Raw genomic sequence first — 72,089 nt, forward strand, 5'->3', positions numbered from 1 at the left:
ACCCTAGTCAGTTTTATCAGAAAGAAAAGGATAAAATAATGAATAAAAGAGGAGAGATCACAACCAACACCACAGAAATACAAACAATTATAAGCGAATACTATGAAAAATTATATGTCAACAAACAAAACAATATGGAAGAATGCACAATTTCCTAGACACTTAGACACTGAACAGCCAAAGTAACATTGAAAAAGAAAACCAAAGCTGGAGGTATCACAATTCTGGAGTGTAAGCTGTTTCACCAAGGTGTAATCATCAAGACAATATGGTACTGCCATAAAAGCAGACACACAGAACAATGGAACAGAATAGAGAACCCAGAAATGTACCCTCAGATGCATGTCCAACCAATCTTTGACAAAGCAGGAGACAATGGAAAAAAGACAGTCTTTTCATCAAATGGTCCTGGGAAAAGTGGACAGCAACATGCAGATGAACAGAGCTAGACCACTTTCTTACACCATACACAAAAAAATAAATTAAAAATGGATGAAAGACCTAAATGTGAGACAAGAAACCATTAAAATCCTACAGAAGATAACAGGTAGCAATCTCTTTGACCTTGGCCACAGGAAATTCTTACTAGACATATCACCAGAGGCAAAGGAAACAAGCAAAAATGAGCTATTGGGACCTCATCAAGATAAAAAAGTGTAATCACAGCAAAGAAAATAATAAAACTAAAAGGCAACTGATAGAATGGGAGAAGGTATTTGCAAAAAACAGATTGAATAAGGGGTTAGTATCCAAAATATATAAAGAACTTACCAAACTCAACAGCCAGACAATAAATTATCCAGTGAAGAAATGCACAGAAGACAGAAATAGACACTTTTTTTCCAGAAAAGACATCCAGATGGGTAACAGACACATGAAAACATGCTCAACATCACCTATCATCATAGAAATACAAATGAAAATGGCAATAAGATACCACCTCACACCTGTCAGAATGGTTAAAATGAAACAACAGATGTTGGCCAGGCTGTGGCAAAAGAAGAACCCTTTTGCACTAGTGGTGGGAATGCAAACTGGTGCAGTCACTCTGGAAAACAGTATGGAGGTTCCTCAAAAAATTACAAATAGAGACACTCTATGACCCAAGAATTGTCCTACTATGTACTTATCCAAAGGTTACAAAAATGCTGATTCGAAGGGGTACATGCACCCCAATGTTTATAGCAGTACTATGAAAAGTAGCCAAATTATGGAAAAAGCTCAAGTGTCCATCAACTGATGAGTGGATAAGAAGATGTGGTGCACACAGTGGGATACTACTCAGTGTTGAAAAAAAATGAAATCTTGCATTTGCAACAATGTGGATGGAACTAGAGGGTATTATGCTAAGTTAAATAAGTCATTAAGAGAAAGACAGATATCATATGATGTCACTTGTATGTGGAATTTCAGAAACTCAACAAATGAATACAGAGGAAGGTAAGAAAAAATAGGGTAAAAACAGAGAGGGAAGCAAGCCATAAGAGTCTCTTAAATACAGAGAATAAACTGAGGGCCGCTAGAAGGGAGGTGGGTTGGGGGTTGGGTTAACTGGGTGATGGGTGTTAAGGAGGGCACTTTTGGGGATGAGCACTGGTTTCATATGTAAAAGAAGAAAAGAAGAATCACTGGGTTCTACTCCTGAAGCCAAGACCACACTGTAAATAAACAAAATTAACAAATTGCAAGATGAAAAGAAGATGTGATATATATATATATATATATATATATATATATATATATATATGCATGCAACGGAGTATTACTCGGCAATCAAAAAGAATGAAATCTTGCCATTTGCAACTACATGGATGCATCTGGAGGGTATTATGCTAAGTGAAATTAGTCAGTCAGAGAAAGACAAAAATCATATGACTTCACTCATATGAGGACTTTAAGAGACAAAACAGATGAACATAAGGGAAGGGAAACAAAAATAATATAAAAACAGGGAGGGGGACAAAATAGAAGAGACTCATAAGTATGGAGGACAAACTGAGGGTTGCTGGAGGGGTTTTGGGAGGGGGTATGGGCTAAATGGGTAAGGGGCATTAAGATATCTACTCCTGAAATCATTGTTTCACTATATGCTAATGTTTTGTTTTGTTTTTCATCGGTTGAGGGGATCATAGAATTTTTATGCTTTCTTTTGTTGATGTGAAGCATCACATTGATTTGTGAATGTTGAACCATGCCTGCATGCCTGGTATTAATCCCACCTGATTGTTGTGAATATTCTTTTGAAATGTATTCTTGATTGTGTTTTGCTACTATTTTGTTGATGACTTTTGCCTCTATGTTCATCATAATTATATTCAGTAGTTTCCTTCCTCCCCCCCACTTTTTTTTTGTAATGTCTTTCCTTTTTGTTTGTATCAGACAATATCTATCCTTACAGAATAAATTTGGAATTTTCCTTCTGATTTTGCTTTTTGAAATTGTGTAAAAAAGTAGATATTTACTATATATTTAATGTTTGGTAGAATTCACCAAGAAGCCATCTGGTCTTCAACTTTGGCTTATTGGGATTACTTAATTGGTTCATTCAAATATTCTATATTTTCCTGATTTAGATTTGGAAGATTGTATGTTCTCAGACATTTATCCATTTCAGCTGGGTTGTGTAATTTCTTGATACACACTTTCCCTTTTTTCTTTTTTAAAGTTTTGTCTTTTATTTTTTAAATTTTAATTCCAGTATAATTAACATGCAGTGTTATATTAGTTTCAAGTGTACAATGTAGTGATTCAACTATTCTATTCATTACTCAGTGTTCATGATTATAAGTATATTCTTAATCCCCTTCACCTATCTCACCCATCCTGGCATAAATGTTTTCTTAATATTGTCCTATAACCCTTTATGTTTCTGTGGTGTTTGTTATTTCTCCTCCTTCATTTCTGGTTTTATTTAAGTGCTGTTATTTTTCCTAACGAGTCTGGCTAAATGTTTATTACTTTTGTTGATCTTTTCAAGTGCAGCTTTTAGTTCCATTGTCTTTCTATTTTTTTCTTTCAGTTTCTATTTTATTTATTTCTGCTGTAATAATATTTTTTTTCCTTCTATTAGCTGAGGTTTGGTTGTTATTCTTTTTTTCTAGCTCTTTTAAGTATAGTTAGGTTGTATATTTGGTAACTTGCTTGTTTCTGAGGTAAGCCTGTAGCACTATAAACTTCCTTCTTAGACCTGCTTTTGGACTCTTTTTTTTTTTTTTGTCTCCATGTATTTTTAAAAAATTTTTTTTCAACGTTTATTTATTTTTTGGACAGAGAGAGACAGAGCATGAACGGGGGAGGGTCAGAGAGAGAGAGAGAGGGAGACACAGAATCGGAAACAGGCTCCAGGCTCTGAGCCATCAGCCCAGAGCCCGCGCGGGGCTCGAACTCCCGGACCGCGAGATCGTGACCTGGCTGAAGTCGGACGCTTAACCGACTGCGCCACCCAGGCGCCCCATCCATGTATTTTTTAAAATGTCTCTTTGATTTGTTAGCTGATCCATTCCTGATTTGATAACATATTATTTTGTTTTTTGTTTGTGTGTTTTTTTCAGATTTATTTTGTTATTGATTTCTAGTTTCTTCCTGTTTTAGTTGGAAAAGATGCTTGATGTTTTAAATTCTCTTATATATTGAGATTTCTTTTGTGACCTTACATGTTATCTATCCTGGAGAATGTTCCATGTGTTATTGAAAAGAATGTGTAAATGCTGGTTTGGAATGGAATTTCTGCATATATCTGTTCAGTTCATTTGGTCTAATATATCATTCAAGGCTAGTGTTCCTTGCTGATTTTCTATCTGATGTATATATTAATGTAAATGAGGTACTAGTGTCCCTTTCTCCTATTGTATTAATGTTAATTTCTCCTTTTATGTTTGTTAATATTTGCTATATGCTTATATTCAGTGCACAGATATTTACAATTTTTATATCCTCTTGTTGAATTGATCTCCTTATATTATGTAATGTCATTCTTTGTATCTTGACAGCATCTGTTTTAAAGTATATTTTTCCAATTACTGCTACCCCCAGCTTCTTTTCAGTTGGATGGTATGTTTTTCCACTTTTTCACTTTTAGTCTGTTTGCCAGACAGCATATAAATGGGTCCTTTAAATTTTTTTTATTCAGTCATCCTATGTCTTTTGATTGGAACTTTTAGTGTTTTACATGTAAGGTAATTCTTGACAGGTATGTCAATAATCTTCATTTTGTCCATATATATATATATATATATATATTCTCCATTTTGTCCATATATATATATATATATATATATTCCCATATATATATATAGAGAGAGAGGTTTTGAATTCGTGGTTACCATTGGATTCATATAGAACATGTTATATGTACAGCAGTCTATGTGAAGTTGATGGTCTGTTAATTTTGAAAATATATATATCATATTTCACAAATTTTAATTTTGTGTATCATTTGACTATTTTTGGTACATATAATTGATTTTACTATGTTTCTTTTCTAACCTTTATAAATAATTAATTCCCAACTTTTACTATATGTTTGCCTTTTCCTGTGTAAGATTTCTTTTCATAATTATCCTACTTATCATTGTAGAATTTTATTTCCACCCAAAATATTGCATTGTATTGTATTGTATTTTACTTGATTTTGGGGGGGAATAAAACTGCTCATTTTGTGTATTTTATGCATATATATATATATATATATAAAATGACAGATAATTTTTTCATCAGATTTAATCAAATTTGTTTTATTAAGTCTTTTTTTTTCACTTAACATCTGTTTTAAGTTTTTATTTAAATTCTGTTTAGTTACCATACAGTGTAATACTAGTTGCAGGTGTACAATAGAGTGAACCAAACTCCCATATAGCATCCAGTAGTCATGACAAGTGCACTCCTTAATACTCATCACCTTTTTAATGCAACCCCCCCAACCAGCTCCATTGTGGTAACCATCAACTTGTTCTCTATACTCTGTTTCTATGTTTGTCTCTCCCTACCCCCTCCTTTGCTCATGTGTTTTATTTCCTGAATTTAACATATGAGTGAGGTCATATGATATTTGTGTTTCTCTGACTTATTTTGCTTAACAGAAAACACTCTAGCTCCATCCATATCATCACAAACGACAAGAATTCATTCTTTTTCAAAGCTGACTAACATTCCATTATATAATTATATAATTATATAATATATATATTATATTTATACAATTATATATTATATTATGTAATTATATATAATATATAACATATTACATTACATGATATATATATATATACTATATAATTATAAATAGTATATATAATTATAATAATTTCTTCTTGGCCCATTCATCAGTTGATGAACATTTGGGCTTTTTCCATAAACTGGCTAGTTGTAGAAAATATTATAGACATTGAGGTGAAAGTATCTCATTGAATTAGCATTTTTGTATTCTTTGGGTAAATACCTAGTAGTTAAATTGCTGGATCACAGGGTAGCTCTATTTTTAACTTTTTGAGAAATATTCATACTATTTTTCAGAGTGGCTGCACCAGTTTGCATTGCCACCAAAAATGCAAGAGGGTTCCCCTTTCTCCACATCTTCACCAGCACCTGCTATTTTTTGTGTCATTGATTTTAGCAATTCTAACAGGTGTAGATGATATCTCTGTAGTTTGGATGGATTTGAATTTCCCTGATGATGAGTGATTTTGACCATATTCATACAACTATTAGCCCTCTGGTTGTCTCTTCGGGGCAATATATATCCATGTATTTTGCCCATTTGTTTTCCATTGGATTATTTGTGTGAGTTGGTTTTTTTTTTAATTTTTATTTATTTTATTATTGGTGTTGAGTTTTATACTTTTTAAAAAAATTTAATCTTTATTTTTGTGAGAAAGAGAGAGAGAGAGAGAGAGAGAGAGAGAGAGAGAAGGGGTAGAAATAAGGAGAAGGAGACACAGAATCCAAAACAGGATCCAGGCTCTGAGCTCTCAACACAGACCCTGACACAGAGCTCGAACTCACAGACTGTGAGATCTTGACCTGAGCTGAAGTCGGACACTTAACCAACTGTGCCACCCAGGCACCCCAAGTTTTATATGTTTTTTTTATATATTTTGGATACAAGGCTTTTATCTGAGAAGTCATTTGCAACTATCTCCTGACTGTGTCCTTCACTGTGCAGAAGTTTTTAATTTTGATGTAGTCCCAATAATGTATTTTTGTTTTTGTGTCCCTTGCTTCTGGAATATCTAGGAAGAAGTTTCTCTGAAGGGGTCACACAGGTTATTAGCTGTGTTTTTCTTCAGGATTTCAATGGTTTCTTTTCTCACATTTGGACCTGTAACCCATTTTGAACTTATTTTTGTGTATGGTGTAAAAAAAAAAAAAAAAGTGGTCTTGTTTTATTCATTTGGATGTGGCTGTCCAGTTGTCCCAACACAATTTGTTGAAGAGACTGTCTTTTTCCCACTGGATATTCTTTCCTATTTTGTTGAAGATTAATAGACCTTAGAGTTGTGGGTTCACTTCCGGGTGTTCTCTTTTGTTCCATGATCTGTTTCTAATTTTTGTAGTATGCAGTAACATACTTTTGTGCTCACCACCCTTTGTAATACACCTTGAATTCTGAAATTGTGATGCCACCACTTTGCTTTACCCTCCCCAGGTTATTCTGGCTATTTGGAGTCTTTTGGGGTTTGAACAAATTTTAAGATTCTTATAACTCTGCAAAAAATGCTGTTGGTGTTTTCATAAGGATTGCTTTGAATGTGTGGACTGATTTGGGTATTATAGACATTTTAATAATATTTATTCCTCCCGTATGTTAGCATGGAATATCAGTCCTGACAAAAAGATCTACTTGGGTGGCTCTGGCTTCTGGGTCTATGGAAGGGGTGGTGTGTGTAGCCTGAATCTTCTGGGGTTGATAAATACTCATTTCCACTGGAATCAGGCTTGTGTCTTGTTTCATGGGGATAAACTTGGAATGCAGATCTGTGGGGAGCAGCCACTGTGCTGATTCAGAGCATATACAATCTTCTGGACCACCTTCTCTAGTCCTTCAAGTTACTGCCACATAGTCGACACTAATTGAGTCATCAAAAGGCCATTCCACTGTTTTATCAAGCAAGCTGCCTCATGGTGGTGAGGAACATGGTAAGACCAGTGAATTCTATGGTCAGGGGCCCAATACTATTCTTCTCTTGCTGTGAAGTGTGTTCCTGGATCAGAAGCAATGCTATTTGGAATACCGTGAAGATGGATAAAGCATTCTGTAAGTCCATAGACAATACTTTTGGCAGTGGCATTGCATGCAGGGAAGACAAATCTGTATTCAGCGTGTATATTTCATTAAGAATAAAATGTTGCCCTTTCCATGATAGAAGTGGCCCAATGTAATTAATCTTTGGCTAAGTGGCTGTATGATTATCCAAGGTAATGAGTCATTTTGGGAACTCAGACTTGGTCTTTGATTCAGATAGATTGGACACTCAATATTGGCTGTAACAAGGGTGTCCTTGGTAAGTGGGAGTCAATATTTCTGATGTCATGCACAACCTGTCCTTACCACCATGGCAACTTTGTTCATGAGCCCATTGGGTGACGATAAGGGTAGCTTATGAGTACTCATAAGATCATAAGGGTATGGAGTAATTGAGAAACATGATCCATCACCTTGGCTTAAAGGAAATAGACTGGTACCCACAGAAGGGGTTTTACTGTCTAATATATTGTTAAAATCTACTGAAGTTACACTTTGGTGGTCATTCATGAGAGACACATTTTTATATTCTTTACCCTTTCAGAGAGCTCTATCTTCATACTTCTTTCCAAAATTTCATTGTCACCAATTTTCCAATCATGTTCTTTGAGTCCTTGACCAACCAGCCAAACCATTGGCCACAGCCCATGAATTGGTATATAATCACACATCTGGCCATTTTTCCCTTCTATCAAAGTGAACAACCAGATTTACTGGCCAAATTGCTACTTGATGGGAGGATTTTCCTTTGCCATTGTTTTTCAAGGATGTCTCTAATGGGGACTGTAGTACCATAGCCATTTACTTTTGGTTGATACCTGCATATAGTGCAGATCCATCTGTAAACTAGGACTGAATCTTTTTTCTCTGTCAACTGATTGGAAGAAATGTCCATGAGAAGAGAAGGTAATGTAGTAGGAATGGAGATCATGGGCATTTGGACCATTTCTACATGTAAATTTACTTGTGACTTCAGAGTTTATCTGAATCAATTGCATGAAACCACTTTTATTTGGTAATAGAGTATTGGCATACATGCCCAAGTTAACGGCTTGATAGATTAGAAAACACCGAGTTCATCACGGGCAACTCAGATTGTACAGTAACTTGGTATCTCATGGTCAAATATTCAGTTTGTATTGAAGTCCAGTAGCATACCAAAAGCTGTTTCTCAAAAAGCAGTAGTTATTCATAGATGAAGAGAGAGAATTGGTTCAAACTCCTAAAGGAGTTTGACTCACTATGACTCACTTAAAGAGACCTATTAAAGGCTCAAACAACATCAGTGTTTTCCACCAACACTTTAATAACCATTGCATCTGCTGGGTCATATAGCCCAAATAGTAGAGCAACTTTTACAACAGCCCGGGTCTGGTGCAAACCATTCTCTTGGACTCCATTCAAATCTAGAAGCTTTACAGATCACTTGATAAATGGGCCAGAGTCACACACCCCAACGTGGTATTCCATGTTCTCTCCAAAATCCAAAGAGACACATTCAATATCCCACTCTAAATATTGGAAGAACAACCAGTTACAATGTAAGTGAAAAAAAAGGACAAAGCACAATAAAATGACCAAATATGACATACATATACAGAACATTATACCCAATAAAAACAATATACACATTCTTCTCAAATGCATATGGGACATTCTGCAGAACTGAGCTTATGTTACCCTTCACCAGAGAGTCTGGCCCTTAATTTTTTGCAAATGCCTACTGATAGGGTCCACTGGCAGACAAGCCTGGTGCTTGGGCCCATTGGAGCATGCCTAGAACCTGGGTCCATGAGAGTAGGCCTACAGTCTTGATCCACTAAGGCAGGCCTGATTATAAAATGAGTCTGAGGCTTGGGTCCTCATGGAGGTCATGGAGCCTTGGTCTGTGTGATCTTATTTGGTGTTGGGTACAACATGTAGAGGCCTAGAGCCTGGGTTCACAGGGGTATGTCTGGAACCTGAGTCCATAAGCGTTTACCTGGATGCTAGAGTCCATTGAGGCCTACTGGCACTAAAGTCCACTGAAGTGTGCATTGAGCCTGGGTCCATGAAAGCCTGGATCTTGGATCTTTATGGGTGGTCCTGACAAAAATATTCTACCTGGGTGGCTCTGGCTTCTGGCTCCATGGAAGGGGTGGTGTGTGTAGCCTGATTCTGCTGGGGCTGGGGTTGATAAGTACTCATGTCCACTGGAATCAGGCTTGTGTATTGTTTCATGGGGATAAACTTGGAATGCAGATCTGTGGGGACCAGCGTAAAATTTTGTTTCATTAAGGATGGCTTGGTACTGGGTCATACATGGATCCTAAGTCTTTGAGGCCTTCCTGTCATGGGTATCAATTGAGGGGTTTGAATCCTGAGATCTTAGGGGTATCCCACAGCATAATTCTGTTGACCTAGCTTTGCACCTTATCTGCTATGCTGGGCCTAGCATCTGGGTCTTCATGTTCAAGTTGGAGCCTGTGTGGGACAGGCTGGGACCTGGCTCTGTAAGAGCCTGTGTCCTTAAGGATTAGTCTGGCACTGAAGTTTAGTGAGGTGGACCTGATCCTGGGGTCTACAGTAAAATTGGAAGTTTAATTCATTTTTTTTACTCCACCCCTTTCTTCTCCTCTCTTCCTCTGTCTTTCTCAGCAGGAGCTTTGGGATGTGTTGCATGAGCATTGGGGTGTGGTAATGTGGGTACAGTGAAACTGTTTTTCCTATCCTTTCACTGAATACTTTCTCATTTCTGTACTCCACCCAGAGTATTGCAATCTCCCACCTGTATTCTGGAACTGTCAAAAACAGATCTTTGTGCATGTGTGTTTCCATGAGAGGATGAGGGCGGAGACATCTTATTCCTCCATCTGGATATCATTTTCCAGTAATGTGTTGTTATTATTTTGCATCATGCCCTCATTTTCCCTTTGAAAATTCTAAGTAGATTTATCTTAATATTTTCTTTAGACTCTTCCATAAAATTAATCCTGACATAGGGAATTTGAAGATAGCAAAATGAGAGAATCCTGAGATAACCCCTTCCTACCTACACACTAAAGCAGCAACTATATCTCGATGACTAATTTTGAAAACCACCTGAACAATGGCAGAACAGGTCTTCCACAGCTAGTCATAGATGAGTCTACATCAAAAATGGTAGGACAGGTGGAAACATGGTTGAGAACCAAATACTCAGCAAAACGAATTATAATTGGGAAGGACATCACAAGCCTTAAGAAGCCAGATTATCAGACCCCATCCCAGGAACCCATGGCACTGGAGATCTGCACTGGGAAGATGTGTCCCTATAACATCTGGCTTTGAAAACAAGCAGAGTTAAATTGCAGGAACTTTAAAGGTCAGTGGGTCTAACTACAAGAGAGCTAGAAGGCAAGAGGAAACAGAGTCTACATCCTTTAAAAGACAGCATACTGGGGGTGCCTGGGTGGCTCAGTCAGTTGAGCGTCCAACTTCAGCTCAGGTCATGATCCCACAGTTCATGAGTTCAAGCCCTGGGCAGGGCTCTGTGCTGACAGCTCGGAGCCTGGAGCCTGCTTCAGATTTTGTGTCTCCCTCTCTCTCTGCCCTATCCCCACTCATGCTTTGTCTCTCTGTCTTAAAAATAAATTTAAAAAAATTTAAAAAAAGACAGCATACTGAGTAACTCAGCTGAGACACAGCACAAAATCAGCCATTCAAAAAATGCTTGGGGTACACATAATGATTTATTGACTAATAACTAAATGTGGCAGAAGGGCTGGGATCTGCAAGAAACTTATCCAGAAACAAAAGTTCTGGTGGATGTTCTTTATCTTCCCCTCCTTCAGTCTAGATAACTGGACATTTGTGGGGGTTGGCATTAACACTCTCCATCAACCTTGCTAATAGCATATGCCCCATCCCTCTATTTCCTGGTGGACCCCCCACTTCCATCCAATATAACCAAGGCAGACATTATTTCAAAACAGATCCTGCTCCATCACATTCTGAAGATATCCCCAACCAGATCTCCACCTCTCCAAAGTGACTCTTGCAACTGGTGTGTGTGGGGAGCTGAAATAACTACACTAATGAGCAGTTCTGGCAGTGTGGTCTCTTAGCTGGCTGTTCAAGGAGCATGCTTTGTGCGTTGATGTGTCTGGAGATATTTTAGAGATGCTAAGTGCAGAAAATTAAGCTTACTGCCAGCCCCCCGCAACTGGCCTGCAGTAGCCTTAGAAATACATCACAAAGCAAAAAGAACAAACTTGGCAAAATGCACCAACAGCAGGCAAAGTGGATCCTTGCAGTTGGCTGGGCTGAAGGCAGTCATTGCTTAGCTACCTTAGAAGGGAGAAGGGTGCACACAGCCCACACAGAAGACATCCATGGAGCATCTGGTTTTGGTGACTGGGGATATTGTGCTATAGGGCTCCACAGGACCTCTTCTACAAAAGTCTATTAATTGCAAGACCAGGAGATGTAGTTGACATACATAATACATAGAAGCAAACACAGTGAGCTATATGAAATAAGGAAAGAGACAAATATGTCCTAAAGGAAAGAACAAGACCAAATCATAGTAAAAGAGCTAAATAAAATGGAAAAAAAAAAACAATGTGTCTGATAAAGAATTCAAAATAATGATCATACATCCATTTATGTAGCAATTAGGAAAGACCTTGGGATTCAGGCTGATGTAGAGGAGATTAATTATTCTGACTTCCAATGCTTTGATGAAACTTCAGATGTGAAGACTTCTGTCCAAGCATCTATGATTTCATATTGTTGAGCATTCATTGGATTCATGGGGATTGCATCTTTCTATAAGTTTGCCATGGCCAACCAAGAAAGAAGGCATATGCAGATTCCTACAGAAATTATGATTCTAAGAAACATTTTTGAGGAGATAATAAGGCTAATATCTTTTAGAGTATAAAGTGATTTTGTAATGTTAAGAATTACTTTGGGCTGAGTTTCATGGAAGTTTGTCACTGACTGTGCTCTTGAAAGATGAAACAATAATATTGGGTTATGGAATAGTTTCTCTTGCTAAATAAACAATTAAAAATTGCAATAGTCATGAAGATACTCACTGGAATTGAAGAAAGAGTGGACAAACTCAGTAACAACTTCAACAAAGAGATAGAAAATACAAAAATATGTCCATTGAAAGCTGAAAATTTCAATAACTGAAAAAAATGTTTTAATGTTTATTAATTTTCGAGAGACAGAATGTGAGTAGGCAGAGGCAGAAGGAAAGGGAAACACAGAAGCTGAAACAGACTCTAGGCTCTGAGCTGAAGCAGACTCCAGGCTCCAGCTCAGAGGCCGGTGTGGGGTTCGAACCCACAATCCATGAGATCATGACCTGAGTCAAAGTCAGATGCTTAGCCCACTGAACCACCGTGGTGCCCCAAATAAGAGAAATTTAAAAGTGCGTAGAGGGAATAAAAAAAAAAAAACAGATTAGAAGATGAACAAATGTGTAATATTTGAAGACAAGGTATGTAAAACAAACAACTTGAACATCAAAAAGAACAAAAAAGAATAATAAAAAATGAGAATAGGTTAAGGTAAGTCAATGTCATCATTAAGAATAATAACAGCCATATTATAGGGATCTCAGAGGGAGAATAGAGGAGACAGAAAGCCTATTTGAAATAATAGCTGAAAACTTCCTTAATATGAGGAAGAGAACAGGTACCCAAGCCCAGAAGAACACAGAATCCCTAACAAGTTAAAGCCAAAAAGGTCCACAACAAAACACATAATAATTAAAATGGTAAATATTACAATAATTAGATAATTTTTAAATTAACAAGAGAAAAAAAAAAGGTTACATACAATGGAACCTCATAAGGTTATCAACCGAACTTTTTTTTTTTCAAAAGAAACTTTATAGTCAAGAAGATATTGGCATGATGCATTCAAAGTGCTGAAAGAAAAATACTACAACCAAAAATACTCTACCTGGCAAGGTTATCATTCACAATAGAAAGAGAGATAAATAGTTGCCATACAAACTAAAGTTAAAGGAGTTTATCAACAGTATCCCAATCTTACAAAAAAATGTTAAAGTGATCTTTTTACTGGAAAGAAAATACCATAATTAGAAATGAGAAAATCATAAAAATAAAAAAAAATCATAGAAAAAAATCAAACATAGTCAAGGTAAGAAATTAACATTTATAAAGTCAGTATAGAGGTAAAAACACAAATGTAGTAAAATGAATTATATCTAGAAAAAAATTAGTTATGGCATTGACAAAATAAAAATGGGTAAAATAAGACATCATATGCATAAAATGGGGACAGGCAGCAACAAATTTTGTGCTTTTAGAATGTCTTTGAACTTAAGCAACCAACTTAATATAGACTGCTATACACATAAAATTTTTTATATGAACCCAAATGCAACCACCAAAAAAACAAACCCACCCTATAATAGACACACAAAGAAAAAAAACAATCCAAGTATAACACTATAGAAAGCCATGAAACCACAAGAAAGAGAGCAAGAATAAAAATATAATGTTGTGAAAGAGGCCAACATGGTAGAAAAGTAGTAGGTTCTCTACTTCCCGTGTCTCTCAAGCAAAGAAGTGCTAAAGCCAAAGGACTTTGAACCCCAAGAGTCTGGGAGTAAAAGAGACTGAGTCAAAAAGGGAGAAACTGCTACATCCTTGATGGCTATAGGTGGGTGATTGTGAAATGAGGGAGATAAAACAGGCCATGTAGGCATGGAGGGGAGAGATCCCCTTTTGCAGAGAGACAAAGGGAAGAGGAAGAGCAGCCAGGGAAATGTAAGACTGTATCTGGACAAGAGATAAATCTTGAACTGGGACTGAGAAGGATCCCATCTCTAACTGGGGCTTTCTTCTGATTGGTACCAGCTGCCCCATTCTTGCACCTGGGGAGGAGAGGAGCCAGCCCTGGGTTCAGTGGTAGGTCAGGGACACAGTCCACAGTAGGACAAAGCAGTCCCCTCCCTGGAATGCTATGGGACAGGACAAAGCCTGTCTGCCCCTGCCACCCCCAGTCTCCTCTAGGTGGTGAGGTCAGCAGCACAGTCTGAAGCAGGAAAAGGCCGTCCTCCCTGAAGTGCTATGGCACAGACAAAACCAGCAGGGAGCACATATCAGGCTGCACAGAGAGGTGTTCCCCCAGTGCCAGAGCACATGGAGGGACGTTGAATCTTAGCCAAGTGGAGGATCAGGGGAGTCAGTGGAGTGAGAAGTACCACCTGTCTGTGCCCAGGGCACAGTGAGGACATCTTGAGCAGAGTGCACCAGGACCATGGAGAAGAGACTAGGGGATGGCCAATTTCCTGCCTCCCCCCCATACCACCAAGGGGGGTCCTCAGCGATGGGTCCCGAGGGCCTCATAGTGGATGTAGGACCAGGCTTCACCATCCCACGCCCCTCCACTCTGGGTAATTGCATATCTGCTGGAGCAGGATAGATGCTGTGGAAACAGAAGGATCCATCATCCAGACCAGTGCTGCTGCATAACCTAGATTAATTCTAGGACAATTCTTGTTATTTAGATATATTCTCCCTTCCTTACTCTTCCCTCCTCTAGGCTGATTTATTCTGGTTCTTGGTTTGTTTAAGCAGACATATTTAACCCATTCTCTTGGTACATGTTCTACTCCTTCTGTACTTTCATTTCTCTCTCTCTCTGGAATTATCAAGCCATATAGTTTCTCCATGTGGGTATCTATTTCTTCGTGTTATTTTATTTTATTTTTATTTTTTTCTACCTCCTTTATTTTCCTTTCTCTCTCTCTGGATTAAGCCATTTAGTCTCTCTACCTGGTCAATGTTTATTTTCTCTTTGTCCCCGACAATCATTTCTCTCTTTGTATGTGCTCTTCCATCAGCACTGCCTCCACCCTGTTCTTTACTTGTAGATGGTATTTCTGGTTTTGTGCTTTTGGATTGTTTTTGTTTGTGCGTGCATGTGTGTGTGTGTGTGTGTGTGTGTGTGTGTGTTATTTGTCTCTGTGCTTGCATGTCTTTCTTTCTTGTTTGTTTGTCTGTTTGTTTTCCTTTCCAGGGATGCTTAAGGGAAAAATCAAAGCACACCTCGGGAGGGTCCAAAACATCATTACAAGTAGAGAAATAAAATAACCAAAATCACAACAACAGAGAGCCAGTAACACTCTCCAAAAAACACCTCCAGGAAGGCCAGGCCCTGGACAGTTTATGACTCCCATTAATATAGCAGTGCACACAGGTGCAGAGAACATAACAAGTTTTTAAAACTCATAAGGGATAGAACTAGCCAAAATGACAAAACAGAAGAATTCCCCTCAAAAGAAATTCCAGAAAGAAGTTACAGCTAAAGAATTGATCAAAAAAGATATAAGCAATATAACTGAACAAGAATTTAGAATGAGAGTCATAAGATTAATCACTGGGCTTGAAACTGAAATAGAAAAACAGCAGAGAATCTATTACTGCAGAGATCAAGGAACTAAAAAATAGTCATGATAAAAAAAAAATGTTGCAAATGAGGTGTAAAATACAATGGAGGTGGCCACAGCATGGATTGAAAAGGCAGAGGGGAGATTAGGTGAATCAGAAGATAAAATTATGGAAAAAGAAGAAGTTGAGAAAAAGAGAGAGAACAAAACCAGGATCAAGAGGGGAGAATTAGAGAACTAAGTAATGCAATCAAAGGGAACAATATCCATATCATAAGAATACCAGAAGAAGAAGAGAAAGGGGCCAAAAGTGTACTTGAACAGATCATAGCTGAGAACTTCCCCCATCTGGGGAATGAAACAGACATTGAAATCCAAGACACACAGAGAACTTCCTTTAGACATAACTTGAATGGATCTTCTGCATGACATATTATAGTGAAACTGGCAAAATACAAGGATAAAGAGAGAATTCTGAAAGCAGCTAGGAATAAACGGGCCTTAATGTACAAAGGTAGAAGCATGAGAGTAGTACCAGACCTATTTAATGAAACTTGGTAGGACGAAAGGAATGGCAGGGAATCTTCAATATGATGAACAGGAAAAATATGCAGCCAAAAATCCTTTATCCACAGGTGGTCATTCAGAATATAATGAGAGATAAAATTTTCCCATAAAAACTAAAAACTGAAGGAATTCACTACCACTAAACCAGCCCTCCAGGAGATCCTAAGGGGGAGTCTGTGAGTGAAATGTGGCAAGGACCACAAAGTACCAGAGACGTAACTACAAGCATGAAACCTACAGATAACAAAATGACTCTAAACCCATATATTTCAATTATAATGCTGAATTTAAATTGATTAAATGCTCCAATCAAAAGACATAGGGTATCAGAATGGAAAAAAAAAAAAGACCCATCTGTTTGTTGTATGTTAGAGACCTATTTCAGACATGAGGACACTTTCAGGTTGAAAGTGAGGGAATGGAGAACTATCTATAATGCTACTGGAAGTCAAAAGAAAGCTGGAGTTGCCATACTTATATGAGACAAACTAGACTTTAAATTAAAGGCTGTAACAAGAGGTGAAGAAGGGTATTCAATAATAATTACAGCATCTGTCCATCAGGAAGAGCTAACAATTTTAAATGTCTATGCACCAGATTCAGGAGCACCCAAATTAAAAATAATAATAATAATAATAATAATCACAAACATAAGCAATCTTATTGGTAAGAATGTGGTGTTTGCTGGAGACTTTAGTATTTCACTTACAACAATAGACAGATCATCTAGACACAAAATCAGTAAAGAAGCAATGGCCCTGAATGATACATTGGACCAGATGGACTTGACAGATATATTTTAACCCAAATCCCAAAGCAGCAGAATATACATTCTTCTCGAGTACACATGGAAATTCTCCAAGATAGATCACATACTGGGTCACAAAAGAACACTCAATAATATAAAAGAATTGAGATCATACCATGAGCACTTTCAGATCACAATGTTAATGAAACTTGAAATCAACCACAGGTAAAAGTCAGGAAAACCTCCAAAAGCATGGAGGTTAAAGTATATCTTATTAAAGAACGAATGGTTCAATCAGGGAAACAGAGAAGAAATTAAAATATATACTGAAACAAATGAAAATGAGAAAAACAACAGCCCAAACACTTTGGGATATAGCAAAGGCTGTCCTAAGAGGAAAATAAATTGCAATCCAGACCTATCTTAAGTTACAAGAAAAATCTCAAATACAAAATCTAACAGTACACCTAGATAACTAGAAGCAGAATAGCAAAGACACCCCAAACCCAGCAGAAGAATAGAAACAATAAACATCAGAGCAGAAATAAACAATACAGAATCCACAAAAACAGTAGAACAGATCACTGAAACAAGAGGGTTTTTTTTTTTTCTTGAAAAACTAAACAAAATTGATAAATCTCTAGCCAGGTTTCTCAAAAAGATAAGAGAGAGGACCCAAGTTGATAAAATTATGAATGAAAATGGATTTATTACAACCAATCCCTCAGAAATACAAACAATTATCAAGGAATACTGTGAAAAATTATATACCAACAAACTGGACAACTTGGAAGAAAGGGACAAATTCCTAAAAACCCATAAACTACCAAAACTCAAATGGGAAGAAATAGAAAATTTGAATAGACCCATAACTAGTGAAGAAATTGAATTAGTCATCAAAAATTTCCCAAAACATGAGTCCTGGACCAGATGGCTTCACTGGGGAATTCTACCAGACATTTAAAGCCAACTTAATACCTATACTTTTCAAGCTATTGCAAAAATTGAAATGGAAGGAAAACTTCCAGATCATTCTCTGAAGCCAGCATTACTTTGATTCCCAAACCAGACAGAGACCCAGTGAAAAAAAGACAACTACAAGCAATTATCCCTGATGAATATGTATGCAAAAATTCTCAAGATACTATGGAATCAAATTCACCAGCATATGAAAAGAACTATTCACCATGATCAAGTGGGATTCATTCTTGGGAGGCAGGGCTGGTTCAATGTTCGCAAATTAAGCAATGTGATACATACCATTAATACAAATAAAGATAAGAACCATATGGTCCTGTGATAGATGGAGAAAAAGCATTTGACAAAATACAGTATCCTTTCTTGATGAAAACCCTCAAGAAAATCTGGATAGAAGGAACATACCTAAACATCATGGAAGCCATTTATGAAAAACCCACAGCTAGTATCATCCTAAATAGGAAAAAACTGAGAGCTTTCCCCTTGATATCAGGAACACAACAGGGATGTCCACTCTTACCACTGTTGTATAACATAGTTTTGTAAGTTCTAGCATCAGCAATCAGACAAGAGGAAATCAAGGGCATCAAAATTGGCACTGATGAGTCAAGCTTTCACTTCTTTCAGATGACAGGATATTATACATGGAAAACCCAATAGACTTCACCAAAAGTCTGCTAGAACTTATACATGAATTCAGCAAAGTTGCAGGATACAAAATTAATATACGGAAATCAGTCGCATTCTTATACACTAATAATGAAGCAACAGAGAGACAAACAAAGAAACTGATCCCATTCACAATGGCACCAAGAACCATAAAATACCTAGGAATAAACCTAACCAAAGATATCAAAGATCTGTCTGCTGAAAACTATAGAGCGCTTATGTAGGAAATTTAAGAAGATATAAAGAAATGGAAAACATCCCATGCTCATGGATTGGAAAAATAAATATCATTAAAAAGTCAATACTACCCAAAGCTACCTACACATTCAATGCAATCCCAATCAAGCTTGCACCAGCATTCTTCTCAAAGTAGAAAAAACAAGCCGAAAATTTATATGGAACCACAAAAGACCCCAAAGAGCCAAAGTAATATTGAAGAAGAAGACCAAAGCAGGAAGCATCACAACCCCAGACTTTAGCCTCTATTACAAAGCTGTAATCATCAAGACAGCATGGTATTGGCACAAAAACAGACACTTAGACCAATGGAATAGCATAGAGACTCCAGAATTGGACCCACAAAAGTATGGCCAACTAATCTTTCACAAAGCAAGAAAGCGTATCCAATGGAAAAAAAAAATACAGTCTCTTTAAAAATTGGGTCCTGGGAGAACTGGACAGCAACATGCAGAAGAATGAAACTAGACCACTTTTCTTACACCATTTACAAAAAGAAACTCAAAATGGATGAAGGACCTGAATGTGAGACAGGAAACCATCAAAACCCTAGAGGGAAAAGCAGGAAAAACTTCTTTGACCTCAGCCTCAGCAATTTCTTAATTCACACATCTCCAAAGGCAAGGAAATCAAAAGCAAAAATGAACAATTGGGGCCTCATGAAGATAAAAATCTTCTTCACTGCAAATGAAGCAATAAACAGAACTAAAAGACCACCTACGGAATGGGAAAAGATATTTGAAAAAGACATATCAGGTAAAGGGCTAGTGTCCAAAATCTATGAAGAACTCACCAAACTCCCACCTGAAAAACAGATAATCCAGTGAAGAAATGGGAAGAAGACATGAATAGACACTTTTCCAAAGAAGACATCCAGATGGCCAACAGGCACATGAAAAGATTCTCAACATCACTCATCAGTAGGGAAATACAAATCAAAACCACACTCAGATATCACCTCACACCGGTCAGAGTGGCTAAAATGAACTAATCAGGAGACTATAGATGCTGGAGAGGATGTGGAGAAACGGGAACCCTCTTGCACTGTTGGTGGGAATGAAAACTGCTGAATCCATTCTGGATAGCAGTTTGGAGGTTCCTTAAAAAATTAAAAAGAGGTCTACCCTATGACCCAGCAATAGCACTGCTAGGAATCTACCCAAAAAATACAAGAATACTGATGCATAGGGGCACATATACCACAACGTTTATAGCAGCACTTTCAACAATAGCCAAATTATGGAAAGAGTCTAAATGTCCATCAGCTGATGAATAGATAAAGAATATGTGGCTTAAATATATAATTGAATACTACTTGTCAATGAGAAAGAATAAAATCTTGCCATTTGCAGCAACGTGGATGAAACTGGAGGGTATTATGCTAAGTGAAATAATTCAGGAAAGAAAGACAGATATCATATCTTTTCACTCATACGTGGATCTTGAGCAACTTAAAAGAAGACTATGGGGGAGGATAAGGGGAAAAATTACAGACAGGGAGGGAGGCAAATGATAAGAGACTCTTAAGGACTGAGAACAAACTGAGGATTGATGGGGGGTGTGGGAGAAGGGAAAGTGGGTGATGGGCATGCAGGAGGTAACTTGTTGGGATGAGAATTGGGTGTTGTATGGAAACCAATCTGACAAATTATATTTTAAAAAATATAGTGTTCAGAAATAGGACAGTGTGTGGGAAACAGCAGAAAGAGTAAAGCAGGCAGCTGCTACTAGTGGTAACACTACTTCCCTTGTCACTACTTCCCTTTATTTTAAGGGCAGGGAGTGGTGTAAAGGGAACCAAGAAAGCTGCCCAAATGGGTTATGGCCTTTTGTGAAGGAATGCAATCAACTCCTCAAACCCAGCCTGGTGAAGGTAGGGCCACCAATACTCTGAACTCTTCCCTCTGATCTGCCAGTGCCTCTCGTAGATCAAATTTAACAGGATGTCAGAATACAAGAGAATTGGGGTGATAAAGCCTGAGTAGGGGTCCATACTGGTCAAGAGAGGGCAGGGTCAAATATGGACTACCTAGCACAGACCCCATGACAGTGACCCATAGCATATGGGTGCTTCCTGTCCCAAGGCCACCAAAGGAGATTTGTCAATAACCTGTGAGGCTGAAGTAATATGTCTCCCTTTTGGGTCCAGAGATTTAAAACTGTATTCTTTCAGTATGCATACCTTTGAGGTATGGTCAGAATTGGATTACATCTTCTTACTGATATTCTTCCACCTCTGTTCAAACTTCTACTATCTCTCACTTTAAATATTGCAATACTTTTCCAATTGGCCATAGATAATGTGCTCCTGATGCTGTCTTACTGTGTCTCCTATCACTTTTTCAATGAGTCTGGTGTCGCCTCATCAGTGTCCCTTGAACATGCTATGCCCACTTCTACACCCAAAGTCGTTTTTAAATTGTTCTTTTGTTTGAACAATATTTTCCTAAATGTACTGTCCCTCCTTTACTCATTACAGTCTCTGTTCAAATGACCTCTAATCAAAGATGCTTTACCAGGTCATACTGTATATGAAGGCATCCCATCTCCATCTTTCCTCCCTGCTTCTCTTTTCTTCATGTCACTTATCAGCATGTTACATATTGAGTATTTATTATTTCTCATATTCCACAACTAGAATTAAGTTCCATAAGAGTAGAGCTTTTATTGTTTCCACTGCTTTAGCTCCAGTGACTAAAATAACTCCTGCCATATAGTAGGTTCTCAAAAAATATTTCTCGGGGCGCCTGGGTGGCTCAGTCGGTTAAGCGGCCGACTTCAGCTCAGGTCACGATCTCGTGGTCCGTGAGTTCGAGCCCCACGTCAGGCTCTGTGCTGACTGCTCAGAGCCTGGAGCCTGTTTCACATTCTGTGTCTCCCTCTCTCTGACCCTCCCCCATTCATGCTCTGTCTCTCTCTGTCTCAAAAATAAATAAACGTTAAAAAAATTAAAAAAAAAAATATTTCTCAAACAAAATGACCATAGTCTCTGATGTCATATTGACCTGAAATTTTATGAAGAAACCCTGATGTTTGTTCGTATGTCAACAAAAAGTTATTTGTCACCACAAAACTTCTCTCTTCCTTGATAATTTTCTCTTTCAAATTTAGAGTTAGTGAGGCATGCTCAAAAACAATTGGAAAAAAAAAACAAGACTTTGACCAATCACTCATGTTCTATAGTGATTTTAGTTTTCGAGATATTTCATATGTAATTTTGTATCCCTTTGACTTTTTATGTGTAAGTTGTAGAATTGGTGATTAGAATCTACATATCTAATTTGTCAAGAAAGCCTCAGCTAATTTCTTGTGGTGATATGACTGATACTGCTATTTTTAATTGTCTCAAGTCAGAGAACCATTTGAAAAGTGTTTGTCTTCAAATACATCCTGCCCCCTCCCTGCTACAATTTAATGTTTATTTTCCATTTGTAGTATCTCAGAGTCTCTGTGCACCTGAGATTGTGGTCATAGTGTCCTTTTCATAAAAGTTTCATCTTCCTACATCTTAAACCCACGGAATTCAGTTTCCATATTAAAGCAATTTATTCAGTTACAAAATTTTATTTTTATAGTATATTTAGTAATGTGGTTGATTTTTAAATGTTTTATTTATTTACAGAAGATATTTGAGTTGTTCCACAACAGATATATACATATAGGATATCTGTTAAAATGGAAGAAGAAAATTAAAATCATGAATATGAGAATGGGAAGAAACAAAAGAACCATGATTTAATTAGAATTGAATCATAATTCCTCTGAATAATCATGTACTTAACTATTTTATTTAATTATTTTCCCCTAAAGGATTAAGTCCTCTTGTGTAAAGGTGCTCCTCCAACAATAGTGTGTTAGAACCACATAGTTTAAAGTCCAAGATGAGTGCCTTCCAGAGATCCATCTGGAAAACTATTTGCTGTGAATTTCACATGATTAAAATGTTCATTTATGAGTTACATATAAAAATAGAACTCTTTGTAAAAACTGTCAAACATAAATAACATGCTTTATGAACATATATGATTCAGCAGAAACTCTTCAGCTAGCACTATTTCCTCATTTAAGTATTTCTCCCTTCCTTCCTGGCATCATCTTCTAAATTCAATCTTATCTGTGGATTCCCCTTAGAGTACCAGAATATTATGGCACCACCAACTGGGTAGTGACAGACCATTGTAGTACCTATTAAATGACCCACTCCTCCATTTTGAGATGAGTTAGAGATAGTTTTTATTTTATTTTATTTTTTAGAGAAGTGGTATTTTGAGTCAGTTTCAAGTGAAATTCTCAGGGTCCTTTCTTGAACCATATTCTCTCAGCCATTCCTCTAGTAATTCTGGAGGGGACTTTTTTTAATATTGTTGGCACAGTTGAAATTTAACACAAATAATTTAAGTTTTTCCAAACTCAGCTTTGTAATACAATCTCTGAAATACAATGTTTAATTGATGGCTTCTGAGATATTTAAGAGAAAAATAATTAGGCTGTTAGTTCTCCTTCTGAGTGTTTCCTATTCACTAAAAAACTGTTTTCCTGTAATTTCACTCAGTCACTTCTAAAAAAAAAAGACAAGGGTGCCTGGGTGGCTTAGTCAGCTAAGTGTCTGACTCCTGATTTCAGCTCAGGCCATGGTCTCATGGTTTGTGGGATTAAGCCCCCCATTCAGCTCCACACTGTCAGCATGGAGCCTATTTGGGGTTCTTTCTCTCTCCCCCACCCTCTGTGTCCCTCCCCTGAGTGCACTGTCTCTCTCTCAAAATAAATAAAAATTAATTAATTAATTAATTAAATTTTAAAAAGGAACACATGTAATAAATTCCTAGTGTTCTACCTATGTAGTATATTTTTGACATGTATCAATATTTTAGAAAACTATGATGCATCCTGCTTAAAATTTCATTGTGTTATAAATATTTTCATTCATATTTTATATAACAAATCTGAGTCTTGTTTACTTTCTCAACTACTGTGTGCTCAAAATATTTAAATTCTGAAGTATTCCAAACATAAAGTTCATTCTCTACTATCTTAAAAAATAACATTAGTTTTTGCCAGCCACCTTAAAGATTATTTTGCAAGATTATTTTGCAAGGTTGGTCTAGAAAAGGGGGTCAATAATTATACCAGTGACTCACAAACTTTGGTAAATATGAAAATCACTAAAAGGTTTGCTAGTCAGATTCTTAAGCCCAATTTAACAGATTCTAATGATGTTCATCTGAGATGGGTGAAAAATTAGCATATTTTGTGAAGTCAGCAAATGATTCTAATGCAAAAGGTCAGAAAACCACTCTTTGGAAGCACTGACATAGATTGAAGATTGTATTTTTCCAGGATTAAGAAGAATTAAAATTATGTTAGGGAAAAAAAAGAAATACTGGTAACTTTATTTGATTCCTGATGATTTATCATGGGACTCACTAATTAATTTTACCAGGGAATGATCCTGAAGCACAACCTAAATTCTAGGTGATTATTTTGCATTCTAGATATGCAGACACTGGCCTTTCTTTCATGGAATCAATATGATGCTTTGGAAATAATAAAATTCACATTACCATCAATTGTAAATCATGAAGAGAATTGATGTATACAGTCCCTTGTTCTTTATCAGCACATCATCTAGAACAATTGGACAGAAATTTTTAGATACAGGGAGGAAAAGATAAACATTTTTTTTTCCTTCAGATAAACTCAGTAAGATTAGTTGACTTTACCAGGGTTTGAAGGGATTATTACTTAACAGACAAAATGTCCCTTTGCTGGTACATCTTTATATTGCCTATGGCTGATATTGGGATTTCTGCCATTTACCTGGAGGACTGACACCGCCCCATTAACTTTTTCAGTGCACTTAGAACTTCCTTGTTCCTGAGACTGTAGGCAAGAGGATTTAGGAGAGGGGTGAGGACAGTTCCAAACAGAAAAAGACCCTGATTTAACTTTGGAGTCTTGGCAGAACCAGGTCTCATGTATATGCACAAACCTGGACCAAAATAGAGACCCACCACACAGAGATGAGAGGAGCAGGTGGCCAGAGCCTTGTTCCTCCCTTCTGGGGAGTTCATTCGGAGTACAGCAAGGAAGATGAGAACATAAGAAGACAAAATGAGAGATAAGGGCAGGAGCAGAACAAGGATGCTTGTTATCACCACTGCCTTCTCATAGGCTGAGATATCCTCACAGACGATCCTAAGCACAGCCATAACTTCACAGAAGAAGTGGGGAATTTCTCTGGGGCTGCAGATATTAAAATGCAAGGTAAAAGCCGTGTGGCCCAAGGAAGTAAGTGCCCCTCCAACCCAAGACATAGCAATCATCTGTAAGCATACCCTAAGATTTATAATGGCTGGGTACCGAAGAGGATCGCATATGGCTACATAACGATCAAAACACATGAGCGTTATAAGGATGCATTCCGCAATGGCCACAGTCAGGGAGAAGAAAATTTGAGTCCCACAAGCCAAGAATGATATGCTCCGCCATCCAGAGAAGAAGTTGGTGGCCATCTTGGGGATGATGCTAGAGGTCAAAGTTAAGTCCATTAAGGAGAGCTGACTGAGCAGGAAGTACATGGGGGTGTGGAGATGGGAGTACAACCAAATGAGGAGGATCAGAAGAGTGTTGCCAGTGAAGGTTGCCATGTAGATCAGGAGAATGATGGAGACCATGGCTGAAATGTATTTAAATTCAGGGAAGAAGCCCAGGAGGATGAAATCTGTGGGTTTTGTCTCATTCCCGCTCCTCAAGGCTGTCTGTAATGCTAACAGGAAGAGAGGAGATTTAAAAAAGGAAGAGAAGAGATTTTTTTTAATATCGTAGAAATGAAGCATTTTCTTATTAAAGTTTAAGAATAATATTGTAATAACATTGGCAAATATGAAAATAATCATCCATGATCACTTGAATCAGTTTTTAATATTTCTTTCTACATTACTTATCCATGCCCTAATGTACTTCTAGAAACCAGAGTGTATGTATTATAATGCATTCCATTAATTTTATTTTATGAGACTTATTTTCATATATTAAAAGAAACTTTGGATAAATGTAGTTGTTTTTTTCTTACAATTGTAAAATATGATGATGTGTTGATAAGTCACAATTTCCAACTGCCCATTGTCCAGTTTTTCATAACTTTAGAAAATTATGCTATTTCCATTCTTATCTTCTCAGTGATTTCCTTAATATAAATTATACTTATATATAATATAAAATATAAATATATATATTATATAAATACATACAAAATATTATGTATATATATATATGTAGTATATTTTTGAGAGAGAGAGTGAGCACAAGAGAGGGAAGGATGGAGACAGAGACTGGGACACAGGATCCAATGTAGGCTCTGTGTTGACAGCAGAGAGCCAGATGTGGGACTTGAACTCACCAACAGTGAGATCATGACCTGGGCCAAAGTCCCACAGTTAACTGACTGAGCCACCCACATGTCCCAATAATATGTTTGAGGAAAAATTATAGATTTTGTTTTCCCATGGAAAAAAATCACCGTTAATTTAATTTATAGAAGGATTTTTCAAAATTTTAAAATACTTCTACTTTAGTCAAGCCTTTTGGCTCTGGGCACTTAGGGGACATTATAATTTAGGAGAAAATTGATCATTAGGCCTGTGCTTTGTGTTACACACATTTATGGTTATTTAAGTTTTTAATCTAATTGGTCTGATTTTCTATCCAGGGAAACTACTCATTGTATTTACATGGTTTATAGTAAATTCAGATTATGTATTAATGAGGGAGAAAGTTTTATTTCTATATGAGGTTGTAGGGTTCTTGCTCTTATAGAATTTGTACTGTCTTTAACCTCTAGCTACAGCTGTTATGCCATTGATGGGTGCAGAGAAAAACTTTAGGTCTTCTTTCTTTCAAGTTTACTAACTTTATCCTTTTTAGATTATCTTAGCTCTATTTAATCCTCTTTCTAGATATCTATAAAACACTGTAAATATCTATACAACTCTTGCTGAGTCTATAGCAAAAGGGAACACACCTATCTCTTTGTATGGGACTCCTATAACCTTATTACAAAAACCTGGCGATGATAGTACAAGAAAGAGAAATTGTATTCTTGCAAAAAGTTTCCAAGTTATTTTTAAAAAGAGTAAATTGACCCTAATTGTGTATTAAAAAAAACATAATTACCTGAATTTAATGTAAGGCAAGATTAATATCAGAGTATTTCTAAAGTTAGTTCACCAATTAGAACAGATTAAATTTTAAAAAATGATATGCCTTTTGCATTAGTTACAAAAGCTTGATAGAATTTACTAAATCATGATTTAAAAACCTACCTAAGTAACGTGTAGTAAAATAAGAGACTCCAATATCCTATTCTATTATCTCCTTGGAAAACTGTGACATTCATTCATGACATTCTTGAAAATATCATTTCTAAATTGTTAGGATACTCCCCTCTTCTGAAAGCTGTGTATGTATGTGTGTATGCCAACTGTAAGAGGGAGATCCAAGTTTCCTTTGTTAATTACAAAAAGGACTAAAAGAATCTGTTGCCCGCATCCACCCAGTACCCTCTCCTTAGAAACAGTGTGTTCAAATATTAGGTCATTGATTACTTTTCTAATACTTGTGCAATTTGATTTCAATTCACTGCTTCTTTCCAGATAATTCATTTTGATTTGCTCACCAAAAATAGTAACGACTTTTGGATGCAGAAATTATGACAACAAAAATATCCAAGTCTGTTCTCCCTTTGCTCACACTAAGAGCCTCAAACTTCTTGTGAAGAATGAGAAAGCCTCTGTGGGTTGGTACTGCCAGAAATAGGCATCTGTTTTCATATATCCATACTTTATTACAGCATTCTATGTTGATCGGCTTCAAATCAATTGATCACATGCGAATCAGACCTGCCTTCTGTCACTGGGTGTTTGATTGACTTGATGAGTTAGCCTGCTTTTAGATATGGAGATAGTTTAAGATAAAAATAATAATAGTAATAATAATAATAATGACAAAACTTGCCATCATGCATCTTACTTTCTCCTGCCTTGGAGTGAGTCTTGGTGTAACCAGTGGGTTGTCTGTGCTTGATATAGAGTCATCAGATGGCGAGGAACTGAATTTTCAGAATGGCTAGATGTTTCAAAGTTGTCTAACTTCTCAGAAAAGCAAAGCAGGGTTCTGTGACTTCAGTGCTATGTTACACAGTTTCTGATTCCTAGCTCAAGTGCTGTTTCCTGAAGCTTTTGGGTATCCATAAGCTTGGCTAAATTCTATTATAAAATTTCCTTACAAATTCTATTCATTATAGCCTGGGCTAAAACCTAAATTTCATCATTGTCTGTGATTATATATTTTAAAGTATGCCTTGTCCCTTAAACCATGAGATTTATGATGCAAGGAACTGTCTTTGCCACATTCCACCTTTTCTCTTTAGGTCCTTCATGTTGCATTCAGTGAAAATGAGTTAAATACATCATCAGCTTAGGGATGGAATACTAGATATTGTGCATGGACCAAGTAAATGTTTTTAGCACAAACATTTTTCTACCAGAAATTATTGCTTTAGTTACTTCCTCTATCAAGGTGCTTACCTTGTAATTTTTGTTCAGTCATTAAAATTTCTTAGAAAATATAAAATGTTCAAAATTCCTATTGCCAATTAATATTGAATGTATTGTTAAAGAAGAAAACATAAACTATTTTAGTAGGAAAAAAACAAGTAACTCTGTAGGACTTGATAAGCTGTCTCTCCTCAGCCTGTTGCTTTGTGAGCAGAGCTGGGATCTGCCTAATTCCTCAGTGCCCTGGGGTTTAGTGTGGAATGTCTTCTCAGACCAAACGCTGCAGCTTCATGACAGCCCTTCCAGTTTCTCATTAAGAGCTGTGGTATTCAAATGTAGCAATCTTCTCCCCATGATATAATTAGAGTTTTTCAAAACTACCTATTAGAACAGGCTTAGATTTTTTTCTTTTGTCATCATTTCTATTATTTTCCCAGAGGTCCAATTTATAATTCTCTTTGTCTTTTAGTCATTAATCCCATACAACCATTAAATAAGTTATTGATTTTTTTTCCTTTCTAACATCTCTTATTTTCTCCTTACTTTGTATTCCCAGAACTAACACTCTAAAACTATTTCCCCTTTCTAGAATCATCTCCTTTACCTTATCTTCATAGCTACATTTTCCATTTTCTTCAAGGTCAGATTTAAGTTTGACCTCTCTAGGAAAGTCTTCTTTTATGTCCACAGTGGATAACAACATATTTTTCTTAGTTAATTATGATATATATCTTTTGGCTTATTACCTACATTGTATTGTTACTGGTCTCTTAACATGCTCTTACAGTTAATAACAAGATTTTAAACTCTGGAAAGCCTAGGATTTTGCCTCAGTTTTCCTTTCGTTTCCTATTCCTGGTAGGTTTATTCTTACATTTCATTAAATCAATGAATGCTATACTATATGCTTTAAATTAAAAGTGGAAAAAAATGAAGTCACTAAACCTTGTTAAAATGAAAGAATCCAGTGGTACCTGGGTGGCTCAGTCAGTTGTCGCCCACTTTGACTCAGGTCGTGATCTCATGGTGGCTCCTGAGTTTGAGCCCTACATCAGGCTCTGTGCTGACAGATCAGCCTGGAGCCTGCTTCAGATTCTGTGTCTCCCTTTCTCTCTGCCCCTCCCCTGCTCATGCTTTGTCTCTCAAAAATAAGTAAACATTAAAAATTTTTAAAAAGGAATATGAGGAAATTGTTTGGAGAGAATTTATTTCTTTCCACATAATTGTTCTTTCTTTACTAACCCTACAGTCACCTTTGTTACTGCTAATACGGTCACATTTGAGCTTCAATCAAGTACTTTTGGCCACCCAATCCTATCACGCTACTTTTTAATATATTTTCCTCTTACAAATGGATCCAAATAGATCCCTGATTCAAAAGAAAATCAAATGATTCATCAAACTAGATACTTTTAAAACGTTAATAATATTTTAAAATAAACTTTTTATTTTTTGAACAGTTCCAGATTTATAGAGCAGTTGACAAATAGTACAGAATTTCCATACATCCTTCATTCAGTTTTCTATATTGTTAACATCATACATTACTATGGAACCAACATTGGTTCTTTAGTAAAACTAAGAACCAATATTTGTACATTAGTATTAACTAAAATCTATACTTTATCCAGATTTCACCCATTTTCCATAATGTACTTATCTTTTTTCAGATTTTTTTTTAAGGAGATCACATTATATTTAGTCAGCATGTCTCCTTAGGCTCCTCTAGGCTGTGAGAGTGATTCAGTCCTTGTTTTTAAAGCCTTGACCATTTTGAGGAGTACTGACAGGTGTTTTTAGCACATCCCTCAATTATTTTTTGCCTGATGTTTTTCTCCTCATTAGACTAACATTATAGGTTTTGGGAAAGAAGATTGCAGATGTAAAGTGCTCTTGTCATGTCATGCTAGGGGTACATGATGTCTACATGACTTATCACTGATGATGTTAATCTTGGTCACTTGGCTGATAGTGCTTGTAAGATTTCTCCACTGTAAAGTTACTCCCCCCTTCCCTGTTATATGTCCTACTCTTTGAAAACAAGGCACTAAGTGCAGTTCACATTCAAGGTGGGAGGCAGGCTAATGTTCACCTTTTTTGAGGGGTGGACTATCTACATTAATTATTTGGAATTATCCTATACAGGAGCTTGGTTTTCCTTCCTTCCTCCCTCCATCTCTTTCTTCCTCCCTTCCTTCTTCCCTTCTTTCTTCCTTACCCCCTCCATCCTTTCCTTCCTTCCTTCCTTCCTTCCTTCCTTCCTTCCTTCCTTCCTCACTCCCTCCTTCCCTTTACCTTCCTTCCTTCCTTCCTTCCTTCCTTCCTTCCTTCCTCACTCCCTCCTTCCCTTTACCTTCCTTCCTTCCTTCCTTCCTTCCTTCCTTCCTCACTCCCTCCTTCCCTTTACCTTCCTTCCTTTCTTCCTTCCTTCCTTCCTCACTCCCTCCTTCCCTCCCTTCCTCCTTCCTTTGTTCTTTCCTTCCTTCTCTCCTTTTCTTTCTTCTTTTTTTCCTTCCTTCTCATAGTGATTAATTTATGTCACTATGAAGTCACAGACTTCATACTGTGGAAAAATCATATTTTTATTTTCCATTCTTTGAAAAAATAACAAGTGCTATGTATAGCCCTTAACTACGTTTTTTTTTTTTACTTTTATTTATTTATTTATTTATTTATTTATTTATTTATTTATTTATTTTTATGTATGAAATTTATTGACAAATTGGTTTCCATACAACACCCAGTGCTCATCCCAAAAGGTGCCCTCCTCAATACCCATCACCCACCCTCTCCTCCCTCCCACCCCCCATCAACCCTCAGTTTGTTCTCAGTTTTTAACAGTCTCTTATGCTTTGGCTCTCTCCCACTCTAACCTCTTTTTTTTTTTTCCTTCCCCTCCCCCATGGGTTCCTGTTAAGTTTCTCAGGATCCACATAAGAGTGAAACCATTAGGTATCTGTCTTTCTCTGTATGGCTTATTTCACTTAGCATCACACTCTCCAGTTCCATCCACGTTGCTACAAAAGGCCATATTTCATTTTTTCTCATTGCCACGTAGTATTCCATTGTGTATATAAACCACAATTTCTTTATCCATTTATCAGTTGATGGACATTTAGGCTCTTTCCATAATTTGGCTATTGTTGAGAGTGCTGCTATGAACCTTGGGGTACAAGTGCCCCTATGCATCAGTACTCCTGTATCCCTTGGATAAATTCCTAGCAGTGCTATTGCTGGGTCATCGGGTAGGTCTATTTTTAATTTTCTGAGGAACCTCCACACTGCTTTCCAGAGCGGCTGCACCAATTTGCATTCCCACCAACAGCGCAAGAGGGTTCCCGTTTCTCCACATCCTCTCCAGCATCTAGAGTCTCCTGATTTGTTCATTTTGGCCACTCTGACTGGCGTGAGGTGATAGCTGAGTGTGGTTTTGATTTGTATTTCCCTGATAAGGAGCGACGTTGAGCATCTTTTCATGTGCCTGTTGGCCATCCGGATGTCTTCTTTAGAGAAGTGTCTATTCATGTTTTCTGCCCATTTCTTCACTGGGTTATTTGTTTTTCGGGTGTGGAGTTTGGTGAGCTCTTTATAGATTTTGGATACTAGCCCTTTGTCCGATATGTCATTTGCGAATATCTTTTCCCATTCCGTTGGTTGCCTTTTAGTTTTGTTGGTTGTTTCCTTTGCTGTGCAGAAGCTTTTTCTCTTCATAAGGTCCCAGTAATTCACTTTTGCTTTTAATTCCCTTGCCTTTGGGGATGTGTCGAGTAAGAGATTGCTACGGCTGAGGTCAGAGAGGTCTTTTCCTGCTTTCTCCTCTAAGGTTTTGATGGTTTCCTGTCTCACATTTAGGTCCTTTATCCATTTTGAGTTTATTTTTGTGAATGGTGTGAGAAAGTGGTCTAGTTTCAACCATCTGCATGTTGCTGTCCAGTTCTCCCAGCACCATTTGTTAAAGAGACTGTCTTTTTTCCATTGGATGTTCTTTCCTGCTTTGTCAAAGATGAGTTGGCCATACGTTTGTGGGTCTAGTTCTGGGGTTTCTATTCTATTCCATTGGACTATGTGTCTGTTTTTGTGCCAATACCATGCTGTCTTGATGATGACAGCTTTGTAGTAGAGGCTAAAGTCTAGGATTGTGATGCCTCCTGCTTTGGTCTTCTTCTTCAAAATTCCTTTGGCTATTCGGGGCCTTTTGTGGTTCCATATGAATTTTAGGGTTGCTTGTTCTAGTTTCGAGAAGAATGCTGGTGCAATTTTGATTGGGATTGCATTGAATGTGTAGATAGCTTTGGGTAGTATTGACATTTTGACAATATTTATTTTTCCAATCCATGAGCAGGGAATGTATTTCCATTTCTTTAAATCTTCTTCAATTACCATAATAAGCTTTCTATAGTTTTCAGCATATAGATCCTTTACATCTTTGGTTAGATTTATTCCTAGGTATTTTATGCTTCTTGGTGCAATTGTGAATGGGATCAGTTTCTTTATTTGTCTTTCTGTTGCTTCATTGTTAGTGTATAAGAATGCAACTGATTTCTGTACATTGATTTTGTATCCTGAAACTTTGCTGAATTCCTGTATCAGTTCTAGCAGACTTTTGGTGGAGTCTATCGGATTTTCCATGTATAATATCATGTCATCTGCAAAAAGCGAAAGCTTGACTTCATCTTTGCCAATTTTGATGCCTTTGATTTCCTTTTGTTGTCTGATTGCTGATGCTAGAACTTCCAGCACTATGTTAAACAGCAGCGGTGAGAGTGGGCATCCTTGTCGTGTTCCTGATCTCAGGGAAAAGGCTCTCAGTTTTTCCCTGTTGAGGATGATGTTTGCTGTGGGCTTTTCATAAATGGCTTTTATGATCTTTAAGTATGTTCCTTCTATCCCGACTTTCTCAAGGGTTTTTATTAAGAAATGGTGCTGGATTTTGTCAAAGGCCTTTTCTGCATCGATTGACAGGATCATATGGTTCTTCTCTTTTTTTTTGTTAATGTGATGTATCACGTTGATTGATTAGCAAATGTTGAACCAGCCCTGCATCCCAGGAATGAATCCCACTTGATCATGGTGAATAATTCTTTTTATATGCCATTGAATTCGATTTGCTAGTATCTTATTGAGAATTTTTGCATCCATATTCATCAGGGATATTGGCCTGTAGTTCTCTTTTTTTACTGGGTCTCTGTCTGGTTTAGGAATCAAAGTAATACTGGCTTCATAGAATGAGTCTGGAAGTTTTCCTTCCCTTTCTATTTCTTGGAATAGCTTGAGAAGGATAGGTATTATCTCTGCTTTAAACGTCTGGTAGAACTCCCCTGGGAAGCCATCTGGTCCTGGACTCTTATTTGTTGGGAGATTTTTGATAACCGATTCAATTTCTTCGCTGGTTATGGGTCTGTTCAAGCTTTCTATTTCCTCCTGATTGAGTTTTGGAAGAGTGTGGGTGTTAAGGAATTTGTCCATTTCTTCCAGGTTGTCCAATTTGTTGGCATATAATTTTTCATAGTATTCTCTGATAATTGCTTGTATCTCTGAGGGATTGGTTGTAATAATTCCATTTTCATTCATGATTTTATCTATTTGGGTCATCTCCCTTTTCTTTTTGAGAAGCCTGTCTAGAGGTTTGTCAATTTTGTTTATTTTTTCAAAAAACCAACTCTTGGTTTCGTTGATCTGCTCTACAGTTTTTTTAGATTCTATATTGTTTATTTCTGCTCTGATCTTTATTATTTCTCTTCTTCTGCTGGGTTTAGGCTGCCTTTGCTGTTCTGCTTCTAGTTCCTTTAGGTGTGCTGTTAGATTTTGTATTTGGGATTTTTCTTGTTTCTTGAGATAGGCCTGGATTGCAATGTATTTTCCTCTCAGGACTGCCTTCGCTGCATCCCAAAGCGTTTGGATTGTTGTATTTTCATTTTCGTTTGTTTCCATATATTTTTTAATTTCTTCTCTAATTGCCTGTTTGACCCACTCATTCGTTAGTAGGGTGTTCTTTAACCTCCATGCTTTTGGAGGTTTTCCAGACTTTTTCCTGTGCTTGATTTCAAGCTTCGTAGCATTGTGGTCTGAAAGTATGCATGGTATAATTTCAATTCTTGTAAACTTATGAAGGGCTGTTTTGTGACCCAGTATATGATCTATCTTGGAGAATGTTCCATGTGCACTTGAGAAGAAAGTATATTCTGTTGCTTTGGGATGCAGAGTTCTAAATATATCTCTCAAGTCCATCTGATCCAATGTCTCATTCAGGGCCCTTGTTTCTTTATTGACCGTGTGTCTAGATGATCTATCAATTTCTGTAAGTGGGGTGTTAAAGTCCCCTGCAATTACCACATTCTTATCAATAAGGTTGCTTATGTTTATGAGTAATTGTTTTATATATTTGGGGGCTCCGGTATTCGGCGCATAGACATTTATAATTGTTAGCTCTTCCTGACGGATAGTCCCTGTAACTATTATATAATGCCCTTCTTCATCTCTTGTTGCAGCCTTTAATTTAAAGTCTAGTTTGTCTGATATAAGTATGGCTACTCCAGCTTTCTTTTGGCTTCCAGTAGCATGATTAATAGTTCTCCATCCCCTCACTCAATCTAAAGGTGTCCTCAGGTCTAAAATGAGTCTCTTGTAGACAGAAAATAGATGGTTCTTGTTTTTTTATCCATTCTGATACCCTATGTCTTTTGGTTGGCGCATTAATCCATTTACATTCAGTGTTATTATAGAAAGATACGGGTTTAGCGTCATTGTGACGTCTGTATGTTTTATGCTTGTAGTGATGTCTTTGGGACTTTGTCTCACAGGGTCCCCCTTAGGATCTCTTGTAGGGCTGGTTTAGTGGTGACAAATTCCTTCAGTTTTTGTTTGTTTGGGAAGACTTCATCTCTCCTTCTATTCTAAATGACAGACTTGCTGGATAAAGGATTCTCGGCTGCATATTTTTTCTGTCTAGCACCCTGAAAATCTCGTGCCAATTCTTTCTGGCCTGCCAAGTTTCAAAAGAGAGATCAGTCATGAGTCTTATAGGTCTCCCTTTATATGTGAGGGCACGTTTACCCCTTGCTGCTTTCAGAATTTTCTCTTTATCCTTGTATTTTGCCAGTTTCACTATGATATGTCGTGCAGAAGATCGATTCAAGTTACATCTGAAGGGAGTTCTCTCTGCCTCTTGGATTTCAATGCCTTTTTCCTTCCCCAGTTCAGGGAAGTTCTCAGCTATTATTTCTTCAAATACCCCTTCAGCACCTTTCCCTCTCTCTTCCTCCTCTGGGATACCAATTATGCGTATATTATTTCTTTTTAGTGTATCACTTAGTTCTCTAATTTTCCCCTCATACTCCTGGATTTTTTTATCTCTCTTTTTCTCAGCTTCCTCTTTTTCCATAACTTTATCTTCTAGTTCACCTATTCTCTCCTCTGCCTCTTCAAGCCGAGCTGTGGTGGTTTCCATTTTGTTATGCATTTCGTTTAAAGCGTTTTTCAGCTCTTTCTGACTGTTCCTTAGTCCCTTGATCTCTGTAGCAAGAGATTCTCTGCTGTCCTGTATACTGTTTTCAAGCCCAGCGATTAATTTTATGACTATTATTCTAAATTCACTTTCTGTTATATTATTTAAATCCTTTTTGATCAGCTCATTAGCTGTTGTTCTTTCCTGGAGATTCTTCTGAGGGGAATTCTTCCGCTTGGTCATTTTGGATAGTCCCTGGAGTGGTGAGGACCTGCAGGGCACTTCCCCTGTGCTGTGGTGTATAACTGGAGTTGGTGGGCGGGGCCGCAGTCAGACCTGATGTCTGCCCCCAGCCCACCGCTGGGGCCACAGTCAGACTGGTGTGTGCCTTCTCTTCCCCTCTCCTAGGGGCGGGATTCACTGTGGGGTGGTGTGGCCCCTCTGGGCTACTTGCACACTGCCAGGCTTGTGATGCTAGGGATCTGGCGTATTAGCTGGGGTGGGTAGGCAAGGTGCACAGCGGCAGGAGGGGCAGGCTTAGATCGCTTCTCCTTAGGTGATCCATTTCAGGAGGGGCCCTGTGGCATTGGGAGGGAGTCAGATCCACTGCGGGAGGGAGTCAGATCCACTGCGGGAGGGAGTCAGATCCACTGCGGGAGGTTTGGCTCTGCAGAAGCACAGAGTTGGGTGTTTGTGCGGAGCGAGCAAGTTCCCTGGCAGGAACTGGTTCTCTTTGGGATTTTGGCTGGGGGCTGGGCGGGGGAGATGGCGCTGGCGAGTGCCTTTGTTCCCCACCAAACTGAGCTCTGTTGTCAGGGGGCTCAGCAGCTCTCCCTCCCTTTGTCCTCCAGCCTTCCTGCTTTCCGAGCAGAGCTGTTAACTTATGACCTCCCAGAAGCTAAGTCGCGCTTGTTGTGGGAACACAGTCCGTCAGGCCCCTCTGCTTTTGCAAGCCAGACTCGGGGGCTCTGCTTGGTCGGTGAGCCGCCCCTCTGCCCCGGCTCCCTCCCGCCAGTCAGTGGAGCGAGCACCCCCTGCCGCCCTTCCTACCCTCTTCCGTGGGCCTCTTGTCTGCGTTTGGCTCGGCGACTCCGTTCTGCTAATCCTCTGGCGGTTTTCTGGGTTATTTAGGCAGGTGTAGATGGAATCTAAGTGATCAGCAGGAAGTGCGGTGAGCCCAGCATCCTCCTAAGCCGCCATCTTGCAAACCTTGGGACTTAACCACGTTTTTTAACATTAAATTTTAAGATATGTATTTACATGCAGTTATGAAAAATAACACAGAATGATCCCATTTATGCTTCACACACTTTACCCCAATTACAGTCAGGAATTGATGTGATCCACTGACTTTATTCACATTTCACCAGTTTTATATCCATTCATTTCTATGTTTGTACATTATATGCAATTTTCCCCATGTGTAAATTTGTGTGACCACCAACATAGGCAAGATGCAAAATAATTCCAGAACAGGAATCCCTCATGCTACTTTTTTTAAATAGTAACAGCTACCTCATTCTCTCCTCTTCTGTAGCCCCTGACCCACTAATCTGTTTTCCATCTCTGTAGTTTTGTTTTTTTCAGTAACGTTGTATGCATTGGGTAATATATTGTGTGACTGTATGATATTTGCTTTTTTTCCCCATCTAGTATTATTCCTTTGAGATCTATTCAAGTTGTACATTATATAAGTCACTAATTTACTTTAATTGCTAAGTAGTAATCCATGCTATGGATGTATCACAGTTTAACTATTCACCTGTTGAAGAAAATTTAGGTTAGTTTTGGCCATTAGAATTAAAGCTGCTGTGAGTACTTATGGGTTTTCTTGTGTAAACATAAGTCTTTATTGTCTAAGATACATACTCAAAAGTGCAATTGAAGGATGATAATTCCAGAATGGCTATGCCATTTTATATTCCTCAAACAAATGTGTGAGATATCTGAATTTTCTACCATCTTTCCATCATTTGTTGTCACTACTAATTCTTTTAGTTCTTCTTGTAGGTGTGAAGTATATCTTGTGGTTTTAATTTACATTTGTATAATGGCTAATGGTGTTGCACATTTTTTCATGTGTTTGTTTGCATCTATGAATCTTCTTTAGTAAAATGCCTGTTCATGTCTTTTGTTTGGTTTCTAATTAGATTATTACTATTGAATTAAAAATCTGTTATATATTGGTCTCCTGGGTAGCTCAGTAAGTTAAGGGTTTGACTTTTGATTTCAGCTCAGGTCATGATTTCATGGTCATGAGATAAAGCCTGACATGGGGCTCCCCATTTGGCATGGAATCTGCTTAAGATTCATTCTCTCCCTCTCCTTCTGCCCCTTCCCTAATAGCACCTTCTTTCTCTCTTTAAGAAAAAAAAAAGTCTTATATATATTTTGCTATAGTCCTTTGTCAGATGTGTAGTTTACACATATTTCCTCCAAGTCCATAACTGTCTTTTCACCCTCATAAAAGGGTCTCTTTCATTGTAATAAGAACACATAACATAAGATTTACACTGTCAACAAATTTCTAAGTGCAAAATACAACATTGTTAACTTCAGGCATACTGTAGTACAGCAAAGGTCTAGTTCATCTTGTATAATTGAAACTTTATATCTGTTGAAGAGCCATCATGTTCCCTTCCTCCAGCCACTGACAACCACAATTCTGCTATCTGTTATATGGGTTAGACAATTTTAGATACTGCATATAATTGGAATTATACAGTATTTGTTCTTTTGTCAATGAATTATTTCATTTTGCATATGTTCTCCAGGTTCATACATATTGTCACATACAAAAGAATTTCCTTATTATTTTCTTTTTCAATTTGTCTGTTGATATATATTTAGGTTGTTTTTACTTCTTAGCTACCATGAATAATGCCACCTTCCACAATTATGAAAGTGCATATTTTTCTACAAGATCCTGATGTCAAGTTACTTTGGATAAATACACAGAAGTAGGATTGCTAATCATATGGGAGTTTTATTTTTAATATTTTGAGAAATTTCCATAGTGTTTTACATGGAAGCTGTGTCATTTTGTATTCCAATCAACAGTATACAGTGGTTTCAATTTATCCAAATTCTTACCAAGATTTGTTATTTTCTGTTGTTGTTATTGTTATTGTTGTTGTTGTTGTTGTTATTTTGGAAACTGGCCACCATAACAGGGATGAGGTAATATTTCTTGGTTTTTATTTGCATTTCCCTTATGATGAGCATCAGGGAAGGACATTGAATACCTCTTCATATAAATGTTGCTATGTCCTCATAGAGAAATGTTTATTAAATTCCTTGCCCACTTTTGGGGCACGTGGGTGGCTGAGTGGTTAAGTGTCTGACTTCAGCTCAAGTCATGATCTCTTGGTTCATGAGTTTGAGACCCACATCAGGCTCTGTGCTGACAGCTCAGAGACTGAAGCTTGCTTTGGATCCTGTGTCTCCCTCTCTCTCTTGCCCCTCCCCTGCTCATACTCTGTCTCTCTCAAAAAATAAATAAACATTAAAAACATAATTAAAAAAACCCTTGCCCATTTTTGAGTATTTTATGTTTTCTTTTCTCTTTCTTTCTTTCTTTCTTTCTTTCTTTTGTTCTCTTTCTTTCTTTTTCTTTCTTTCTCTTTGTTTTTTTGAAGGAGTGTTTTTTTAAATATATATTTGTAATTTGTTTCATCAGACATATTGAAAGAATATTTTCTCCCATTCTGTAGCTTGCCCTGTACTTTGCTGATTATTTTCTTTTGGTGCAGACGCTCTTATTTGATGTGATCTTACTCATCTTTTTTTTTTTTCTTTTGTTGTCATATACAAGGAATAATTCCCAAGATAAGTGTTATGAAGATTCCTCCTATGTTTTCTTCCAGGGGTTTGACAGTTTTAGGTCTCACAATTTTTCTCCTTTTTATTAAATTTAAACTTTAATTAACTTATGGTGAAATACTGGTTTCAGGCATAGAATTTCAGTGATTTACCACTTACATTCAACACCCAGTTCTCATCCCAAGTGTCCTCCTTTGTACCCATAACTCATCTAGCCCATGCCCTACTCACCTCCCTCCATCAACCCTCATTATGGTCTCTATCATTAACAGCCTCTTGTAGTTTGTTTCCCTCTCTTCTCTCCCCCCATCTTCCCATACATTTATTTGTTTTGTTTCTTAAAGTCCGCATATGAGTAAAATCATATGGTATTTTTTTAATCTGATCAACTTAGTTCACTTAGTATAATACATTCTAGCTCCATCTATGTCATTGTAAATGGCAAATTTTCATTTTTTATGGTAGAGTAATATTCCATTACATTTAAATGTATATATTTACACACACACACACACATCACACACACATGCACATATATATATATATATATATATATATATATATATATAAAATTGTTTCTTGATTGCTTTTTCTGTCTAGATGATCTGCCCATTGCTGTATTATATCATAATTATGGGGTATATCCATAAAGAAGAGCTAACAATTATAAATGTTTATGCACCTAATTTGGGAGAACTCAAATATATAAAACAATTAATCACAAAAATAAACAATCTTATTGGTAAGAATGTGGTAATTGCAGGGGACTTTAAAACTCCACTTACAGCAATAGACAGATCATCTAGACAGAAAATCAATCAAGAAACAATGACCCTGAATGATACACTGAACCAAATAGACCTGACATATATATTAACTTTTCATCTTAAAGCAGAAGAATACACATTATTCTTGAGTGCACATGGAGCATTCTCCAAGATAGATCACATACTGGGTCACAAAACAGCCCTCAATAAATATAAAAGAATTGAGATCATACCATGCACATTTTCAGATCCCAATGCTATGAAATTTGAAAACACCACAGAAAATTTTACAAAACTCCAAATGTATAGAGGTTAAAGGACATCCAACTAAAGAATGAATGGGTCAACCAGGCAATTAAAGAAGAAATTTTAAAAACATATGGAAACAAATGAAAACAAAAGCACAACAGTCCAAACCCTTTCAGAGGCAGCAAAGGCAGTGATAAGAGAAAAGTACATTGCAATCCAGGTGTATCTCAAGAAACAAGAAAAATCTCAAATACAAAAGCTAACAGCACCCTTAAAGGAACTAAAAGCGGATTAATAAAGAAACCCCAAGGCCAACAGAAGAGAAATAATAACAATCACAGCAGAAATAATATAGAATCCAAACAAAAAGAACAGATCAATGAGATGAAGAGCTGTTTTTTTTTGTTGCAAAAATAAACAAAATTGATAAACCCCTAGCCAGACTTCTAAAAAAGAGAGACATCCCATAGATAAAATCACTGATGAAAATGGATTTATCACAACCAATCCTACAGATAACACAATGACTCTAAACTCGTATCTTTCAATAATAGCACTGAATGTAAATGGACGGTATGCTTCAATCAAAATACATAGGGTAACAGAATGAATAATAATAAAAAAAATAAGACCCATGTATTTGCTATCTACAAGAGACCCATTTTAGACATGAGGACACCTTCAGATTGAAAATGAGGGGAAGGAGAACCATATATCATGCTATTGAAAGTCAAAAGAAAGCTTGAGTAGCCATATTTGTATCAGACAAACTAGATTTTAAAGGTTGTAACAGGAGATGAAGAAGAGAATTATATCATAATTACGGGGTCTATCCATCAAGAAAAGCTAACAATTATAAATGTTTGTGGACCTAATTTGGGAGAACCCAAATATATAAAACGATTCATCACAAAAATAAGCAATCTTATTGATAAGAATGTGGTAATTACAGAGGACTTTAATGATATATTATCTGTATCTGTTTTGATAAATTCTTTAGCTGTCATTTCTTCCTGGAATTTCTCTTTAGGAAAATTCTTCCTTTTAATAATTTTGGCTAGTCTTCTGTCCCTTATGTGTTTTAAAAGCTTGTTATGTGCTTTGCACCTGCAAGCACTACTATATTAAAGAGGGGCCATACACTGTCCAGGGACTGGCCCTACAGGAGGTGATTTTGGAGAGTGTTACTTGATCTCTGTTGTTTTGACTTTGATTACTTTATCTCCCTACTCATAGTGATGTTTTGGTCCCTCCACCAGATGTGCTTTGATTTGTTCATTGAAGTAGCCCTGGATAGGAAAACAAACAAACAAAAAACAGAAAATAAAAAAGCAAACACAAACACACACACATAAACAAACATTAAAAAAAAAAACAAAACAGAAACACCAGCTATAAGCAAACAACATTGATGATGCAGTGCTGATGGAAGAGGCCGTATCCTATACAAAGAGAGAAATGACAGGGGCAGGGGAAAATAAAATGAAATAAAAATTGACCAGACGGAGAAACTATACGGCTTATTCCAGAGAAAGAGAAAGAAGAATGAAGAAGGAGGTGTAGAACATGTATCAAGAGAATGGATTAAATATGTCTGTTTAAACAAACCAACAATCAGAGTAACCAGACAAGAGGAGGGAAGAGATAAGGAGAAAAGTAAGGAAGAATGTATCTATACAATAAGAATTGTCCAAGAATTAAATCAGGCAATGTAACAGTGCTGGTCTGGAGGAGGGGCTAATTTCTCAGCGTCAATCCTGCTCTTGAAGATATGCAGTTACCAAGTGTGGAGGGGCATGGTTTGGTGTAGGTGGGTACTGCCTCCACTGTGGGCACTTTGTCCATTCCCTGATGCCCCACTTTTTTGGTGATGGGGAGAAAAATGGTGACAACCCTGTCTCTTCTCCATAGACCAGGTGTCCTAAACCACTCTGTTCAAGCTGTCCTCACTGTGCCATGGGTGTAAATGAGGCAATTTGCCCCCCTATTCTGACTCCCATGCCTCCCTGGTGCTTGGCTTGGATTTAAACCCTGATGTCTTAGAGATTCCCACTCCGTGCATCCTGGTTCTGAGTAAGAGATGCCCCACAGCCTCACAGTGCAGAGAATGTGTGGCTTATCACACTCTGCTGACTCCCATGTGTTGCTGGCGCTCTGCTGGGACTTCAACTCTGATGTCTTTAAGGTTACCACTCTGCCCCGGTTCAGGAAGTTCCACTCCTTTGAGCTGATATATACCTTCTTCCCACAACACTCTAGGGAGGGGATCCCTTTCTCCTACTGTGGACTGCACCTCTGAGCTAGTTACTGAGCCTGGGGCTGGCTCCCCACCTCTCCAGGTATGTGAACAGGGCAGCCAGGCTGAGTCCAGAGAAAGCACTGCAGTTAGAGATTGGATTTTTCTCCTTATTGGTTGCTGGTTTTTCTCTTGTCCAGATACAGTCCTATATTCCCCAGCCTCTCTTTCTCTTCCCTTTGTCTCTCTGTAGAAGGGGTCCCTCCCCTCCATTTGTTTGATCTCTCTCAGTTCACAATCACCCACCCGTAGGTGGCCTGTCAAGTTGTCCCAGTGGGTCCCTGGAAGTGACTCTGTCACTTTGCTTCCTGGACTCTTACAGTTCAAACTCCTTTGGTCTCAACACTACTTTGTTTGAGAGATGAGGGAACATTGGATTCTCCTACTTCGCCATCATGTTGGCCCCTCCTCTTTAATTTCCTTTTTGTGTAACTTGTTAGGTTTAGAAACGCAACTGAGTGTTAAGTTTTGATTTTTCAATCTGAAAATTTGCTTATTTTTTTTACTCTATTTCATTTTTTAATGTTTTTTAAAGCTTTGCACATATAATATATTGTCAGTTACAACCAGAAATAACTTCTCTTCTGATTCGAATGGGTATTATTCTGTTTCTTTTTTCTTAACGTTTATTTATTTTTGAGACAGAGAGAGACAGAGCATGAACAGGGGAGGGGCAGAGAGAGAGGGAGACACAGAATCTGAAACAGGCTCCAGCCTCTGAGCTGTCAGCACAGAGCCTGACGCGGGGCTCGAACTCACGGACCATGATGAGATCATGACCGGAGCCAAAGTCGGACGCTTAACCGACCAGGCCACCCAGGCGCCCCTATTATTCCATTTATTGACTAATTGCCTGGTCTAAAACTTGCAGACCTATATTGAATAGAAGTAGTGAGAGTGAGCATTTTCTTTTCCTAGTTCCTGATCTTATTTTATTTATTTTATTTTTATTCATTCATTCATTCATTCATTCATTTTGAGAGAGACAGACAGAGACAGGGTGTGAGTTGGGGACGGTCAGAGAGAGTGAAAGAGAATCAAGCAGGTTCTATGCCCAGCACAAAGTACCATTCAGGGTTCAAGGTCACAACTGTGAGATCATGACCTGAGCCAAAATCAAAAGTCAGAAGCTTAACCAACTGAGCCACCCAGGTGCCCCTTTTAAAAAATTATTATTATTATTATTATTTGACAGAGAGAGTAGTTCCTGATATTAAAGGAAAAGTTTTTCACCATTAAGTATGATGTTCACTGTGGACTTTTCACATATCACCTATATTTTGGTGAGATTTTTTTTTCTATTCCTAAATTGATGAGTTTTTATCATGAAAGGGTATAGAATTTTGTCAAATAATTTTTCTGCATTTATTGAGATGATGTAATTATTTTTATTCTTTATTCGTTTAACATATGTTAATTGATTGATTTGGATTCTTTTTTTTTAATTTTTTTTAATGTTTATTTATTTTTGAGACTGAGAGAGACAGAGCATGAATGGGGGAGGGGCAGAGAGAGAGGGAGACACAGAATCAGAAGCAGGCTCCAGGCTCTGAGCCATCAGCCCAGAGCCCGACGCGGGGCTCAAACCCACGGACCATGAGATCGTGACCTGAGCCGAAGTCGGACACTTAACCGACTGAGCCACCCAGGCGCCCCTGATTTGGATTCTTAACTGATGGAATTAATTGACTTGGATAGGTTGAACCATTCATGCACTGCAGTAGTAAATATCCCAAGTGAGCTGTTCATGGTGTATGTTCCTTTTAACGTACTGTTACATTGAGTTTGCTAGTGTTTTCTTGAGGATTCTTATGTCTATATTAATCAAGAATATTGATCTGTAGTTTTCTTTTGTTGTAGTGTCTTTGTTTGGCTTTTATATGTGATTAATGATGAACTTTTAATCTAAATTTGGAAGTGTCCCCTTTATTCTATGTCTTAGAAAACTTTGAGATGGACTACTGTTAATTCTTCTTTAAATACTTGGGAAAAGTGACCAGTGAAGCCATCTGGTTCTGGGCTTTGTTTTGTTGGGAGATTTTAATGTTTATTTATTTTTGAGACAGAGAGAGACAGAGCATGAACGGGGGAGGGGCAGAGAGAGAGGGAGACACAGAATCAGAAACAGGCTCCAGGCTCCAAGCCATCAGCCCAGAGCCTGACGCGGGGCTCGAACTCCTGGACCGCGAGATTGTGACCTGGCTGAAGTCGGACGCTTAACCGACTGCGCCACCCAGGCGCCCCTGTTGGGAGATTTTAAATTGTTGGGTCAATCTTCTCACTCGTTATTAACCCATGCAAATTTTCCACTTTCTCTTGATTCTTGGTAGATTTCTTATTTCCAGAAATGTATCCATTTCTTTTAAATTACCCTGTATGTTGGCTTGTAATCATTTATAGTAATTTCTTAAAATTCTTTGTATCACTGTGGCATCAGTTGTAGTGTCTTTCATTTATAATTTTAATAATTTGAGTCATCTTTTTCATACCTAGTTTAATTAAGGGCTTTCCAATTTTGTTTATCTTTTCAAAAAGCCAACTTTTAGTTTCATTAATGTTTTTCTATTGTATTTCAGTTTTCATTTTTTTCTTTTCTGCTCTAATCTTATTGTCCCCTTCTTTCTATAGTTTTGGCCTTATTTTTTTCTACTTTTCTAAACCTTTCAGCTGTAAGTTTAGCTTATTTGAAATATTTTTTTTATGTAAGATTAATAAAATTCCATCATTGTACTGCTATTGTTGCATCATGTAACTTTTGGTGTCCCGTGTTTTCCTTGTTTTTGTTTTTTTGTTGTTGTTATTTACTAACTTCAATTTTGATTTCTTCTTTGACTCACTTGTTCAGAAGTGTGTTATTTTATTTGTATATATATATATATATATATTTGTTTGTTTGTTTGTTTGTTTCCTGTCTGTTATTGATATCTAGCGACATCACCGTGTTTGGAAAATATACTTGGTATGATTTCAATATTCTCATAGTTTTAAAGAATGTTGTTTTTCTTGTCACTTAAAACATGGTATATCCTTTAAAGTGTTCCATAAACACTTATGAGAAATGTATGTTTTACTGCTTTTGGGAATAATTACTTTTATACATCTATTAGGCTTATTTTTTTTCCTATAGTATGTTAAAATCTTCTGTTTCCTTACTAATTTTTCTCTTGGTTCTTCTATCCATTATTAAAAATGAGATACTTAATTTTCCTATTACTTGTTTTGTTATTTATTTCTCCTTCAAGTCAATGTTTACTTATATATTAGATGCTCCTATTTTAGGTGCAAACATATTTATAATGTTTATATCTTCCTCATGAACTTATTATTATTACATAATGACCTTTTTTCATTTCATGTCAGTTTCTTCAAATAAAGTTTATTATGTCTAGTATAAATACACATTCTTGCTCTCCTTTGGTTATCATTTGTACAAATATCTTTTGCCATCACTTTAGTTTCAGCCTATGTGTGTCTTGTAGACAGCATATCCTATTTTATTTTTTATTTTAATACTTTGAGTCATTCTGCGTTTTCATTGGAGAGTTTAATCTATTTGGTTTAAAATAATCATTAATATCTATGAAATTGTTATTGTCATTTTTAAGTGTTTTTCATGTGTCTTTTAGATAATTTGTCTCTCTTTTTCTCTCTTGCTGCCTTCTTTTATAATTTGTTGATTCTGGGAAATGATGCACTGATTTGTTTTCTTGTTATATTGTGTACATTCTAGAGATACTTTCTTCATGGTTATCATAAAACTTAAGTAAAACTTTATATAGTTATAACTATCTGTCTTAAGTCGATAGCAACTTACTTTAATTGCAAATGAAAACTATAATTTGACTCATTTCTACACTTTATATTATTGATGTCACAATTTACATATTTTTATATTGTGTATCCAATAACATGCTTTCAGTTATTCTTCTTCTTATTACTTTTTTTAATTAAATTTTATAGTAAATTTAAAAATTAATTTCACACCACTGTTATAGTATTACAGTAGTTTATACTTGTCTATAGATTTATCTTAACCAGTGAATATTAAATTTACATGTATTACTATGGTTTTTAAGCTTGTTTCTATTTCAAGTTTAAACATTCCTAAGAGAGAGATTAGATGGAAGATGACAGATTAGGAGAATACCCACAATGAGGCAACAAATGCACCTATCCAATGAACTCTGAAAACAATCTGAAGACTATCAGAATAGATCATCCACAGTTAATTAAATAGAGAAGGCCAGATGGGATTGCCTGGGTGGCTTGGTCAGTTAAATGCCCTATTCTTGTTTTTTGGCTCCTGTCATGAACTCACAGTTCATGAGTTTGAGCCCCTCAACAGGCTATGTGCTGACAATGTAGAGCCTACTTGGGATTATGTCTCCCTTTTTCTCTGCCACTCTCCCAAATGCTTTCTATCTCTGTCTCTCAAAATAAATAAAACATAAACTTAAAAAAGAGAGAGAGAGAAGGCCAATTGAAGAGTGTAAAAGAGGAAGAGATGTGGTTGTAAATTAAACTCAAGCCCAACTAACCAAAAACAAAAGGGACATCACAAGCATAGAGATGTGAAAGAGTAAGACCCACACCTGAAGCCCCTGGAAACTGGGACCTTCACAGGTAAAATTCATTCCCATGATGTTTGGTTTTGAAAATCAAGAAAGCTTAACTCCAAAAGCTTTAAAATTTGGTGGGTTCTAACTCCAGGAGTTATAAAATTCAGTGATCTTGAGGAAACTAAGTAGTGTAGCAGGAAGACCCTAGACTTGTCTTCTCCCTTGAACACAACTAGATAATTATCAAATCATTCTGAATATCCAAGAAATAAACCTTCGGACTGACAGAACAAACCCCACAGCTAGGGGGAGAGAAGAGGCCACATTGATGAAGGTAGGAAGTGCAAAGTTTGGGGGAGATATGAATCATAGTGCTACAGAAGGGGGGGGGCTTGATCTAAAGAAAGATGAGAGAGACATGATCATACAGGGGAACACATAATGAGAACACTTCCCAGTCATTGGCTGAAAAAATTAGAGAAGTTAACTTTTGCAAGTTTTTGCAACCAATGGGGCTTAATGACTGGAGTTTTAAGGTTAAGCAGTCTTGACTGAGATAAAGCCATGGGGGTATGGCCCTGCTTCTGGAGAGAAGGCAGACAAACAATCTGGAAGCAGATGTTGTGATCTGAAGAAAGCCTGAGGCACACATGTGGAGATTATTGGATCTTCTTGGAACACAACTGTGAAAGGTAACATTCACAGAGCCTCCTCTCAAGGGACAACAAAGCTTTCCAGTGCCATTTTTCTCCCCCATCCCTCAGCATAAATGTAAAACCACCTTATAGGGGCAGTGAAACTCCCACTCTGGCTGCCTAGACTGCTTAGTCCGAGTCCCATGTCCCTGAATTCTGGTGAGACTTACCTTCTTGGTCAAGGTTCAGTGCAGTCTCAGGTCAGTGAGAGCCTCCCCAGGAGGTCTGCACAGGCCCCTCCACACACCAAATCCCTAGATCCTGGAGTTTTGAAGTCAGTTGGCTTTGCTGGGATAAAGCATGGGGAGTGTTGCAGTACTCCTGGATAAAAGGCAGGGCAACAGCCTGGAGGAAGACAGCATGAAGGGAGTTATTTGGGGGTGCCTTGGACACACAGGATGTTTGCTTTCCATAGGGTGCTTTCCTGAGAGTGATAAGCATGAAGAACCCACTCTGGGAACGAAGCAGATGACTGGAAATATTTCTCTCACCCACATCTCAGGATAAACACAAAATAACCTTGGTACCACAACTCTGACACAAATCAGCTTACACCAGATCCCATACATCTGTACTCTGCCAATAGTGCCTTTCATGTTCAAATTTCCTCAGAAGGACAGGTGGGCCACTTCTGCAGAAGACCAGTAGAAACCACACCCACACCAAGTCTCCCAACCAGAGAATTCTGCAAGGCTTCAATTTTATTGGAAGTAACATTATATCTCATTTAACAAGCAGACCAGAGAACACCTAGTTAAAACTCAATACACTCTAGCCAAAGAGAAAACACTGTGCACGGTAGGCAAGGAGGGCCTCTGTAGATTGCTGGACTGAAAGACAAAACAGCCAAAACACACCAGCATAGTACACACACATCAGAGTACACACACCAGCACACATCAGAGACACTCCCTGAAGTGCCAAGCCTGGGACACTATATGACCTCTTCTTCATAAACCCTTTATTTTCATGAGAACAAAATATAACAGGCTTTCCTAACACACATAAGAACATAAAGACCTAGACAAAATGCCAAGACAGTGAAATTTATCTCATAAGAAAGAACAAAAACATTTCACGTCCATGGATATAATAGAAAGAAATATAAGTAATGTGCCTAATGGAAAATTTAAAGCAACAATACTAAGGATGCTAGCTGGGCTTGAGAAAAGAATGGAAGATTTCAAGGAGGCCCTTACTGCAGAGTTAAAAAAAATTTAAAAAATCAGTGAGAAACAAACACTGCAATAAATGAGATTCAAACCTGACTGGATTCAATGAACACAGATGGGAAAAGCAGACGAAAAAATAAAGGATATAGAATATAAAATAATGGAAAATAATGAAGCTGAACAAAAGAGAGAAAGAAGAAGAATGGAACAAAAGAACAGACTTAGTGAACTGAGTGACTACATCAAATGTTGTAACATTTGTATTTTAAGAGACATAGAAGAAAAAGAGAAAGAAAAGGGGGCAAAAAAAGTTATTTGAGGAAGTCATAAGTAAAAACTTCCCTAATCCAAGGAAGGAAACAAACATCCAAATCCAGGAGGCACAGAGACTCCCATCAAAATCAACAAAAGAAACAAAACACCAAGCCATATTGTAATCACGTTTGCAAAATATACTGATAAAGAAGAATTCTTAAAAGTACCAAGAGAAAATAAGCCATTAATTTACAAGTGAAGACCAAAAAGGCTAACTGGAGATTTCTAAACAGAAACTTGGCAAGCTAGAAGGGAGTGGCATGATATATCAATGGGCAAATGAGAAAAAATCTGTAACCAACAATACTCTGTCAAGAAAGGCTATTATACAGAATAGAAAGAAAAAGAGTTTCCCAGTCAAAAACAAAACAAAACAACCAACAAAGAAACAAAAATTAAAAGAGTTTGTGACCTTTAAACCAGACATACATGAAATATTAAAGGGATGCTTTGAGTGGAAAGGAAAGACAAAAAAAAAAAAAAAAAAGACAAAAACAAGACAGGAGCATAGAAAATCTCCAAGACAATAACAAATTAAATAATGAGATAATAAATACATATCTATGAAAATTGTCCTGAATGTATATAAACTAAATGCTCCAATCCAAAGACATAAGATGTCAGAATGGAGAGAGTGTGTGTGTGACAGAGAGAAAGAGAGAGAGAGAGAGAGAGATCTATAAGCTTCCTATAAGAAACTCATTTTAGACCAAAAGATACCTGAGGATTGAAAGTGAGAGGATGGGAAGATGGTGGCCTAGAAGGATGCTGAGCTCACCTCGTCCTGCTGATTGCTTAGATTCCACCCACATCTGCCTAAATAACCCAGAAAACTGCCAGAAGACTAGCAGAATGGACTCTCGCAGGCAAGCATAGAAAAGAGGCCCATGGAAGAGGGTAGGAAGGGCGGAGAGGCAGTGTGTGCTACACGGACTGGCGGGAGGGAGCCAGGGAGGTGCAGGGGCAGCCGAATGGGCAAGGCAGAGCCCCTGAACTCTGGCTTGCAAAAGCAGAGGGGTCAAACTCTGAGTTCTGACAGCTAGTGGGACTTAACATCTGGAATGTTAAAAGTCAACAGCTCTGCTCTCGAGAGTGGGAAGGGTGAAAGGATGCTGAGAGGGAGACGGGTTGAGTCCCTGAAGGACAGAGCTCAGCAGGGGAACAAAGGCACTGGCAAACACCATTACTCTCTCCCATTCCCCAGAATTGCCAAAGGGAACCAGTTCCCATCACAAAACTTGCTTGCACCACACAAAGGTCCAACACTGTGCTTCTGTGGATCCATCTCACCAATGGGTCTGCTTCCCTCCCAGTGCTACAGGGCCCCTCCCTCAGGAGACCACACATGGCAAAGCTAGTTAAGTCTGCCCCTCCCACCCCTGTGCACCTTGTGGATACACCCTGGCAAATATGCCTTTGGCAGATCCCATAGAAGCAGCATCACAAGCCTGGTAGTGTTCAAGCAGCCCAGATAGGGGCCACACCACTCCACAGTGAGTCCTGCCCATAGGAGAGAAGAAGATAAGGTACAAACTAGTCTGACTGTGGCCCCAGCTGTGGGCTGGGGGCAGACATCGGGTCTCACTGTGGCCCTGCCCACCAACACAAGTTTCTCCAGACAGCACAGGGGAAGTGCCCTGCAATTTGGAAATACCACAGGGATTACCCAAAATGACAAAACGGAAGAATTCTCCTCAAAAGAAACTCCAAGAAGTAGTGACAGCTAACGAATTGATCAAAACCAATTTAAGCAATATAACAGAATAAGAATTTAGAATAATAGTCATAAAATTAATCACTGGGCTTCAAAAAAGCATAGAGGACAACAGAGAATCTATTGCTACAGAAATCAAGGGACTAAGAAATAGTCATGAGGAACTTAAAAAATGCTATAAATGAGGTGCAAAATAAAATGGAGGTGCCCATAGCACAGATTTAAGAGGCAGAGTTGATGATAGATGAATTAGAAGATAAAATTATAGAAAAAGAGGAAGCTGAGAAAAAGAGAGATAAAAAAATCCAGGAGTATGAGGGGAGAATTAGAGAACTAAGTGATATACTCAAACAGAACAATATCCCTATCATAGGAATTCCAGACAAAAAAGAGAGAGAGAAAGGGGCTGAAGGTATACTTGAACAAAACATAGCTGAGAACTTCCCTGATTTGGGGAAGAAAACAGGCATTGGAATCCAAAAGGCAGAAAGAACTCCCTTCAGACATGAATTGATCTTCTGCACAAGATAACATAGTGAAACTGGCAAAATACAAGGATAAATAGAGAATTCTGAAAACAGCTAGGGATAAACGGGCCCTAACTTACAAAGGTAGCACATAAGGGTGGTAGCTGCCATATGTACTGAAACTTGGCAGGCCAGAAAGGAATTGCAGGAAATCTTCAATATGATGAACAGAAAAAATATGCAGATAAGAACCCTTTATCCAGCAAGTTTGTCATTCATAATAGAAGGGAAGATAAAGGTTTTCCCAAACAAAGACTGAAGGAATTCATAACCAATAACCAGCCCTACAAGAGATCCTAAGGGTACTTTGTGAGTGAAATGTGGCAAGGACCACAAAATACCAGAGACATCACTACAAGTATGAAACCTACAGATATCACAATGACTCTAAACCCATATCTTTCTATAATAACACTGAATGTAAATGGACTAAATGCTCCAACCAAAGATATAGGGTATCAGAATGGATTTTAAAAAAAGACCAATATAGTTGTTGACTACAAGAGACTCATTTTAGACCTGAAGACACCTTCAGATTGAAAGTGACGGGATGGAGAACCATCTATCATGCTACTGGAAGTCAAAAGAAAGATGGAGTAGCCACACATATATCAGACAAACTAGACTTTACATTAAAGGCTATAACAAGAGATGAAGAAGGGCATTATATAATAATTACAGGTCTATCCATGAGGAAGAGCTAACAGTTATAAATGTCTATGTGCCGAATATGGGAGCCACCAAATATACAAAACATTTAATCACAAACATAAGCAATCTTATTGATAAGAATGTGTTACTTGCAGGGGCATTTAATACCCCACTTACATCAATGGATAGGCCATCTATACACAGGATCAATAAAGAAACAAGGGCCCTGAATGATACATTGGATCAGATGGACTTGACAGATATATTTAGAACTCTGCATCCTAAATCAACAGAAGATACTTTCCTCTTGAATGCACATGGAATATTCTCCAAAACAGATCACATACTGGGTCACAAAATAACCCTTAATAAGTATAAAATAATTGAGATCATACCTTGCACACTTTCAGACCACAATGAAACTTGAAATCAACCAAAGGAAAAAGTCAGGAAAAACTCCAAAGCATGGTTGTTAAAGACCATCCTACTAAAAAATGAAGTGGTCAACCAGGAAATTAGAGAAGAAATTTAAAATATATAGATATATATATGTAAACAAATGAAAATGGAAATACAACAATACAAATGCTTTGGGATGCAGCGAAGGCAGTCTTGAGAGGAAAATACATTGCAATCCAGGCCTATCTTAAGAAACAGGAAAAATCCCAAATATAAAATTTAACAGCACACATAAAGGAAAGAGATGAAGGACAGCAAAGACACTGCAAACCCAGCAGAAGAAGAGAAATAATAAAGATCGGACCAGAAATAAACAATATAGAATCTAAAAAAAAAAACTGTAGAGCATATCAATGAAAGTAAGAACTGTGTTTTTTTTAAATAAAGGAAATTGATAAACCTCTAGCCAGGCTTCTCAAAAAGAAAAGGGAGAGGACCGAAATAGATAAAATCATGAATGAAATAGAATTATCACAACCAATCCCTCAGAAATACAAGCAATTATCAGGGAATACTATGAAAATCTATATGCCAACAAACTGGACAACCTGGAAGAAATGGACAAATTCCTAAGCACCACACACTATCAAAACTCAAACAGGAAGAAACAGAAAACTTGAACAAACCCATAACCAGTGAATTAATTGAATAAGTTATCAAAAATGTCCCAACAAATAAGAGTCTAGGACCACTTGGCTTCCCTGGGGAATTCTACCAGACATTTAAAGCAGAGATAATACCTATCCTTCTCAAGCTGTTCCAAAACATAGAAAGGGAAGGAAAACTGCCAGACTCATTACATGAAGCCAGCATTACTTTGATTCCCAAACCAGGCAGAGGCCCAGCAAAAAAGAGAACTACAGGCCAATATCCCTGATGAATATGGATGCAAAAATTCTCAACAATATACAAGCAAATCGAATTCAACAGCATATAAAAAGAATTATTCACCATGATCAAGTGGGATTTATTCCTTGGCTTCAGGGCTGATTCAACGTTCACAAATCAATCAATGTGATACATCACATTAATAAAAGAAAAGATAAGAACCATATGATCCTGTCTATCAATGCAGAAAAAAAAATTGAGAAAATTCAGCATCCTTTCTCAATAAAAAATCCGCGAGAAAGTCGGGATAGAAGGAACATACTTAAACATTATAAAAGCAATTTAGAAAAGCCCACAGCTAATATCATCTTAATGGGGAAAAAACAGAGCTTTCCCCCTGAGATCAGGAACACGACAGCCATGTCCACTCTCACCGCTCTTGTTTAACATAATTTGGAAGTTCTAGCATCAGCAGACAACAAAAGGAAATCAAAAGTATCAAAATTGGCAAAGATGAAGTCTAGCTTTCACTTTTTTCAGATGACATATTATACACAGACAACGCGATAGACTCCACTAAAATTCAGCTAGAACAGAAACATGAATTAAGCAAAGTTGCAGGGTACAAAACTAATGTACAGTAATCCTTTGCATTTCCAGACACCAATAAAGAAGCAACAGAAATGCAAATAAAGAAACTGATCCCATTCACAATGGCATCAAGAATCATAAAATACCTAGGAATAAACTGAATCAAAGATTTTAATTATCTGTATGCTAAAAACTATAGAAAGCTTATGAAGGAAATTGAAGAAGATACAAAGAAATGGAAAAACATCCCATGCTTATGGATTGGAAAAATAAATATTGTTAAAAAGTCAATACTACCCAAAGCTATCTACACATTCAATGCAATCCCAATCAACCTTGAACCAGCATTCTTCTCAAAGTAGAACAAGCAAGCCTAAAATTTATATGAAACCACAAAAGACCCTGAAGAGCCAAAGTAATATTGAAGAAGAAGACCAAAGCAGGAGGCATCACAATCCCAGACTTTAGCCTCTATTACAAAGCTGTAATCATCAAGACAGCATGGTATTGACACAAAAAACAGACACATAGACCAATGGAATAGAATAGAGACTCCAAAATTGGACCCACAAAGGTATGACCAACTAATCTTTGACAAAGCAGCAAAGAATATCCAATGGAGAAAAAACAGTCTCTGTAAGAAATGGTGCTGGGAGGGGTACGTGGGTGGCTTAATTGGTTAGGCGTCCAACTTTGGCTCAGGTCATGATCTCATGGTCCATGAGTTCAAGCTCCGTGTCGGGCTCTGTGCTGTCAGTTCTCAGCCTGAAGCCTGCTTCGGATTCTGTGTCTCCCTCTCTCCCTTCCCCTCTGCCACTCACACTCTGCCTCTCTCCATTAAAAAAATGAACAAATGTTAAAAAAAAATAAAAAAATAAAAAAAATAAATGGTGCTGGGAGAACTGGACAGCAACAGAAGTAAACTGGACCAATTCTTACACCATTCACAAAAATAAACTCACAATGGATGAAGGACCTGAATGTGACACAGGAAACCATCAAAACACTAGAGCAGAAAGTAGGAAAAACTGATTTCAGCCACAGCAATTTCTTACTTGACACATCCCCAAATGCAAGGGACTTAAAAGCAAAAATGAAGTATTGGGACCTCATCAAGATAAAATGCTTCTGCACTGCAAAGGAAACAATCAACAAAACTAAAGGGCAATCGATGGAATGGGAAAAGATATTTGCAAATGACATATTAGACAAAGGGCTAGTGTCCAAAATGTATAAAGAACTCACCAAACTCCACACCCAAGCAACAAATAATCCAATGAATAAATGGGCAGAAAACATGAATAGACACTTCTCTAAAGAAGACATCCAGATGGCCGACAGGAACATGAAAAGATACTCAACGTCGCTCCTCATCAGGGAAATACAAATCAAAAACACCCTCAGATACCACCTCATGCCAGTCAGAGTGGCTAAAATGAACAAATCAAAAGACTACAGATGTTGGCGAGGATGTAGAGAAATGGGAACCCTCTTACACTGTTGGTGGGAATGCAAACTGGTGCAGCTGCTCTGGAAAACAGTGTGGATGTTCCTCAAAACATTAAAAATAGATCTACCCTATGACCCAGAGATAGCACTGCTAGGAATTTACCCAGGGGATACAGGAGTGCTGATGTATAGGGACACTTGTACTCCAATGTTTATAGCAGCACTTTCAACAATAGCCAAATTATGGAAAGAGCCTAAATGTCCATCAACTGATGAATGGATAAAGAAGTTGTGGTTTATATATACAATGGAATACTACTTGGCAATGAGAAAGAATGAAATATGGCCCTTTGTAGCAACGTGGATGGAACTGGAGAGTGTTATGCTATGTAATAAGTCATACTGAGAAAAACAGATACCATATGTTTTTACTCTTATGTGTATCCTGAGAAAGTTAACAGAAGGCCATGGATGAGGGGAAGGGGGAAAAAAGTTACAGAGAGGTAAGGAAGCAAACCATAAGAGACTCTTAAAAACTGAGAATTAACTGAGGTTTGATGGAGGTTGGGAAGGAGGGGAAAGTGGCTGATGGGCATTAAGGAGGGCACCTGTTTGGATGACCACTGGGTGTTTTATTGACACAGATTTGAGAATAAATTTCATTAAAAAAAATAAAGTGAGAGGATGGAGAAACATGTATCTTGCAAATGACCACCAAAAGAACTCCAGAGTAGCAATAATTATAGCAGAGAAATTAGATTTTAAACCAAATCTGTAACAAGAGGTGATGAAGGGCACTATGGCATAATAAAGGGGATATCTAAAAAGATGTAAAAATTGTAGATGTTTATGCACCCAACATAGAGCACCCAAATATGTAAAACAATTCAAAATGAACATAAATAAACTAGCTGATAATAATACAATAATAAGGACATTTACTCCCCAAAAACGTCAATGGGGAGATCATCTATACAAAATATCAACAACAAAATATTGATTTCAAAAGCACATTGGACTAGATGGACTTAACAAACATTTTCAGAAATAAAAAGAAACATCCGTTTCAAGTATACATTGGGCGTTCTCCAGAATAGATCACATGTTAAGTCAGCAATCAGGCCTCAGCATGTACAAAAACATTGAGGTCAAAACATGAGTTTTTTCTCAACACAAGGCTATGGAACTTGAAATCAACCACAAGAAAAAAAAAATAGAAAGACCAAAAATACATGAAGATTAAACAACATGCTAATAAACAATTAATTATTCAACCAGGAAATCAAAGTTGAAGTGAAAAAAATACATGGGAACAAATTAAAATGGAAATACTGTGGTCCAATACCTACCTGTGAGATGCAGCAAAAGCAGGCAAAAGAAGGAAGTAAATAGCAATACAGTCCAAAGTCAAGAAGCAAGAAAAATCTCAAATATAACATTACACCTATTGGAGCAAGTAAAAGAACAAACAAAGCTTAAAGCCAGTAGAAGGGAAATAATAAATATTAGAACAGAAATAAATGATATAAAAACTAAAGCAAAAATATAAAGAAAAGCAAAAAACAAAAACAAAAGAAAAGAAAAAACAAAAAGAAATAATAGGAGACATCAATGAAACCAGGAGTTGTTTATTTTGAAAATGTTAATAAAATTGATAAATACCTATCCAAACTTATAGAAAAAGAAAAAAAAGATGCAAGTGAATAATATTTCTAACAAGATAGTATAAATAACAAATGCCACAGAAATGCAAACAATTATAAGAGAATATTATGAACAACTATATGCCAAAAAATGGACCACATCCACAAAATGGATAAATTCCTAGAAAAAAAAAATAAACGACCAAAACAGGAATAAATAGGAAACTTGAACAGGCTGACAACCAAAGAAATTGAATCAGTAATCAAAAAAGGCAAACAAAAGGCCAGGACCAGATGGCTTTACATGAGAACTGTACCAAACAAAGAATTCATACTGTTATTCTCAATCTACTCCAAAAAATACAAAAGGAAGGAAATTTTCCAAATTCATTCTATGAGGCTATCTTGACTCTGATACCACAACCAGTAAGGACTTCCCAAAAAAGGGAACTACAGGTCAATATCCCTGATGAACATAGATGCAAAATTTTTCACTAAAATGCTAGAAAGTCAAGGGGTACATGAGATGTTCAATAAATTAAGCATCCAACTCTCGATTTTGGCTCTGGTTATGATCTCATGATTTGTGAGTTTAATCAGGCTCTGTGCTAAGAGTGAAGAGCTTGCTTGGGATTCTTTCTCCTTCTCTATCTGTCTCTCTCTCTCTCTCTCTCTCTCTCTCTCTCTCAAGATAAATAAATAAATAAATACATAAATAAATAACTTAAAAAAATCTACTAACAAATTGAAGCCAACAGCATATTAAAGGAATCATTCATAAGTATCAAGTGGGATTTATTCCTGAATTGCAAAGGTGGTTTATTTTTTCAAATCTATCAATGTGATACATGAAATTAATTAAAAAAGGAATAAGGGTCATATGATCCTTTCAATGGATGCAGAAAAGCATTTTATAAAGTACAACATCCCTTCATGTAAAATCCTTTAACAAAGTAAGTTTACAGGAGACATACTTCAACATAATAAAGTCTATATTTAAAAAAAAAAAAACTTATAGTAAATGGGGGAAAACTGAGAGCTTTTCCACTAGGGTTAGGAACACGACAGGGTTTCCACTCTCAACACTGTTATTTATCATAATAGGGGAGTCTGAGTCTCAACAAGGAAAAAATCCAAATAAATAAAAGGCATCCAAATCAGCAAGGAAAAAGTCAAACTTTCACTATTTGCAGATGACATGATTCTCTATATAATGAATCCAAAAGACTCCATCAAAAAATTGCTACAACTAATACATAGATTCAGTAAAGTTTCAGGATACAAAATCAGTGTTCAGAAATTTATTGCATTTCTATATTCTAATAATGAAGTACCAGAAAGAGAAATCAATCAATCTAATTTACAGTTGCATCAAAACTCAATAGATACCCAGGAAAAAACCTAACTAAAGAAGTAAAAGATCTGTACCCTGACTGCTATAAAATGCTGATGAAAGAAATTGAAGAGCACACAAATAACTGGAGAAACATTCCATGGTTTTGGATTGGAAGAACAAACACTGCTAAAATATCTATAATACCAAAAGCAATCTACATATTTAATGCAATCCATATAAAAAATGCCACCAGAATTTTACACAGAGCTAGAAAAAACAACCCTAAATTTGTTTGGAATCACAAAAGACCCCAAATACCCAAAGCAATCTTGAAAAGAAAAGCAAAGAAGGAAGCATCATGATTCTGGACTTAAAATTATATTACAAAGCTGTAGCAATTAAAACAGTATGGAACTAGCTATTTTGGGGTCTTTTGTGGTTCTGTAAAAATTTTAGTATTATTTGTTGTATTTCTGTAAGTATATATATACATATATATATATACCAACAATGTATAAATATATGTATTTATATAAATATTATATGAATTTATATATATATTAGATACAATACCATATATATATATATATATATATATATATATATACACACACACATTGTTGTTATTTCTGTGTATTTTTTCATATCTATTACAGGCTTTTGATTTGAAGTTACCTTACATTCATACACAACATATTATGCATATAACAGTCTATATTAAGTTGATGGTTCCCTAATGCAAAGGGGTTGCATTAAATATGTAGAATGATTTGAATAGTATAGGCATTCTAACAACACTGATTCTTCCGATATATGAGCATGAAATTTATTTTATTTGTGTCATCTTCAATTTCTTTCACCACTATTTTAGTTTTATTATTTATTTACTTATGTTTTACTTTGAATTTTATTTTTTTAATACAATTTACTGTCAGATTGGTTTCCATACAACACCCAGTGTTCATCCCAACAAGTGCCCTCCTCCATGCCCATTACCCACTTTCCCCTCTCCCTCACCTCCCATCTACCTATAGTTTGTTCTCAGTCCTTATGTGTCTCTTATGGATTGCTTCCCTCCCTCTCTGTAACTTTATTTTCCCTTCCCCTCCCTCATTGTCTTCTGTTAAGTTTCTCAAGATCCATATATGAGTGAAAACATATGGTATCTGTCTTTATCTGCCTGGCTTATTTCACTTAGCATAATACCCTCCAGTTCCAACCACGTTGCTGCAAAAGGCCAGATTTCATTCTTATTGTCAAGTAGTATTTAATTGTATATATAAACTGCATCTTCTTTATCCATCTGTCAGTTGATGGACATTTAGGCTGTTTCCATGATTTGGCTATTGTTGAAAGTGCTGCTATAAACATTCTGGTACATGTGCCCCTATGCATCAGCACTCCTGTATGCTTTGGGTAGATTCCTAGCAGTGCTGTTGCTGGGTCATAGGGTAGTTCTATTTTTAATTTTTTGAGGAACCTCCACATTGTTTTTCAGAGTGGCTGCACCAGTTTGCATTCCCACCAGCAGTGCAAGAGGCTTCCCCCTTCCCCACATCCTCTCCAGCATCTATGGTCTCCTGATTTGTTCATTTTAGCCACTCTGACTGGCATGAGGTGATATCTCATTGTAGTTTTGATTTGTATGGCCAACTAATCTTTGACAAAGCAGGAAAGAGTATCCAGTGGAAAAAAGTCTCTTTAACAAATGGTGCTGGGGAACTGGACAGCAACATGCAGAAGAATGAAACTAGACCACTTTCTTACACTATTCACAAAAAATAAACTCAAGATGGATGAAGGACCTGAATATGAAACAGGAAACCATCAAAACCCTGGAGGAAAAAAGCAGGAAATACCCTCTTTGACCTCAGCCACAGCAATTTCTTACTTGACACTTCTCCAAAGACAAGGGAATTAAATGCAAAAATGAACTATTGGGACCTCATGAAGATAAAAAGCTTCTGCACTGCAAAGGAATCAACCAACAAAACTAAAGGCAACAGACAGAAAGGGAAAAGATATTTGCAAATGACATAGCGGAAAAAGTGCTAGTGTCTAAAATCTATAAAGAACTCACCAAACTCCACACCTGAAAAATAAAGTCATCCAGTGAATAAATGGGCAGAAGACATGAATAGACACTTTTCCAAAGAAGATATCCAGATGACCAACAGACACATAAAAAGACGCACAATGTCACTCTTCACTAGGGAAATACAGTTTTATAGTACAGGTCTTTCACCTGCTTTGTTAAGTTTATTCCCAGGTATTCTATTATTTTTGGTGCAAATGTAAATGGGAGTATTTTCTCATTTCTGTTTCTGCTACTTTATTATTAATGAATAATAAGGCAATCATTTTTGTATATTGACTTTTATCCTGAAAATTTACTAAATCTGTTCTTGTACAGATTTTTGCTGGAGACTTTAGGGATTTTTTTTTCAACTTTTATTTATTTTTGGGACAGAGAGAGAGAGAGAGCATGAACGGGGGAGGGGCAGAGAGAGAGGGAGACACAGAATCGGAAGCAGGCTCCAGGCTCTGAGCCATCAGCCCAGAGCCTGACGCGGGGCTCGAACTCACAGACCGCGAGATCGTGACCTGGCTGAAGTCGGACGCTTAACCGACTGCGCCACCCAGGCGCCCCAACTTTAGGGATTTTTATATGTAGTATCATGTCCTCTGCAAAGAGTAAAATTTTTACTTCATTTTTATGAGTTTGGATGGCTTTTATTCATTTTTCTTGCCTGATTGCTGCAGCTAGTACCTCCTGAGCTACATTGAATGAAAGTAACCAGACGGAATATCCTTATCATTTTCCCGGTCTTAGAGAAAAAGCTGTCAGATTTTCACCGTTGAGTATGATGTTAGTTGTGGCTTTTTCATAATATGTTGAGGAATGTTCTCTCTATATCTACTTTCTTTTTAAACTTTATTTATTTATTTATTTATTTATTCATTCATTCATCCATCCATTCATTCATTCAGAGTAAATGGGGGAGAAGCAGAGAGAGGGAGAGAGAAAACCCCAAGTTTGAACTCACAAACCAAGAGATCATGGCCTGAGCTGAATTTGAGAGCTTAACTGACTGAACCATCCAGGTGCTCCTAAACCTACTTTCTTGAGAGTATCTTTCATAAATCAGTTTTCTAGTTTGAATAATACTTTCATGCATATATTGAGATGACCATATGATTTTTCTTTCTCTTCTTAATGTAATGTATCACATTTATTGACTTGTAAACATTATACCATTCTTGAATCTGAGGAATACATCTCACTTGGTTTTGGTGAATGAGGTTTTTTATTAATGTGCTGTTAGATTCAGTTTGCTGGGGCACCTGGGTGGCTCAGTCAGTTAAGTATTTGATTTCAGCTCAGGTCATGATCTCATGATCCATGGATTCCAGTCCCATGTTTGACTCTGTGCTGACAGCTCAGAGCCTGGAGCCTGCTTTGGATTCAGTGTATTCCTCTTTCTCTACCCCTCACCCATTCAAGCTCTATCTCTTTCTTTCTCAAAAATGAACACTAATTTTTTTTAAAGATTCAATTTACTAATATTTTCTTGATAATTTTTCATCTATGCATCTATGGTTACCAGAGAGATTGGCCTGAGGTTTTGTAGTTTCATGTTTTTTTTTTTTTTAATCAGGAAATGCTGTTTTTGTAGAATGAATTTGGAAGTTGTACTTTCTTTTTAAACTTTCATAATTGTTTGAGAAGAATAAGTATTAACTGTTCCTTAAATGTTTGATAGCATTCCACTCTTAATTCACCAGGTACTGGACATTTGTTTATTGAGAGTGTATTGGTTATTGATTTAGTTTCATTGCTGATAATTGGTCTGTTCAAATTTTCAATTCCTTCCTGATTCACTTTTAGCAGGAATCCATGTCTATTAATTTATCTATTTATTTTACCTTGTCCAATTTGTTGGCATACAATTTTTCATAAAATTGTCATACTCCTTTGTATTTATGTATTGTCAGTTATTTCTCCTAATTTATTCCACTATATTTCTTTTTTAAATTTTGTTAATGTTTATTTGTTTTTGACAGAGACAGAGCATGAGTGGGGGAGGGGCAGAGAGAGGGAGACACAGAATCTGAAGCAGGCTCCAGGCTCTGAGCTGTCAGCACAGAGCTTGACGTGGGGCTCAAACTCACAGACTGCGAGATCATGACCTGACCTGAAGTTGGACACTCAACCGATCTGACCCACACAGGCGCCCCTATTCTACTTTATTTCTGATTTTATTTCTTTGACTCTTCTTTCTTTTTTCTAGTGAGTCTCACTAAAATTTTATTAATTTAATCTTTCCAAAAAACTACACTCCTGTTACTTACCTATTCTGTTGTTTGTGTGTTTTTTTTTGTATAGTTGTGTTATTTTAGCTTTAATTTATTTCTACTTAATTTTTATCAAGTTCTAACTTCTATTGGGTTGTACTTTGCTTATTCTTATTTTTCTAGCTCCTGTAGGTGTATAGTGTTAGGTTGAATATTTGAGATTTTTCTAAGTTTCTTGAAGTATGCCTATATTTCTACAATCATGCCTCTTACAACAGCTTTTGCTGTAACAAAAATAGTTTGGATTGCTGTGTTTTTTAGTTTATTTAGAATCCAAGAATTTTTACATTGATTTTGAATTCTTGGATGATCCATTCATTGTTTAATGCATGTTATTAAGCCTTAATATATTTATTATATTTCCAGATTTTTTTCTTGTGCTTGCATTATAGTTTCATATCACTGTTTTGGAAATGTTTCCTAATATAATTCCAATCTTATTAAAATTATTGAGACTTATTTTGTGGACTAACATATGATATATTATTGAAAATGTTCTATATGTACTTGAAGAGTGTGTGTTCTCTTCTTTTGGATGGAATATTCTACATACATCTGTTAGGTCCATCTGTTCCAATGTCTCATTCAAAGCCACTTTTTCCCTGTTGATTTTGTTTTTGCATTGATGTAAGTTAGCTCTTAATGTCCTCTACTATTATTTTATTACTGTAATTTTCTTTATTTATGAGTATTAACAATTTCTTTATGTACCTTGGTACACACATGTTAGGTGCATAGATATTTGCAATTATTACATCCTCTTATTGTATTGTTTTCTTTATCATTATGTAGTGTCTTTCTTAGTATCCTACTACAGTCTTAAAAATATATATTTTGGATTGTTTTAGGAAGATAACTGAGTAGGAGGAACTGAAACCCACTCTGTCCCAAATTTACAAATAGATATCATCCACATATAAATCAATAAACTGAAGAGTGTCCCAAACCTAGAAGAAGAAACTCCACAACTAAATACAGAGAACAAGCTTCATATGAAAGGTTAGGAAAATCAAAAAGGTGGAGGGAAGCTGCCTGCAAGAGGTAGGGGAATGAATGAATTAAGAGAGCAGGGAAATAGGCTCTTGCACCAGGAACCTCACACAGGAAAGACTAATTCCCACAAAGTTTGGCTTTGAAAACTGGAAGGGCTGAATTGTGTTTGGGTAACCAGTGGTACTTGGAGCCTGGAATTTCAAATGTCAGCTGACTCAACACTAGGTGAGCCTGGAAGGCAAGCAATAGCTGAGTCTCCATTCTTGATGAGACAGCAGCCTTCTCTGAAACGCAACATAAAAACAGCAGCTTACACAACACTGAGGACAAACAGGAGCAACATCTTTTCTACTGGATTCAGAGTCTGTTGAGGGACTTCTACAAAATGGAGGGAATAGGCAGGTGCCATTTTCCTCCATCATCCCTTACCATAAATATTTGTCTATCTGCAGATATATGAGCTTCATAGACACTTGCTACCTTTGTGCTAACACTGTGCCACATCCAAGAGTTCTCCTGAAGGTTCTTTCACTCCCATCCTGCTAGACTTGGCCATAGGCTATGGGAAAATTTTGGTAAAGCCTTGTGTGACATGCACAGCCTCTGGGTACCCTGTTCTCACCTTGCAGTACTCAGCCACCATGATCAGCCATTCCAAACCATTGACAAGTTCCACGACCAGTAGAATAGACTTAGGTAATTCAGTGACTTTGTCAGATATAATGACATTTGTATTATGGGAATCCCAGAAGGAGAGAAGAGGGAAAAGAGGGCAGAAATTAGAAAAAAAAAATGTTTATTTATTCTTAAGACAGAGAGAGACACAGCATGAAAAGGGTAGGAGCAGAGAGAGGGAGACACAGAATCTGAAACAGGCTCCAAGCTCTAAGCTATCAGCACAGAGCCTGATGTGGGGCTCGAACCCATGAAGTATGAGATCATGACCTGAGTAGAAGTCAGATCTCAACTGACTGAGCCACCCAGGTGCCCCAAGAGGGAAGAAATTTTGTATGAAGTAATAATAACTGAAAACATCCCTAATCTGAAGAAAGAAACACATATCCAGATCCAGGAGGCAGAGAGAACTTCCATCAAAATCAACAAAAGCAGACCCATAATAAGACGTACCATAATTAAACTGGAAAAATACAGTGATAAAGGAATAAATTTAAAGCAACAACACAAAGGAAAACAGTAACTTTGAAGGGAAAACCCATCATGCTAGTGGGATATTTTTCAAAATAAATTTTCCAAGGCACAAGGGAGTGGAATAACATATTCAAAATGTTCAATGGCCAAAATGTACAACCAAGAATACTCTATCCAGTAAGGCCATTATAGAAAATAGAAGTATAGATGAATATTTTTCCATATAAACAAATACTAAGGGACTTCATGACCATTAAACCAGTCCTGAAGGAAATACGAAAAGTGTCTCTACCAGTGGACAGGAGAGACCAAAAGTGAAAGTATATAGGTAGGAAACAAAAAAAATCAGTAAAAATAAACATTTCTCTAAAAAATTAATCAATGAACTCACAAAATAAAAGGACATAAAATATAACAACATATACCTGAAATGTGGAGGAGGGGTAAACATTGTGTTCAAACTTAAGTGAATATCAACGTAATATAGACTGCTATATGCAGAAGTGATTCTATACAATCCTAATGGCAACCATATTTCAATAGATACTTATCAATATGCAAATATTAAGGACAAAGGAATCCATGTATATCATAAAACATCAGCAAAACGTGAAAGAGACAAGAGAAGATCAGAGAAAATCTTCAAGAACAACAAAACATATGAAAATAACAATAAATACATAATTACTTTAATGTAAATGGACTAAATGCTCCAATAAAAAAACATAGAATTATAGAGTTACAAAATGGTTAAGAAAAGAAGACCCATATATATGATGCCTACAAGAGTCCACGTTTAGACCTAAAGACACCTGTGAATTGAAGGTCATTGGATGAAGAAATATCTATGATGCAAATGTATGTCAAAAGAAGGCCAGAGTAGCAATGCATGTATGACATAATAGACTTTAAAACAGACTGTAAGAAAAAAAAATAAGGTCACTACATAAAATAAAATAGACAATCCAACAAGGAGATACTTACAATTGTAAATATTTTTGCATCCAAAAGTGAAGCATCTAAGTACAGAAAGCAGTTAATAACAAATAAAAATAACTAATTGATAATAAAATAATAGTAGGGGAATTTAACACCTCAGTTACAACAATGGACAGATCATCTAAAATAAAAAAAAAATCAACCAAGAAGTAATGGCTTTAAATGACACACTGGAATAGAAAAATTTAACATATATATTCAGAACATTCCATACTAAAAGAGCACAATGCATATTATTTTCAGGTGCACACAAGGCATTTTCAAGAATAGATCACATATCCTATAATATATCTCAATAAATTCAAGAAGACTGAAGCCATACCATGCATCTTTTTAGACCAGAATGTTATGAAGCTAGAAGACAACCAAAGAGAAAAACTGTGAAAGACTTCACACAAAGAGAAAGAGTGATAAATACGTGAAGATTACAAAACATGCTACTAAATAATGAACAGGCCAATTTGGAAATCAAAGACTAAATTAAAAAGTACATGGAAACACATAAAAATATAAACACAATGGTCCAAAACCTCTGAGATGCACCAAAAGCAGTTCTAAGAGGAAAATTTAGAGAAATATCAGCCAACCTCAAGAAATTAGAAAAATCTCAAACAAACAAACCTAACATCTAAATGAGCTAGAGAATGAACAACAAACAAAATCTAAAACAAACAGCAGAAAGGAAATAATAAAGATTGGAGCATAAGTAAATGATATAAAGTTTTAAAAAATAGAACAGATCAGACTGTGGCCCAGGGGCAGCGGGTGCTGGGACTTGCGCTGACTCCATCCCGAGAAGGTGTTCAGTAAAGATTCATTTAATAAATAATTGAATGAATAAATGAGTGCATTTATTATATAAATTATATCATTATATCAATGAGAATAAATACTAGTTCTCGGGATCCTGGGAAGATGGTGGCGCAGGAGGACGCTGGGCTCACCAAGCATCCTGCTGATCACTTACATTCCACCTACACCTGCTTAAATAACCCAGAAAACCACCAGAAGACTAGCAGAACAGAGTCTGCAGAGCCAAGCGCAGACAAGAGGAAGAGGGTGGGAAGGGTGGCCAGGCGGTGGGTGCTACACGGATTGGGGGGAGGAAGCCTGGGTGGAGAGGCAGCCCGCCAGCCAAGCAGAGCCCCTTAATCTGGCTTGCAAAAGTGGAGGGGCCAGACAGAGTGTGTTCTGACAGCAAGCAGGACTTGACATCTGGAAGGTTACAAGCTAATAGCTCTACTCTGAGAGCAGGAGGGGTGGAAGACAATGGGAGGGAGAGTCGTTGAGCCCCTGATGAGCTCAGCTTGGCGGGTGAGCAAAGGTGCTCACCAGCGCCATCTCCCTCGCCCATCCCGCAGCCAAAATCCCAAATGGAACCAGTTCCTGTCAGGGAACTTGCTTGCACCTCCCAAACATCCAACGCTGTGTTTCTGGGGATCCATCCCTCCAATGGGCCTGACTCCCTCCTGGTGCCACAGGGCCCCTCCCTAAGCAGATCTCCGAAGGAAAAGCGAGCTGAGCCTGCCCCTCCCACCCCCGTGCACCTTGCTGATCCACCCCAGCTAATATGCCAGTTCCCCAGCACCACAAGTCTGGCAGTGTGCAAGGAGCCCAGACTGGCCACACCACCCCACAGTGAATTCTGCCACTAGGAGAGGGGAAGAGAAGGCACACACCAGTCTGACTGTGGCCCCAGCTGTGGGCTGGGGGCAGACATCAGGTCTGACTGTGGCCCCGCCCACCAATACAAGTTATTCAAGACACACAGGGGAAGTGCCCCGCAGTTCTGCACCACTCCAGGGACTATCCAAAATGACCAAACGGAAGAATTCCCCTCAAAAAAAGTCCCGGAAATAATGACAGCTAATGAACTGATAAAAAATGATTTAAACAATATAACAGAAAGTGAATTTAGAATAATAGTCATAAAATTAATCGCTGGGCTTGAAAACAGTATAAAGGACAGCAGAGAAGCTATTGTTACAGAGATCCAGGGACTAAGGAACAGCCAGGAGGAGCTAAAAAATGCTATCAATGAGCTGCAAAATAAAATGGAGACAACCACAGCTCAGATTGAAGAGGCAGAGGAGAGAGTAGGTGAACTAGAAGATAAAATTATGGAAAAATAAGAAGCTGAAGAAAAGAGAGATAAAAAAATCCAGGAGTATGAGGGGAAAATTAAAGAACTAAGTGATGCACTAAAGAGAAATAATATACGCATAATTGGTATTCCAGAGGAGGAAGAGAGAGGGAAAGGTGCTGAAGGTGTACTTGAATAAATAATAGCTGAGAACTTCCCTGATCTGGGGAAGGAAAAAGACATTGAAATCCAAGAGGCACAGAGAACTCCCTTCAGACGTAACTTGAATCAATCTTCTGCATGACATATCATAGTGAAACTGGCAAAATACAAGGATAAAGAGAATATTCTGAAAGCAGGTAGAGATAAATGTGCTCTAACATATAAAGGGAGACCTATAAGACTCATGACTGATCTCGGTGCGCCTGGGTGGCTCAGTTGGTTAAGCGGCCAGCTTCGGCTCAGGTCATGATCTCGCCGTCCGTGAGTTCAAGCCCCGCGTTGGGCTCTGTGCTGACAGCTCAGAGCCTGCAGCCTGCTTCTGATTCTGTGTCTCCCTCTCTCTCTGACCCTCCCCCATTCATGCTCTGTCTCTCTCTGTCTCAAAAATAAAATAAACATTTAAAAAAAAAGAAAGACTCATGACAAATCTCTCTACTGAAACTTGGCAGGCCAGAAAGGAGTGGCAGGAGATCTTCAATGTGATGAACAGAAAAAATATGCAGCCGAGAAACCTTATCCAGCAAGTCTGTCATTTAGAATAGAAGGAGACATAAAGGTCTTCCCAAACAAACAAAAACTGAAAGAACTCGTCACCACCAAACCAGCCCTATAATAGATCCTAAGGGAGATCCTGTAGGACAAAGTACCAGAGACATCGCTACAAGCATGAAACCTACGGACATCACAATGACTCTAAACCCATATCTTTCTATAATAACACTGAATGTAAATGGACTAAATGCGCCAACCAAAAGACATAGGGTATCAGAATGTATAAAAAAACAAGACCCATCTATTTCTTGTCTACAAGAGACTCATTTTAGACCTGAGGACACCTTCAGATTGAGAGTGAGGGGATGGAGAACTATTTATCATGCTACTGGAAGTCAAAAGAAAGCTGGAGTAGCCCTACTTATATCAGACAAACTAGACTTTAAGTTAAAGGCTGTAACAAGAGATGAAGAAGGGCATTATATAATAATTACAGGGTCTATCCATCAGGAAGAGGTAACAATTATAAATGTCTATGTGCCGAATACAGGAGCCCCCAAATATATAAAACAATTACGCACAAACAGAAGCAACCTTATTGATAAGAATGTGGTAATTGCAGGGGACTTTAACACTCCACTTACAGAAATGGATAGATCATCTAGACACACGTTCAATAAACAAGGGATCTGAATGATACCTTAGAACAGATGGACTTGACAGATATATTTAGAGCTCTGCATCCCAAAGCAACAGAATATACTTTCTTCTCAAGTGCACATGGAACATTCTCCAAGATAGATCACATACTGGGTCACAAAACAGCCCTTCATAAGTATACAAGAATGGAAATCATACCATGCATACTTTCAGACCACAATGCTATGAAGCTTGAAATCAACCACAGGAAAAAGTCGGGAAAACCTCCAAAAGCATGGAGGTTAAAGAACACCCTACTAAAGAATGAATGGGTCAACCGGGCAATTAGAGAAGAAATTTAAAAAAATATATGGAAACAAACGAAAATGAAAATACAACAATCCAAACACTTTGGGATGCAGTGAAGGCAGTCCTGAGAGGAAAATACATTGCAATCCAGGCCTATCTCAAGAAACAAGAAAAATCCCAAATACAAAATCTAACAGCATACCTAAAGGAAATAGAAGCAGAACAGCAAAGACAGCCTAAACCCAGCAGAAGAAGAGAAATAATAAAGATCAGAGCAGAAATAAACAATATAGAGTCTAAAAGAAAAACTGTAGAGCAGATCAATGAAACCAAGAGTTGGTTTTTTGAAAAAATAAACAAAATTGATAACCCTCTAGCCAGGCTTCTCAAAAAGAAAAGGGAGATGACCCAAATAGATAAAATCATGAATGAAAATGGAATTATTACAACCAATCCCTCAGAGATACAAGCAATTATCAGGGAATACTATGTAAAATTATATGCCAAGAAATTGGACAACCTGGAAGAAATGGACAAATTCCTAAACACCCACACACTTCCAAAACTCAATCAGGAGGAAATAGGAAGCTTTAACAGACCCATAACCAGCTAAAAATTGAATCAGTCATGAAAAATCTCCCAACAAATAAGAGTCCAGGACCAGATGGCTTCCCAGGGGAGTTCTACCAGACGTTCAAAGCAGAGATAATACCTATCCTTCTCAAGCTATTCCAAAAAATAGAAAGGGAAGGAAAACTTTCAGACTCATTCTATGAAGCCAGTATTACTTTGACTCCTAAACCAGACAGAGACCCAGTAAAAAAAGAGAACTACAGGCCAATATCCCTGATGAATATGGATGCATAAATTCTCAATAAGATACTAGCAAATCGAATTCAACAGCATATAAAAGAATTATTCACCATGATCAAGTGGGATTCATTCCTGGTATGCAGGGCTGGTTCAACATTCACAAATCAATCAACATGATCCATCACATTAATAAAAGAAAAGATAAGAACCATTTGATCCTGTCAATCGATGCAGAAAAGGCCTTTGACAAAATTCAGCATCCTTTCTTAATAAAAACCCTTGAGAAAGTCGGGATAGAAGGAACATACTTAAAGATCATAAAAGCCATTTATGAAAAGCCCATAGCTAACATCATCCTCAATTGGGAAAATCTGCAAGTATTAATAAAATGTTAATACTAATATTAATTAAACTATACTAATAAGTATAGTTCAGTATAGGTCTGATGGACATTTACCATATAAATGAAAATAAGAAGAAAGTTTGGTTAGCAATACTTATACTGAACAAAAGATAACTTAAAACAAAGACTGCAGCAGGAGACAAAAAGAACACTACATGATGAAAAAAGAAACAAACAATGGGATATAATGATTATAAATATTTATGCACCCAACATGGTAGATCCTAAATACATAAAGCATCTATTAACAGACATAAAAAGAGAAATTGACAGCAATACAATAATACTAGAACATGTTAGCACCCAATATGCATCAATTGAGAGATTATCCAGTGAAAAATCAAAGAGCAAACAGTGTCTTTGAATGACATGTTGGACCAGATGGACCTAACAGATATATTCAGAACATTCTATCCAAAAACAGCAAAACACACATTCTTTTCATGTGCACATTAAACATTCTCCAGAATAGATCACATCAGTACACAACACATTTCTCAATAAGCAGAAAATTATTAAAATAGTAATGTTTATTTTTTCTGACCACAGTAGTATAAAAGTGGGAGCAAGTACAAAAATAAAAAAAAATCTGGAAAGACACAAATACATGGGGGCTGAACAACGTGTTACAAAACAATGAATGGGTCAACTAATAAATCAAATAGGAAACAACAAAAATATATGGAAACAAATGAAAATGGAAACACAATGGTTGTGTTGAAACAT

The 72,089-nt window shown here is 37.2% G+C and overlaps 1 protein-coding gene across 1 annotated transcript; it reads right to left on the reverse strand.

Moving 5' to 3' along the window:
- Positions 1 to 14,403: 14,403 nt before the first annotated feature.
- LOC101087125 (olfactory receptor 2M5-like) lies at positions 14,404 to 42,515 on the reverse strand. Its single transcript, XM_011283147.3, has 3 exons — positions 42,452 to 42,515; positions 24,652 to 25,600; positions 14,404 to 14,671 (listed from the first exon to the last, which is right to left on the reverse strand). The coding sequence occupies exons 1-3, from the start codon at positions 42,513 to 42,515 to the stop codon at positions 14,404 to 14,406; spliced, it is 1,281 nt and encodes a 426-aa protein (XP_011281449.3).
- Between the last annotated feature and the right edge of the window lie 29,574 nt (positions 42,516 to 72,089).

Source organism: Felis catus, chromosome A1, assembly GCF_018350175.1.
Source record: "Felis catus isolate Fca126 chromosome A1, F.catus_Fca126_mat1.0, whole genome shotgun sequence".
Taxonomy (NCBI): domain Eukaryota; kingdom Metazoa; phylum Chordata; class Mammalia; order Carnivora; family Felidae; genus Felis; species Felis catus.

What these genes read in the sequence shown, in the direction of transcription:
- LOC101087125 (XM_011283147.3), bottom strand. Translation starts at nt 42,515, where the DNA reads ATGGACAAAGTGCCCACAGTGGAGGCAGTACCCACCTACACCAAACCA. An exon ending in ACCATGCCCCTCCACACTTG is followed by an intron (nt 25,601 to 42,451) that starts GTAACTGCATAT and finishes TCTTCCTGTTAG; the next exon opens with CATTACAGACAGCCTTGAGG. An exon ending in GGGCGGTGTCAGTCCTCCAG is followed by an intron (nt 14,672 to 24,651) that starts GTAAATGGCAGA and finishes CTGTTTCCACAG; the next exon opens with CATCTATCCTGCTCCAGCAG.